The following is a 72,089-nucleotide window of genomic DNA, read 5'->3' on the forward strand; positions in this document are numbered from 1 at the left end:
AAAATAAAAAGTACTTTGCAGATTGGTTCATGAGGCCACACACCATACATTATCAAACTTGATACATCAAATTTTTCCAGGGACCCAGCCAGGATTTACACTCAATACTATGAACTTAATAGTGATGTAGAAGATATATACCTGTCTGTCGTTACCCAATTGTACTCTTGTTTCATTTCTTACCAAAACCCAGTTTCTCTTACAATTGGGCTAGCTTGGTGTTTGGCAAAATGAAGAATGCATTCCATCTAGATTACATGCAAAATCTGCCTTTTGGAATACCGCTTACCTAGGTGCTCAGCCAGCTATACATGTGATGAGGCACGTGTTCCATTGCTGAGTGGTAATTATATCATCTTTCTTGTAGCCCAGGAAATAGTACAAGTCTTCTCAAGCACCAGTGAGTCACTCTGAATATGCCTGGTGTGGTTCTAATGAAGAAAACCACCCTATTACTCACCACACACTTGAATAAACACATGGATATAAAATTGTGTTGGCGGTCAAATGGGCTAGTACAGAATGTTTACCAAAGCCAAGACATTCCAAAATAGCAATTAGTGTGGTGTCCTGATCATTCCTTGTCTTCTTTGCTATTCCATTTCTGAGCTCTCATTAATACTTATGCCACAGCAGTAGCAGAAAGAGTAGTAAACAGACTGAGTCAGAAGCCACAGAATATCCTCTCACCCCAGCATACTGGATGGAGAATTCTGGGAGCTGAAATCTATGCATCTTAAAGTTGTTGAGGTTGAGAAGTGCTGATCTAGCCTAAGACATGATTACAAGAAGTCTGAACTGGTGCTAGATTTGTCAGGCACCATAATGGGGACACTTACATTCTTGTAACAACTAGGTCTTTGGTCTGCTCACCAAAATTTAACTATTGTATTTCTCTGCTCAAAAAGGCAAGACTTTTAATAACGGTTGTTTACTAAGATAAATTAGACTTTATTAGAATATGAATATCAGTGTGGGGGATTATTACCAAGAAGCTAGAGTTAAAACTGACAAGATAATTTTCAAGTCTTTTACCTAGGGCTAACCAAGATAATTCAAAAGCTACACGTATTCACCCATAACAGGAAAGACAATAAGATAATCCATCTGGTTTATTAAAAAGATAATAATTAGTTCATCTTTTGGACAGTGTCTGCTATGTATAGAAGCCTATAAATCTTGGAGAATTTACAGAACTGCAGTTATGTTGTTCAGAAAGATGAGGCAACGTAACAGTTACGCTTCATGTTGATCTTTGCAGAGAAATGAAAAAGACAACAATGGGCTTGCTCTCTACATGAACAGCCTCAGGTTAAGATTCCACTCTGACAGCTGTTGCATTTGACTATTCCAGGTTCTGCTGAATTTATAATGTCACAGATTACTTGACATTTCTGTTTTCAATACATTTAAAGCCCTTTACATGCCCATTTCACATAACCATCTATAGACTTTTGTCTACTTTTGTCATAATGTCTTAGATTAGCTTAATCCAAAATTGATTTTAATAACAAATCATATCAATATAAAAGATTATCTCTAAGAAGAAATCCACATATTTTCTTTCCAAATATTTCAAATAAGGTGCTGAAGATACAGGCTATTTCACTTGTAAAGTGATTTTCTTTAACTTAATGACCTCCTTACAGTCCCAAAATTCTAAGCCTGCATCATCCTTGGAATTTGAGCCTTGGATGTGTTGGTTGCAAAACTTTGAAATTGTGGATCATCACATCTGGAGGATAGAGTTAGCAAGACATTTGTAGAGGAATCTTATCCATTTCTTACATATGACATAAACTCTCAAGTTATCAATGACCCTGCCAGGTTAGGGTCGTGGAATATAGCTCCCAATATAGATGTAGGACACCTTTTTGGGCCAAGAGCACATTTGAAATTTTAAGAGCATGTAATAGGTGGATTTATAAAATAGGGCTTGGGATACAATTCTAAAAAGGTGTGGTGCATAAGGACCATGAACATTTCAACTCTTTGCAATTCTTTAAAGCTACTGGATCGTTTGCTGGATCATGCAGGCAAACTCATAAAAACATGAAACTAAGAAGTAATAGATTAGTGCTCTATTTGGGTCACTGTGTACTCAGAAGCACCTTTTTGGAACTAAATCCAAAGTGCTTCAGAACCTTACAAAATAGTGGTCATGAGGACTTCCCTATTCACAGGTTGTACATATAATTGATTATCATGAGCCCTTCAAGGTAGACCAGATCAGGAAACTCCCCACAGGAAGACCAGAATCATACTTTATTAAGGCTATATTAACAGAATTTTGCCAATCTGATTTATTTATTTATTTAAGTTTTATGGTCACTCATCTCAGTCAATGACTCTGGGTGACTTACAGTTCATAAAATATATTACAACTAAAAATTAAAACAACTTTTGAAAACTATAAAAAAATAAATAAAACATAGCTAGGGTTTTAAGACCTTGTAGAAAGGCTGACAGGGTTGGGGCCATTCTGATCTCTGGAGGGAGGGTGTTCCATAGAGCAGAGGCCACTGCAGAAAAAGCTTACCTTCTGTCTCTGCCAGCCAATATTCTGATTGTGCTTCTTGTGCCCTCTCTCTTATATCTTAGTGAATCAGGGCGGGGTGGGGGCGGGGAGAATCATTCTGAATCTTAGTACAGAATCCCTGTCCAGAACTTAGGAAATGCTTCTATCCTCTAAATATATGCACCTTTCCCACAGGCAGCTGATGAGGAGGAGGTGGGTGTTATATTACCATCTCCAACCTTAACATGTCACCAGAAATGCCCAAGTAGCCTGAATTTATCAGTTCATTAATCTGCCTATTTGGGCTAGTTGTCCTATCAAGCATAAGCTTTTTCTGGAGAACGTCTATTTTAAATATTTTGTGCAGAAGCTATTGAACTCAAAGTAAGAAAATATTTTTTTCTGTATAAAATGGATATTTGGTGCTGTTATCCAGACTTATTTTCCAATCCATTACAGTCAATCTCTTTTATTAAAATTAAAATGCAATTACAGTATTGTGAAGCCAAGTTTGAAATGACCTGTGGTTTGAACCCGTGATTTGCAAATTAGGTTATCAATCATACAGACTTCCAAAGTCATTCAATGAATTACCAAAGGCAATTGCCAAGTATAGACTTGAATCTGAGACTTCAGGGCCTACTCTATTACTTTAACTACTGTATTACATTAGCTGGAACATTCACATAGTAATCAACTCATAACCCTATAGGTTGGGAAATCAGATGACTATAGGAATGAGTTGGATGTATTGCTGGAAATTAGTCAGACCTGTATGGACAAGGTGACATGGTGAATAATATAGAGACCAAGGTCTTTTAGTTCTTCCCTTTTGCCACCAATTTACAAGACTGTAGTGAGTTTCCTTCAATAGTGCTTGCCTGTTCTTGTCTTCCAATTTCTTAAACTTAAGGGTCACATCTGGAGCCCTTGCTTCACTCTGAGATCATGCTAGATCTAAAGGAATAGCAAGCTTGGCTTTCATGCAATCATGAGATGCATTTCAGGCATCTTTCTATAAAAGGAAAAATTCATGAGACCAATACTGTCATATTTTGGTTTCTGAGCTTATATTTCTCTTTAATACTTGATTTTAAGAAAATTTGGGGAATTGAATTCACACAAGTGATCCAATTCATTGCCATAGTGCTAGCTGTTCACATTTGCACAGTATGGTAATTGCACTTTGATTTCAGTTATCATATCATACAAACATGGCCTCCTAACAAAAAAAACCCGATAAGAAGGTATTCTATAGTTTAAGGGTAGAATACATCAGTTATATACGAAGGATCCCAATGTACCATAAAACGTTTGAGATTTGAACAGTCTTTATAATCATTCTGCTTATCATTATGGTTTGTCAGCCAGATATTATGATGGGATTTGGCATTTTTATCCACCTGTTGAATCCATCTCTAGGACCTGGGATAGGCAGATATTGATGTTTGATGGTTTAAAGGTATTATCACAGAATGATAGCTATTGCAAGTAAAACTGCCTTCTGAAATTGACCAAGGGTGATTTTGTCAATGCCAATGGTGTTCAAATGGCGTTCCGGTTGTTTTGGGATTGTACCCAAGGCCCTATTATTAATAGTACTATTTTTGCTTTCTTTTGCCACAGTTGTTCTATTTCTATTTGCAGGTCTCTGTATTTGCAGGTCTCTGTCATCTCCAATTCTTTCTTGCTGTCTCCAGGTACTTTCATGTCCACTATCCAGCCTTTTTTGTCTTTCTTATTGACAAAACAGGTGCCTGTCTGTCTGAATTCTAAAGTCCCAGAGCACTTCAGCTTTTTCATTTTTCAATTACTTTCTCTATTTTGTGGTCCCATCAGTTCTTTCTTGCAGACAAATGGTATTTTTTTTTACAGATCTTCCAAAGCACTGTTGTTGCTACTTTGTCATGCTGTTGTTTGTAGTCAGTCTGTGCAATCTTCTTCTAGTAGCTAAACATTATTTTTATTATTTTATTTATTCATATCCCACCTTTGTTATTTTTACAAATAATTCAAGGCAGTGAAAATATCCATCACTTTTTGCTCCTATTTTTCCCCAAACAACTCTGTGAAGTGAATTGGGCTGAGATTGGGGCTGGCGCAAAGTCACTCAGCTGCCTTTCATGGCCAAAGCAGGACTTGACCTCACAATCTCCTACTACGGTGCTTTAACCATTAGATCAAACTAACTCTAGCAACTGTACCAGAAATAATAATAGAAGAAACCAGCAGCCATGAGAATGACTTTGATGTGAAAGATACATTTCTGTTTAGCGGTTTTATGCTAAATAAACATTAAGACATAGAAATCATTTTAATGATGTTGAATCTTATAAAAAGCTAACATTATTATTAATAGCTGTCATATTAATGTTAAACAAACATTTTAATGCCTGAGATGTTGTTTAGAGGATGGTTTTGATATTTTAACACTATACAAGAGTTTATACATTTAATTTCTATTTTTTCTTATTGTTAAATAAACTGACCAAACTATTAATAAACCAAGAGCGGTAAATATGCTTTAGGCAATAAAATATGTTTGTTTTGTGGACTTCATTTACTGCCAGTAATTAAGAAAAATAACCAATGTCATGGCTCACAATCGCAATGTATAAATGTGACATTTAAAAACATTTCCTTCATACCATAAAATTAGATATCCTTATCTCCAAGAATATAATCCCACTTATTCGAATACTTTATTTACTATAGTTTTAGATTCTTCTATCCACTTCTTCAATAATTCTTTCCAACTGTGCAAAAAAGTTTATTTCTTAAAAATCTATTCCATTATTAAAACTGCCAAAATCCAGATATCAGGTGGCAGCTGTCAGCCTCCTATACCATTACAATGGTAGCAAAGAGATACACAAAGCTCTCCTTTTTACTATCTAGTGTTCATCTGGATTACTGCAAGTCAGATGTGGTAATGCTATTATTCCATAATAGAACACCTGTCTGAGTAGCCTGAGATAAAAATGCAGATTTTTTTTATGAAGCACAACAGGTTATATTTGTCAGGCCTTTGAGGTAATCCAGACAAGAAGCACCAACCACAAATACCAACGTTGTATTGTAAGGTTATAATAAAAGAATCTTGCAACTCTCCCCTGCTTTACTTTTACTCACCTGAAAACTAGGGAGTATCCCTTCTGAAATGCTTTCTCCACCCCCAGCCGTCCTTCAGACTCAGAGGTTGTTATCAGACGGCTATCTAGACTGTCGCTCTTCTTCTGTCTCTCAAGGTCATTTCCATATAACGTTAAAACATGGCAGCAACAAACTTTTAATGTTCATGAGAATTTTAGAATAATATACAAAAACAGAACATTTTCTGTTTTGATCAAAATTTAACATTTTGATCTGTAATGTAAAATAGCCTGTCATATTATTTGAATTTTTAAAAAATGTCCTACATTAGTTGATGCCAAACTAGGTCAATCTTCAGATCTCAGACTAATCTGAAAAGTGTTGTACAAATAATGCTGGATGAACCCTAGCCAGAAAATTTAAGAGACAGAGAGAGAGATGGGGGTGGGGCCTAAGTCAGGACAGGGCAGCGAGAAAGAGAAAGAAAATGGGAAGAGACAGGTAGGGGTGTTTGCAAAGGAGTGAGAAAAATCAAGATGGTGGCCATAACTGGGTTATTGAAATTTTGTATCTTTTTATGGGATTGCACATTTATGGCACAGGTAAAAAGGGAACACAACTTTGACTGCACAGATGTCACTGCTTTTCTTTTTTTTACAATTATGCAGATCCCAAAGACACAGGACAGAGAGAAGCCTTCAGCACCCATGACATACAAGAGAGATCAGATGTTCAATAGCTGACATGAGATGTTTTTGAAAATATTAGGAAATTGGGGGCCATCCTCTCATCTCATCAGCCAGCCTTCTCCTCACAATTTTTTCCTCCAAGCTTTGACTCTATTCATTAGCACTTTATTTCTCAAGTTTCCTTCAGATCTGTTATCTCCCATTCCATTTTGGAGAAGAAATCTATTCAGATCTATTATATCTCTCTCCCCATAAACCATTTTTGATACCAACTTCTATCTAGGTTTTCAACAAGGTAGAAATCTTCTGGGAGAAAGCTAAGAGACGACACCAACTTGATGGCACATAATCAATCAAGACAAGACAATCAGTCTACTACTACATTTGGAGAAGAGGGGACATATTTCTTCTTACATATTATTTACCTTGTATTTATTAGCTTCAGTCATTCAACCTCTGCCCATTCTAGCATATCAAAACATAAAACACTGGCTATTTAACTGTTAGAAGATTACTGTATTTCTGCCCTACAACATTAGCTAGCTGTAAATCATGGCAGAACCCATCTCCCTTCACTCTGGGGTTATTTCTGGTTTGGAGCCTTTTTATATGATTTCCTTTGTTTGCATTTATTTAAATTTGAAAGATGGCCTAATGGGATACAGAAAGAGTGCAGAAAAAACAGCCTAGAGAAAGTGTTTGGGACAACCATTTCCCCTGCACAGACCTGACTGGCAGCTAATGACTAGCTGGTGACAGCTGAAAGCCATTAAAGGAAATCAACTTGTCTATAACCAGGCAAAAAGTAATTCAATAATGATATCATGGAGCTGAATAGAAATTAGTAACAGGATAGCAAATATTATGCTGACATTATTTTAGATAGGCTCAAGGTTAGATGGAGAGCCCTTTTATTCATTAATAGAGAAAGATTCACAGGGAGAGAGAAACATGGAGGACCCATAACAATTTATCTGAGAGGAATGTTCTTTGATGGACAGTTTCCTTTGATATAAAAGGTGGTTTTTCTACCTTCCAAAACAAAATCTAGGAGTTTTAAGGAAATATATATTTGAATATAGTTTCAGGGAGTAAACCCATATTTGAAGAAAATTGATGAACTGCTTGGAGTTTTATTTCCAAAAGTCTTTTTATATTTAGCAACTCTGTCAGAGGGAAATACTTAATGTAAAAGATTCTTCTATCCCTGCATTTACATGACTTTAAAAATGGCATCTGTGGAATTTCTCCTTAGGCAGACATAACATGACCAATAATCTTAATTTTAAAACAAATTCATTCCTGTGAAAATGAGGGGTTTGGCCATTTGTTTGCAGTTCTTTCCTGTCAAAATGCTACAATATCAGTGAACTCTAACCTTCACCACCTGTTGTTGTAGGATTGTTAAAAGGACTTTCTCAATATTCTCTCATCCCCTAGGTCCACAGGGGTAGGCAACCTTGGCTCTTTTACGACTCATGGACTTCAACTCCCAGAATTCCTGAGCCAGCTATGCCTACCCCTGCCAATTAGTTTCATTTGAAATTTGAAGATCTGGGTGTACTAATTTTTTTTAAAAAGAAGAGCAACCAACTATGTTGATAGAGGGGGAGGGGAAACAACATTCCAATAAGAACAAAAAAAGAGAGCAAATTATAGCATAGCTTGTTAGGATAGGGTGGAAAAAAGACAATACATGGAACGGGAGTGGGAGTAAATTACTCTGGACAAAATTAAAGGAAGGGTTGGAATAGGTGAAAAGTAAATGAAAATATCAGAGCGGAAAATATAGTAAAATAACCTAAAATATAGCTACAGGATTTCTGAATTTGAGAATGGAAAAACAATATTTAAATAGAACATGCAGCAATTTTATATTTGAAAATATCATATTCAGGCCTACAGTGGGACGGATGATGATAACTGCCAGATAGTTGCTCGGTTAGTATCTTCTCACACTACTGTTTAAACCCATGTTTCTCAACCTTGACAACCTGAAAATGTAATGTCAATTCCTAGAATTCCCCAGCCAGCACACTCATAGTCATCATTAAGTTTAGCATGTGAGAGAAAAGCCAAAGGAAGAATATGCATTTATTTCACTTATATGGGTTTAGCTTTATTTCCTGTAGGGAGAATGACTTAATTTGTTGTGCAAGGATAGATTAGGATTTGAAGCAAGAGATAGCACAATCAAGTAGTAGGATCACCAGGAATGAGCAACACAAAGGATAAAAAGAAAAAAGAAACAGTATATTTAGGCTACCTAAATCAATCCTTGGCTCATATGTGATCCCATGTAAATTGTATGGCTATTTTATTCTTTCATTGATTTACAAATTGGTCTAAATTTCTGCTAAAAAAAATCCTATTGATATTTTATTTCTGTTCTGCATTAAGCAGACATCCGTATTTTTCACATAGTGTACATTTGTAGTTACTCCTATCTCTTTAACAGGAAGAGGAAATTAATACAAGAACATTTGCCAGCTTTGTTAGCATGGGTGTGGATATGTAGGAAAATAACAGTGACTCTTCTCATACCAGCCAGCCCATTTATTAGTATTTAGTGGGGGAACACCTTTTCCTGGTTGAAGGAGGAGAAACATTTAAGAAGTTAGACCAGTCATGAAATATCTTGCTCCATGAGTCTTGAATGCCTTAATTGACTTTATTTACTCGTGAAAACATTTTTATTTTGAGAAATGATCAATGTGTTAAATTAGCCTCAGTGAGAAATCTCACTAAATTATTTTATTTAGATGGGTAACTTAAAATTCATTGGGATGTGATTAGTTTACTGTATTCTTTCCCATAATCCACTTAACCTGACTGGCCATTAACCCAGTGAAATTTCCTTACCATTGGTTCTGGTAGCACATATGGCAATACTCACCATTTTTGAGAATACTCATTCGATTTCCCTGGAACTCCATGAGCTTCTTTATAGCCAGTTTGTGGGCCCAAAACTTCTTAATATAGTTAGATATTGGGAATTGTGGTTTCTTCAGAATCTCTGTGAATGTTCTTTGCAGTTGGGATTTGGTGGGATGGTTGCACACAACTGGACAGATGGTTCTGCAAATAATCTGGCCCTGTGCCATGCAGGGCTTTAGATGTGATTGTAAGCATCTTAAATTGGTCCAGAAGTGAGTGAGAATGAATGTAGCTGATGTAGTGACAACTTGCCACAGTCAATTCGCCATGGCCAACTTGCTGTAGGAAAATTCAACAATTCAATTTAATTATTTAAAATAATTAAAAAGTTATTTTAATTTTTGTTGTTCACATTTCATTTTGTCGCTCCTTTGGCATCTTTTCTTTAGTGATTCTATTCCACTATTTCTTTGATATTAGTGTAACTCTTGTTCCGCAGTGAGTTGGCCATTGGAAGCTTGTTCTACGGCGAGCTGGCCTGTGGCAATTTGATCATGGTGAATTGTCACACTACAATCAATTGTAATGATTGATCTGCCATTGCCACTGTATCCTAGACAAGCAGCAGCTTCTAAATCTCTTCAAGGGTTGCCCTCTGAAAAGCCATTGAAGTAATCCAACAAGATAGTGCTGTGACCAGAAGTTCCAGAACGGGCATAATTGACTCATTAGATAATGTGTACAAAGGCTTTGCTGGCCACACCTATCACTTGATTCTGGAGAATGAGTCATTAATCCAGAAGGACCCCCCCCCCCAATTATGTATCAACAGTATCTGAGAGACTACAATCCCATGCAAAGTCTTCTTTCCCATCCAGATCCCCACAGCCTTCAGGCAGTGACAAACCTGACTGCATGGCTTGGCAGCCTTGGGCAGAAATGTACAGCTCAATATCTTCAGCATACTGATGGTACTTAATTCTGAACTGATGAATGACCTCACCTAGTAGCTTCCTGTGGGTAGATGTTAAATAGAAGTGGGGAAAGAATTAAACCCTGAGGCATTCTATAATGAAGGAGTCTAGGGCAGGACTTCCTCACCAGTGATAGTAACCAGTCCCCAAGTAAAAAACAACACCATAACAGTGTTCAACACTCCCCTCCACCCTAGGATGACACCATAATTAATGGTGTTGAAAGCTATTTAGAAATCATGAAGGGCACACTACCCCACACACCTGTAAATGTGATCGATGCTATCTTAATAATGTAACCCAATCGATGCTATCTTAATAATGTAACCCAATAATGTAACCTAATCTGAAACCCAGCAGAAATATTTCTGGATAATCTGCTTCTTTCGGGAATTTTTGGGGCTGTAAGCCTACTATCTTCTCAACAAGCTTCTCCAAGAAGAAGAAAAATAGAGACTGGATGAAAATTGCCAAAGTTAGTTGGATCCAGTGATGATCTTTTGAGATGAGGGAACATCCTCACTTCTTTCAAATCAGAGACCTGTTCATCACTATCTGTTTTCAACCATATGTTATCTCCAAGAGACCTTGACCACTCAGGTGCAGCCTGGATCTAAGACACAAGATGAAGAACATAGAGCCCAAAGACCCTTTATCAAGACTAATAGGCTTGAATTCTTTCCAGATAATCAAACAAGATAGGATCTGCACAACAAGAATCCAATTCCATGAGGATCCAAGCAACATAAAAAAGTTCCACGGGGGTTTGCAAGGGTTTCAACAGCCTGCAGTATCTAGAGAGTGGGAAAAAAACATTCCAGAAAGAGGCAAAAGCATACAACTCTATATTACTGCCAAGAAAACTATACGGGTATCTCTATGTAGTCCCTAGCAATTGTTCGACATTCAGATGAATTTACTTTTTAAGTGTTCCTGTAACAGAGCAATTTTATCATTATGTGGAAATGGGTCAGGCTAAATTAAATTTCCCAAATGACCCTTGCTTGGCCCTCCCACAATATATTAAATCTTCCTCCCATCTAATTAAAAGTATTGTGGTAAAAGAGTCAGCATGTCAGGCAAACGCAGCCCTCACAGGAGGTCAGTCTGTGGTTGCTTTTCCACTTATATAATTTTATTTCTCTTTCTTTACTGAAACCGAGTTGAAAACTACAAGTGATTGTCACTGTCATCTTCTGTTCTAAAACCTTCTTATCACCAAAAGAAAATAGATTATATTCTGGCCAAAATTATATTCTACCTTCTGTTTTTATTCACAAGGTAACTGTAATTAGCTTATCTTGTCATTATCATGAAGTTTTGAATTTGGTTTTTATTTTACCTAAATATTTGCAAATTGAGTTAGCTTGGATTCAAGAGTATCTTTAAAATTGACAAACAATCATCATATAGTTCGAAATTACAACAGCACTGAAAAAAATGACTAATGATTGTTTTTCACAAGACCGTTGCAGCATCCCCATTTGGCTCACATTTATGATGGTTGCAGTATCCTAGGTCATGTGATCACCTTTTGCGACCTTCTGACAAGCAAAGTCAATGGGCAAGCCAGATTTACCTAACAACAGTGTTACTGACTTAACAACTGTAGTGATTCACATAACTGTGACAAGAAAGATCATAAAATGTGGCAAAAATAACAACTGTCTTGCTTAGTAATGAAAATTTTCGCCTCAGTTGTAGTCATAAGTCGAGGACTACCTGTATTTTGAAGTAATCTGAGCTGTACCTGTAGTTTATACCTGCATCGCTTAGCTCAGATTACTTCAAAATAATCCTAAAACAGGTGAGACGACCAATATTGTAAACCTATGCAAAACTCCAGGGATGAATATGCCAGATGTATTTCTTTTAAGAATACATTAGCATTGAAATGGAATTTTCCCACACTCTTTACTATGGAGTAAATCTTAGCTAACAAGCTGATGCAACTGCTATACATCTGAAAACTCTACCCTTGCTAAAAGATGACTCTGCATCTGCAAGGTCTCTCCCAAAATGAAGTCATTATGCTAATGTTTATCTTATCTTTGAATTAAAATCAATAAGCTAAGTGTATGAATGGAGTAACAAAGGAAAGGAAGTTAATAGATCAGAGAAAGATTTTTGCTAAGAAAATCACATTTCATCCTGTTTATGTATTGATTCCTTGCTTAGCTAGCTTTTTTAAATTTCTATTTTTTTTAATGTTTTAATTGTTTTATATTGCCGGCTTATGATGGTGTAAACTGCCTATAGCTGCTCATCTGTGAAATGGAGATCATATAAATTTAATAAATAAAATAATACAGAATATGAAGGTGTGTATATATTTTCATATCTATGTATATTTATATAGGGTTATAAATGGTACCTAAGAACAAGAAAATAATTAGGCAGTTAGTAAAAAACGGTAATTGGGGCTTTTTGCCCCCAAAGAGCAACATTTTAAAAAATGTGTAAGCTATTATGATATTCAATCATCATATGGGAGATGCTGGTTAACATTTCAAGAAATGTTCTGAGGCAAATTTCCCATAAAATTTCCAAAAATATATGAACAGCATCTGAAACCTTTAGAGAGTTAAAGCCAGACTTGATGTCTTAAGAAAATAATACAAAACTCTTAAAAATGTGATCACTATTATGAAGCAGGCCAGAAATGAGAACACTGACATGTCTCCAAACCAAAACAACTAATGACAAGGAAAACGTCTGAAATTATCATAGATTTTAAAGTTTTCTACATAATGCTTATTCGCAAATATCAAACATTGAATAAAAATAGCACTAACAGTGGATAGAAAGTATCATTATTTTAATTAGCTGGAAATCCTGAAGTGTGTGTGTGTGTGTGTGTGTGTGTGTGTTTATCCCAAATTTAGGATCTTCCATTGCAGTTAGCCTTTGACAGCACATGTCGCCCTTTCACCTTATTCTGTGTTGAAAGGTTGTTGGTTACTCTTTAATATGAGTAGGGTTAAGAGAACTAGTGTTAACAAATACGATGATTATTATAAAATTTGTAATTTAAAACCCTGTTAAATTTTAATTAACAAAATAATTTGTTGGGTATTAAAATGATTTCTTAAAATAATTTATTAAACAAACCACAACTGGCTGGGTTCAGGCAGCACTCTACATCAAAAACCTTTTGGCTTTAACAAACTGTACCACACCAGGATGTGCAGTAGAAAGGCAGACTTGGAACACAAGTCTACTTTCTTTAAAAGAGCTTTTGGCAGTTTGAGATTGTTCATCAGTTGTTGGTGTTTCCAACTGTAATGTTTTTGTGCCAGATCCATTGGATTCGGCTGTTGTTATTTTTTCTGTGTTCCTGTTTATAAGACAATTGTGTTTTTAACTTGTACTTGGAATTATTTGTCTTTAGGAAAGGGCAGCCTAATTAATGTCATAGGCTGCTTCCAATCCTGTCTAAACAAATGTGTCATTCCCCTTCTTGAAATGTAGCAATAGATAAAATATTCTAAGTGAATATAAACAAATGCAATGGCAAATTCAGACTTGTCAATTTTTAAATATTCATAAGGCAACCTAACTAGTTTCCCCTCAAACTAGAAGGGAAAATACCTCAATAATTTGCTTAAAAAGGAATATGGCATCTAGAATATTATTTGCACCCTAAGCTTAAGCAACCTTTAAATTTTCTTTCAACTTTCAGTTATGGATAGTTACTTTTATATCCTGCCTGAGGCTCTCCCTGCTGTAGTTTGTAGGAAGCAGGAAAATAGCCAAGATGGCTATTTCTTAGGTTCAGAAGAAAAGCATTGACACCCTTCTCTAGGACATCTCTTATCTAGTTTCACAATAGCTTAAATGCTGAATGTAAATTGGTCAATTTGTCACTTAGTTGTATTTATAATTTCAAGGTATTTTATGATTAATCTTTCCACCGTGGTTCTCAACTGGAATACCAATCAAAATGCTAAGCAAAATCACAGTAGAAGAATGGAAACATATAGCACAAATCCCATAAATGGGAACTTTATTAAACTAGCAAGATAAACTCAGAAATGTATAAATGGTCCATTAAATACATCCAGTTCATTTTTACATATACTTTTATATAGAAATTTACTTACAGTTTCCAAACATGTAACATTTAAATTATTTTGTCTTTTCAAGATCACTACCATCAAAAGGTAATAAAAATCCACCACCTGCTTTTGCAGATGAGTATAAAATGATGTAGATAGAGCCAAAGGGGTAGATTACTGCATTTTACCTATGGAGGAAGGAGAACTCAAGAACCTGCTAAAACCAAAAGCAATTATACCATTCCAAGAGCATTTACCATAAGGAAGCTTGGCCAGCCATTCTACTGAAGTGGTGGCTCAACTGTACACTTGATGGCATTTTGGCAAACAAGCTGGAGAGAAAAAAATAATTCAGTCACAGAAAAACACAATATCATGAGCTGAAACTGTAAAATTATTCAGTTCATTCGTTCAATGTCTGTTGTCAGTCTGGGCAAATTCCACAGGACCTGATGTACATATAGAAGAAAGAGTGGGAATGTTGAAAACAGGGCTTGATAACTAACATTATTTACCCCAATATTAATATTTGTTATTATTTGCTTTTTAACAATATTTCATCAATGAATAAAATGGCAGCTGTTTAAATCAGGGGTCTTCAAACTTGGCCCTTTTATGACTTCTGGACTTCAACTCCCAGAATTCCTCAGCCAGCATGCCTGGCTGAGGAATTCTGGGAGTTGAAGTCCACAAGTCATAAAAGGGCCAAGTTTGAAGACCCCTGGTTTAAATGAAGAGGCTGAATAGCCACTTTCCCTATAAAACTCACTGCCCAATATTTATTTGGAAAGGGACCAAGGAGAATGCAAAATATACATTAACAGGTTTTTCCTCATTCTCTGTATCTTAGCCTGACCTGATATCTCATGCAGCGAACTATTTCTCTAACACTAACATACTAACACACACACATACACACACGCCTATAAGTGAAGTTTAAAAAGGAGTGTTAAAACCCACACTTGAGGCAAAAGAGCCTTTTGCCATACTTGAAGAAAATTTGCACATTTCAAGCCTACTTGTTTTTTTTTAAAAGAAAGTGGTATCAGGAAAACTGAAGGCTTTTCCTAACTGGAGCAGCAATTCAAGTAAGTGGCATAATTAAAAATCAATGGAAACCAGAATTGATAAGAAAAGTGCTCTGCAAAAGGTTACCATCCCTTGCAGATTTCAAGCTGCAGCATTTGTGATAGGTATCACAAACATGGCACTTATGTATACCTAAAGCTGGCAAGTTTGCACATGACTGAGACAAGCCAAATCAACCATAAACATTTTTTTTCTAACTACAGTACTACTTGTGGTTTCTGAGAGCCATGGCTTCCAGCTAACCCAACTAATTCCAACACCAATCATTCCTTTTAGAATTCTACAGTATTTCTACATGCAATGCAGCTCAGTTACACTCACGGAGAATAAAAATTCTGCCCAGCAGACGTTTCCCTCCTTCTAAAAGACACACATATAACTGAAGACATGCTGTATATTCTTTAGATGAGGTTACGGTCACACCCCTTCCAAAGCCAGCAGTGTTCCATTTTTATAATTTAGTAGGCCAGAAATTCCATGTGTCCAATTGCCAGCAATGGACTCTGCAACAGACACAGTTATTCTTGAACCCAAGTGTTTAAAATGATCTATGTCTATTGTTCATGCTTTTTGCAAAAAAAAAAAAAAAAAGTTCAGGACTGCATTCTCAGAAAAGCAGTGACAATACAACAACTGGCCATAATTCCTAATTCTGAATTCCTTTCCTTTCATTGCATAAAAGCATTTGTTAACACAATCTTCCCCAACTTTGCAATATTTTTTTACATGTAATTAACTTTAGTTCATCTCATCTCAAGCCAGCTAACTTGGAGATGAGGTCTTGTCTGGCAGAACACTAAGTTGAGGAAATCGGTTTTAGCATGCAAAATTCCTGAAGAGGTACTATCTCCCCAAGACAAGGGATCTTAGTTACAGCTATTCCATCACAGTAGTTTTGAAATACATTCAATTCAGGCATCCCTCAGATTTGCATAAGGTACCTTAAGTTTCTATTGAATAACAAAATACAGCATTACTGTTTAGAATCTTTCATAACAATAATAGTCAGCACTGAGAAACCTGGTTTTCACATTCTATATTGCCAAATGATACAAATGCATTTATGTTTTAGAAGTGATTCAATAGTTTCCCAATTGTACTTTGACTCCCATCTTTGCATTTAAGGGATCCTGATTTTTCCGTTATTATTTGCTCCCTCGGCACAGACTCTGCTTTAACACTTAGAAGCTCACTGTTGTCAGTGTTTCTTTTGATAATCTTAGCACTGTTGGCTCTTTTCAGTGTGCCTCCGCCATTTTCCTTTGGATTAGAATCATCAGATGCTGCTGCTACTTTCATTCGAGGTAGTCTTTGAGACAAAGACCTTGTGAGAGGTGGAGCTCTAGAAGGGGAGGGCAAATCCACCTTTGCACATTTTGAAGAAGAGGCCACTGTATTTCTTGCAAAACTCGGAACAGGAGCGGGTGCCTTGGGAGCTATGACAGATGTGCTTTTGTTAGCATCTACAGGGCCCTGAGATTTGGTCAAGGAGCGGCACATTTTTGTTTCATCATTTTTTGACTTGGGAACATATCTGACTGGTTTGCAGCTTGGCTTTTTGAAAGAGCCTTTAGGCTGAAGCGGCTCCTTCTCAAAATGGCCACTGCTTGAATTTGAAGTTCCATGCTGAAATTTTGGCTCTTCTACCGATATACTCTGCCGATATTGAGGTTTTGGCGCTGCGTCTACAATACCCCGGACGGAGTTACGACGTGACAGACGTGTTTCAACTACAGCCGTGTCTCGAGATGCAGGCTTAGCCTCTGGTTTTTTGGGGCAACTAGGAGATGCTGGTTTAGTGGACCTAGAAATGGGTACAACTTTTCTCATGCTTGCATTCTCTGATGAATTCAGAGTTCTCACGGGTCTGGGATGATTTGGAGAGGCAGTGCTGGATTTTGTATTACCTGAAGTTTTTTCTTTCAAAGAATTTCTCTTTGGTCCCAATGCATCTTTGCTCCTTACCGATTTTTCCTTTGGAAAACTAGGCTTATTGCTACAGTCAGATTTATCATTAGAAAAGATGGCATTGTCACCAGTCTGCAGATCATTCATATAAGAGGAGTTAGCACCATTTTTGTTATCTATTTTATTGCCACCTGGCTTTGGACTGCTTTCTTCTGAGAGATCAAGTGTCAATGAACATTCAAAATCTGATTCAAAGAAAACTGGTCCTTGAGTTTTAGTTCCTGAAATACTACCATCTGAAGATATGGGGCTATCATTATCAGGTTCCAGAGCTTCATTAACATAACTCATCATTTTGGCAGAATGCTCAGTTTTATAATTAGTCTTTTCTCTATTGGATGGATTTCCTGTTATGCCAGGAGAGTGTAAGGCTGGATCATCCTGAGCATCTAAGCCTTGCATTCCAGCCACAAAATGAATTGGAGATGAATCCTCTATATAATTTGTTTCGTGAGAGTCAAACTTACACAGTCCAGGAATGTGTTCATGTTCTTCCATAGATGGGTCCCAAGAAACTGCATCACTGGATTCCATACAAGGCACATTGAACCTATACTTCTCATCATTTGACCTCTCTTGATTGCTATAGAGGTTATCATGGGAAGTATCTTCTACATGTTGAACCTGAGATGTGAAAAACTGGTAACTGTACTCCTTGTGTTTGGAACCTTGGTCTAAATGCAAATGAGTGAAGCGGACATCCACAGGCTCCTTACTTTCTGACCATGCTACATTTGGTCTTGTTGGACAAGGATGTTCACGAGGGAGACTGTTAAACTTGTTCGGATCTTCTCCTTTTGAGGTACCCAGGAAAGTAAAGAGTTCTCTTTCTGCAGTCACGCCCAAGGAATGACGAGAACGTCTTGTGCTGGTATTTCTGTATGAAGGACTTTGGGGTCTTTGTTGCAAAAAGGGTAAGAATTCTTCAAGTCCTCGCTTTGTTAGTGTACCAACATCATTTTCACTACTGCTCCTGCCAAAAGCACTGATATCCCCAACAACCCACGACCGGCGTTTGTCCTCCAGCTCTTTAAGTCGCTGTAGTTGCTGAAGTTGTTGAGCCTCTCTTTCTTTGTTTTCCTGTTCAGAAAATACATATTTATAATCATGGAATTAAATACTTATTTACATTAAATTTGCCTTTATATTAATCCTCCTTATCTGTCCCCCATCTATATTTTTAAACAAAGTAGTACTGTAATAATTTCCTATCAGAATATAAAATGGAGTAATAAATATTTTGTTGATGTTTCATTGCAAATACTTAGGCCTAACTGCAAGTGGGTTATTATATGCTCCTCAAATTTTATTCCATTACGCTCAAACATTCTTTAAATAATCAACTCAGTCATAATATTGTCCAAAATTCTAAAGTTGTAATTCAATATATTAGGAAAACATAAGCAAACCATTCAAAGGAAACAGTAAAATTCATGTCCAGATTTGAATAAGATTTCTATGAATGTGAACGCATTTTAAGTACAAGATATATTTACTGAGGTAAATATACCTCAGTATATTTAGCATTATCCCCATATTGTTTTCTTTTATAAATCTTCTTGCCTTTTTAAAAAAATTGAGTTTTCTGTAATGAAAACCATCATTGCAATCATTTACATTTCACACAAACCAGATTGGAAAGAATTGGTAATTTTCATGTATGTGCAGGTTTAGTAGCGGTCATCTGGGCATCCACACATGTGATTACATATTTGCACATTTAAAATCTTCTAGAGTTTATAAAAACATCTGAGTATATCTGTAGCATCAGGTACAGAAAAGGGGCATATTTTGTGCTATCTTGATTGTTTTTGTACTGGACTGCTACAGAGCTGTCTGATATAACCTACACCAGGGGTAGTCAACCTTGGGTCTTTTATGACTCGTGGACTTCAACTCCCAGAATTCCTGAGCCAGCTAGGAGTTGAAGTCCATGAGTCATAAAAGACCCAAGGTTGACTACCCCTGACCTACACAGTGTGGCTGTAGAGGACAAAAGGTCCTTGAAGGACAGGAAGAAGGCCTAATCAATGAAAAGCTGAGATAAATAGGGTATAAGCCTCCTTCTCCAAGACACCTTGAGGAAATATTTCAGACAAGCCCTTTACATGAAGGAAAACTAAGGTAGCAGGGTCCTCAGTGCAGTCAGTTAGAAGAGGAACATTTAATTGTAAGCTGCTCAAAGTCATTAGGACTTGGGCAGCCCAAAAATATATTTATATTATTCCTGCAGTGCTGACAGGACCCTAAGGCCAAAGGCTGAATAGCCACAACCAATCTTCCTGCATACCATGAAAGTTCATGAGTAACAATGAAACAAAGTAAATAAAATAAAATTATAATTTAAACAAACTTGATGGAACAAGGAGCTCAAAGGTGAATGTGTTACTGCTCTGGAGGTCAAGAATAAACAAATGGGGTTCAGCAGGAAATATGCCCAGCCACCTTTTGCAGGACTACCACCAAACAAATTTCTATAAACTCTAGAACAGTGTTTCTCAACCTTGACAATTTTAAGGCATGTGGACTTCAACTCCCAGAATTCCACAGCCAGCAATGCTGGCTGTGGAATTCTGGGAGTTGAAGTCCACATGCCTTAAAATTGTCAAGGTTGAGAAACACTGCTCTAGAATGTTCCAACACCTGCCCAGGTATTGGTAAGTGATTGTGTATTATCAGCAATACATATAAATTCCCAGTAATACATTTAAATGCTTGGCCATTCAAGCAATGCCTCTAAACTTACATCTCAGTGACTTGAGATCATGGGAATCTAGATAGGGGAAAGCAGTCTCAAGTTCAACCCCAGCAAAACTGAGTGAATTATGATTTTAGGACCACCTGGATGTAAAGAATTTCTAATTTTGATTCTGGATGGGGTTATACTGCCCTAGACAGATCTAAAGTGCAATCTGGGGTTCTCCTTAAAATATGTCTATGGAGATTCTCAGTCATCCAGGTATGGTTGTCCCAAAGATGCTTTTTTTTTCAGAAGGCAACTGGACTTTCTTGTGCTTCTTTTGAAGACGTTTCGCTTCTCATCCAAGAAGCTTCTTCAGTTCTGACTAGATGCTGGGGAGTGGAAGGATTTATACTGCTTGCAGACAGATGATCATTTGCATTCCTTTAGAGACACAGGGTAGAAAACATCCTGCAGCCAGAAGGCTCCACACATATTTGCACTTCTCAGGTGACCCTCAGGACACAGGTAAACCTCCAAAATGGTTTCAATGACTCTCTAAAGAAATGCAAATGATCATCTGTCTGCAAGCAATATAAATCCTTCCACTCCCCACCATCTAGTCAGAGCTGAAGAAGCTTCTTAGATGAGAAGTGAGACGTCTTCAAAAGAAACACAAGAAAGTCCAGTTGCCTCCTGAAAAAAAAGCACCTTTGGGTCCTTAAAATATGGCTCCTGCTTGAAGAACAGGCAATAGCATAGTTTTGAAAACCTTTGCACAAATTTATCTTGTATGCCAGTTATGTCCATTCCTGGACCACAAGGTCTTACTCAAGTCATGTCCATATAATATTCCATGAACTTCTGGTTATCGTATACTTCCAGCATGTGTTTTAAGGTGCTGATTGTGACCTACAAAGCCTTTTTCCAATTACTTCTGCCTGATGGATAAGATTTGATAAGGCTGGTATGCTCTAGATCCCATCGCATAAGAGTCCCATCTTGCCAGAAGACATGCCTTGTTTACTGCTACACCTACTGCAAGGCACAGCTTCAACCAAGACAGCCAGATGGCCACAATCCTACTTGCCTTTCGGAAAGCCATGAATCCCTGGCTTTTCTTCCAGGAACTAGGTAGGGAGTTTTGTGATTGAATAACAGAATAACAGAGTTGGAAGGGACTTTGGAGGAAACCCTATACCATTTCAGGCAAAGATTGTCTGGGCTTTTTTCACTGCTTTGGATGGATGAACTTGTCTCATGTGCAATATGTTTTATTTTTTTTTAAAAAAAGATGTTTTTATCTGAGTTATGATCTTCATGATTGGGTGGCACTATAAAGTAATAAATGAATAAAGGGTAACAAAGATTTATAAAATACACATTATTCCAGTGCATCTGAGGAGCTTTGTCAAGAACCATAATCACAGCCGCACATATTTATATGGACATATATGTAATTGTGTACTCCAAGAACTTTATGATCTTGAGTTTTGCAGAAATAGCTCTTTCAGGAATTTGGCAAGGGTAAGAAGTACAACTCTGGAAAATCAGCAGAGGGCAGGCAAACAGGGATGAGAGAACAGAGAACATGGCTCCCTGGTAGCCCCAAAGGGTGTCATGCATTATTTGACTCAATGGATCAAATCACAATATTAATAGTAATAAAGCAACTTTATCGCTTAAGGCCAATAGATATTTCTGAGTTTTGGAGTTGTTGTTACCTTAACAGCTTTGTTGAATCTTAAACAAAAATCTCGAAAGATCTGAAAGCATTCCTCCAGTTTCATAGTTTCTTTGTCTTCACACAAAAAGTCTATAAGGGCGTGTGCTTCTTTCATCAGATCTCGTTTCCAATGGTCGAGTTCTTTTAATTCTTTAACAGCAAACTTTAAATGAAAGTAAAATACATAGAGATTGATGAATGATTATTTCTTACATGCTATGCATGCAGTTGCTAATTTCAGAAATCCAAAGTGTCATCTGTAGCAAGAGACTGTAGACTATAGCACTGGCACAACAGTTGCTGTGCTCACCTTGGTCTATATACAACTTTTTATCCTTCCAGTCAAACAGGTATTGCAGGGTTTTTTTTAAAGTATGGCACAAACCTTACAATACAAGTTTATACAAAACAGTAGTAGAACGAGTGGGCACTTCATGGGCAATAATTATGCCAACAGCATTCATCATTCAGAAATAAATCAAATACATTATACCTCTCTTCACAAAATGTAGATCCCCAAAGAGCTGCTTTCATTCAGTGAAATGATGAGAAAGGGCAAAAACCCTAAGCACTTGTGAAATAAGCAATAAATATCTCTTGCCATATAAAGAATGTTGATTATTGATCGAAAGCATTAGTATTCCATTACAGAATATATATCTATGAAAGGAGAGGAATACAGTACATGCTCATTATTTTCTGCCACATATTTCATTTTATCTACAATGATGCAGAAGACTCAACTATGAAATCTCATCTGAAATTATAAACAGATAAAATCCACTTATGTGTATCAAGAGCCTCAGCATATGTTCTTGTAATTAATATAGCCCTTTGGACCACTGAGTTTCAAACTCAAATCCAGTTTAACAAATAACCAGTAACAAATATTTGATCAAGGTAAGAGGCTGCAATCATGCATTTCAAGAAAATTAAACTGAAATTTTTCCAATTCCTTTTATTTTTTTTCTGTTTAAAAAACATGCAACAGAAACAAAGGAGATGCCTTCAGAACTTCCATTCATTCCCTAAAAAAGCATTCTTTAAAAAAAAGGGATGTCAGTGCCAGACACGTATTAAGCTTTATTTTCCTGATGAGTTCGCTTACAAAATGAAAGAGAAAGCCTGAAGGTTAAAAGGCATGGAGATAGTAAATGCTATTCTAAGTAAGGTAGATTATCTTAAATTCATCTGTTATACAAAAAGGAAAAAAAGCTATTTCAATCAGCAAAGAGTTATGAAGATAACCTAAAGAAGGAGTATGAAAATTGGTTCTACCTTTCTTATTAGACAAGTTGTTTATGAGTAATAATGAGATTTTTAAATCAGATTCATTCAGCATTTTTTAGAAAAGATTATATTAGATGCATTTTTAAAATAAAGGGAGGCTGAAACCTGGAATTAGTCTAATTAAAATTAATATGGCAATTATATGTGTGTTGTTTTAAATATTTGCTTTAGTATTAGCATTTTAAAAGATGATATTAGCACCTTTAACATGGCAGTCAAGGCCTCTTTTTAACTTCAGGAAAACATGTATTTTTCCTCTAGGTCAAGGCTATTTTTGTATGCGAAAACTTGTCTTTTCAATACTAAACAATAAATAGTGTATTCTGAAAGTCCTTGAATACACTTGCAAATTTTAAGAAAGATATAAAGTCGGCTAGGAAAGAATAATGTAACGCATAAATTTGCTGTGGAATGTTATCTAGAATCAACATTTTCTATTGTTCAAGTCTCACGTGTAATCAATCTCCTTTACTGTTTGATCGCTTGCTTTCTGACATATTACATATACTGAATATAAAGCATGCCTCGTTTCTTTCTGTGCCTTATAAAGAGACTAGATTCCCCTTGCTTTGCCTGAATTAGTGATTCACACTTTTGCGTGGACAAAGAAGGGGCTTTGCAAAGACAGTTTAGGGATCAAGTTCTTAATCAGCTACACTTCAAACTCAGGATGCCAGCAAAAGATTAACAAGGACATTAGGAAAACTTAAATATTTCTCAATACTGAATAGGTGATACAAAATCATTTGTAGTATTAACTGTTACCAATGAAGTACAGGAGTGTACCAATGAAGTACAATTGGCAGCTGTCATTAATGTAAACTATGATAGCTAATATTCAAAGGCTAAACAATAAAGTGTTGGTTTGGACACTTATGTATCTTTTCTGTCCTTCATATAATTGCATTTGTTGCTTACAATGTTCAGATATAGATAATAATACCTACTTAAAGCTTTTGTCTTAATTAAGATCTCATGTATCTAGTGAAATTATAGTTTAGGGACCCAATTTTATGACCATTTTTACTGCAGTGGTTAAATGAATCCAGCTTTCCCAATTGACTGTTTCTTGGCAAAGGGAAGCAGGGAAGGTTGCAAACCATTAATCTGATAAAATCAAACTTCACTCTAAATAACTTCCCATTTATCTACTCTATACTAATAAGTATTGTCAAACTTTTAAAATTTTACTTTCTCCTATTATTTAGAAATAGAATACTTTCAGAATCTTTACTTAATGTGTATATTTATTTAATGTGTTATGTATAACTAACATAATGTAAACACCACCCAAGACATGTGAATATAGGCCTCTTAATGGACCTGCCCAAACAGAATGTCTAAGTATGGGTGTTTCAATTAACTACAGGTGGTCTTTGACTTACAACCATTCATTAATGATCATTCAAATAATGACAGCCTCAGAAAAAGTTAGATATGACCTGTTCTCAAAGTTACGACTGTTGCATAACCTCCTGTCATGGTTCCGACAGACAGAGACAAATAAAGCAGAACTCAGAGGCTTGCAAATTCCTCAAAGAACATGTTTATTAATTACAAAATATCGGCACGGTCAAGAATGAAATCAAGTCTGGATACACAAGTAACAATTTTCCAATACAAAGTTAAATGTCCCACCCACAAAAGCTATGCAAGCAACTATGTTCCCCAATATGATTATTTGGTGGGCTTTTTATGCTACACCCAGTCCCTAGTCTCGGGAACAGCCGATCTCTTTCGTTCCCATGGGACAAAAGATTATTTTGAAGGACAGAAAAGACACACAAGAGTCAAACCTATCCAATACAAAAGCTAATCAGTTTTAGCAGATATTACCCATAAATCAGAAAAACAAAGTATTCATAAAAATAAGTTGTAGACTAAAATCAGTTCTTCATTCTCCTAGAAGTAAATTCATTCTTTATCTTAGAAAGCCTCATTCTATAAGACTAATCTGAGAAGTATGACATCAATTGTAAAAATATTTGAGTTTATAAAATCCAGTTGGATATCAGACTGATCAGAGTATACTAATGAATATTAAAAAATGCAACATCTTACCTGAGACACATTAGGGTAGCATTATTCTAATTACTAATTTACAAAACTAATAAGACACTAATTCCTGTTATTCAACTATTCTATCCTTTCTATAGAAATAATGAATAAAATACTTAACAGACTTTTAAAAACCAGGATTGTCTATAATGGAAGAATTTTTAACAAATAAAATCTGAGATTGTAGGAAAGAATGCTTTGATCACCAGCATAAGAGCAAACGGATAGGTTCAATTGCCTTAAGCATTATACTACTTGGCTTTCATCAAATTGAAACAGTGGTGCAATTAAATGTTTGTACTGAATTTCAGACTATATCACCTCAAAGCTACTGAAAAATGCACAAACATAAGCTTCCATACTGAAGTGGTAATATTTGTTAAGAAAAGAAACCTTTTTAAAGCGTTATTTTTTCCGCAAGCAGAGGAAAGTGGGTGGGCAGGAAATACCATTGATCAACCAGTTAGCACTGCTTAAATAATAGGCACTTGACAAAACCATTTCACACACCATACTCTTTTCAGGACAACAAATTATGTTGCTTTGACTATGAAAAGCAACCCCTTAAAATACCTACATAATTTTAGCAAGAGTACCACTGAAAAGGGTTTCTAAGAGAAACAAGGGGTTTATTATCTAGTAAGCACACTAACTGAATTTAAATTATGCAGCTCAATATATAAATGTATAATAAACAGACATATCAAGAATCTGTGACAAACCTGAAGGAATCCTTCCATCTGCCGAAAGAGTTCTGTGTCCCGGCGAATACTATCCTTTAGAGATTTTGTCTTTGATGACAGGGAATGAAGTTCAGTTTCAATACTTTCTACGGATATCCTGCAGAGAAACAGCAATCTCAATCTACCTTGAAAAAGAGCATTTCCCCATTGAAATGTGGACAACTTAAAACATGGTATTTGCTAATGGGACATATTAGTGAACAGAGTCTAAGCAAATCATCAGCCAACATTGTTGAACCATGACGTTCACAACAGAAGTCAAAGTATTTGCATTAATGCAATATGAGTGTTACAATTCTGGTTCTTAAGTGGAAGGATACAATGGTGGCAAGATGTTAAATAATATGATTGCAACATTAAACGTAACTTTAATCAATGCAGTCAATTGATTAATATGTATAACCCAATAAAATTTAGTAAGTTAATTGCCATGAAAAGCCCCTTTAAATATTCCTGAATTCAACTTCTAAACAGGAAAGCTGCATTCATCATTTTTTTTGCTATGAAAATGAAAACAGTCTATAGTAAATATTTCCTTAAATCTCAGTTTTCATGCCCAAACTCTGCATACCAATTTATGTTCTCTGTGAAGAGAATAACCCGATGTTTACAGTTTTCTTATTTACCTTGCTGCCTCATGAACATGGTGCAATTTTTCTGAAAAGGTTAGAAGAACCTTATCTTTCTTTTGGGCTTCCTGAAACAAACAAAAATCCCAGTAACATTTAATTCAATAGCAATCAATGTGTATTTTTCCCCAGAGCAATTAAGAGGTTTCTGCTTTAAACCTATGGACCATGTTTTTCAAAAACTCATTTAAGAAAACTGGTATGTTTCTATCTTAATTGTGGACATTTTTAGAATGACTGAGTAACAGTCTACCACTGAATACAATCAAATTGCAGTAGGAAAGGCCATTAGATAAAGGCAACATACCAGTGCCTTTTCTGAAAACTAATACAGATAGTCCTTGACTTATGATCACAATTAAGCCCAAAATTACTGTTGATAAGACAGTCGTTAAGTGAATTTTGCCCCATTTTAAGACCTTTCTTTCAACAGTTATTAAGTGAATCACTGCAGTTGTTAAGTTAGTAATACGGTTGTTAAAGTGAACCTGGCTTCCCCATTGACTTTGCTCATCAGAAGGTCTCAAAAGGTGATCACATGACCCTGGGACACTGCAATCATTATAAATATGACTCAGTTGCCAAGCATCTGAATTTTGATCACGTGACTATGAGGATGCTGCAATGGTTGTAAGTATGAAAAATGTCGTAAGTCGCTTTTTTCAGTGCCATTGTAACTTCAAACGGTCACTAAATGAACTGCTGTAAATTGAGGACTATCTGTACAACATTTCCTGCTTAATCTCTTTTTTGCCCTCTCTCTGGACACTTCAAATTAGCTGTTAAACCAGCGTGCAGGGAAATATTAACAAAATCACCAAAACAAATGCTAAATTTTAGATTCTCAGGAACATTGCAAATTAAGCAAGGGTTAGGAAAAACAATTTGCTCCTCAATTTTGCAGCCCTTATCTGTCCCATAATATCCCATCCATTACCTATTCCTTCTGCTTAGATGTCTATAGACTGTTATCTCAGAAATGGCAATTTACATACCAAAGCAACAAAATGAAGCAGATTCATCCCAGGCTTGTTTGCTTTTGTATCTGCCAACTTGAGTAATGAGGATAGCTTGAAGCCAACTGCATTGCCAGCACAGCCTCCCTATGCAGAAGAGTGAAGGGGGAGGCAGAAGAGATATGGGAGGTCAATCCACAAGGCTTGACATTCTTTGCCCTACTCGCCATCTGCAAAGAGGCTAATCCACTTACTGCATTCATAATATTCCCAGCCTGAAGGACCAAGTGCAATATGGCATGCAGCTCTTCACAGCACATCAGCTCTGGAAAAAAGACACAAGAAATATTATCCAATGGGCATTTGTTTAGGAGGCAAAAAAAATATATTTCAATATTTTGCACATTCAATTTATCTTATTTTTCTTAGAGGAAGCTAGGCTAAAAGTAAAAGTTTAACGCTAATTTAGGGAGAGGATATAAATCTAATTATTGGCAAAAATAAATGTAATAAAGAAGTAAGCACATTTTAGCTGAAGCTAAGGAAAACCTTATCAGCTGCCTTGGTCCATCTTTTGCTAATAGGTTTTCTTTTTTTCTGAACTCTGAGACTGTACTCTATAAAATGGACCTACGCACAGCGGACAAGCAAAGCAAAACTTTTAGGCTCCATCTTTTTTGCTACAACTTATGCCATTTAATAGGGTCTTCTAATTATGAGAATTTGGGGGTGGATGGGGGGGCTTGGAACATTCTTTGGAAAGGAAACAGGGAACTCAACTTCATTTTGATATTTTATTTGAATCTGTCTGAATTTGTGCAAATGCTCCTTTTATGTAGATGTGTGAAAACAACACCTAGAAGATTAATTTATTTCCCTAGATTAAACATTTATTTCCCTAAAACAATGTTCATCAGTCTGGCCTACAATGAATTCCACGTAGGAAGGGATATGCAGAAGGAAAAATATATTTATGACACACCATAGTCCTTTTAGTTCAAGAGGGCTAAAGCTAGTGAGAAAGGTCTGCTCTGAATGAAATTACATATTATGCAGCTGGAAGACCAATATATTGGAAATTGCCAGAGGCTGATTAAGTAGAGTAACCTTAGGAACCCCTATGCATTTAGATGTTTCTGGATGGCTAATGGACAGACAGCATCATTCCTTAGGCCAATAAATGTCTAAATAGCATAATAGATTTAAGGCAGAGTAAGTATTTTACCAATCAACAGCTGAGATAAGAGAAATGCAACATGATTAGATATTAAGAATCAATGGGTGGTTTCATATATTTTTCTAATTCATACTGTGATTTATGTAGCACAAGATTTTGCAATCATGGTGATTTGCAAACTATAGTTTAGCTGTTTGGGAATCCAGCTTCTTTTAAGTTATTTACTATCAGCACTAGGAGGCCATATCATAAAGTTATTCAATAAACCATGACTAAATGTACTGTAGCTAAGTATTAGTCTAAAATCAATGACTACCTATCTGCACAATGTAATGATTTTCATTCAATAAATTAAGCACCATTACTCAGTCATAATAGCATTGTAACAATGAATAATGTATAAAGGAAAAATGAATGTGGATCTGTGCTGTTCCCAAGATTTAATAAAGCTAAAAAAAGTCACTGTTATGCTGTGGAAAAAGACTGAAAATTATATGATGTTAAGAAAAGCAAAATCAGAATACAAATACAGGAAAATAGAAAAAAAGAAAAAATGGAAAATGATTCTACCAAATTCAGAATACATCAAAATTGTTATACACCAACATTCACACTTGATTGATAACATATGTACATGGCAACACACACCCTTATGGAATGTGTCAGAGCTAGCTTCCTTCTTTAAATAGCTAATAGGTACCTGAAATTCCAGATCTCATCTCTCTAGTTAGTTGATTAACCTGCTAAGAAAAACAAGATCCTAATGCATGCTGCAGCATGTTTAATTACCCTTTGTAGCCATTTTTATAATTGTCATGTTTTTCTGCAGTGAAGTACATGATGGAGAAAATTCTTTTTTTAACACCATTGCTTCAATGCGCAGGGAATAGCTGAAAATAAACAAAATAAGCTTTAAAATTGTGATGCAAGAAATATTGAATTTAGTGTGAATAACAAAAACCCAACATTTCCTTACTTTGGCACCTGGATTAGCATATACATAAATGAATCTGCTTGACAAAGTTTTGATAGATCGCCACTGAAATCCTTTAACTTCTTTACCTGGAAGGGGGGGAATAAAGAAGATAAATCAATCAAAAGCAAGATGTTAAAGAGTACATTTAAGAGTTCACCACAGTAAAAAATATTTCAAGGTTAATATGAAAATACTATATATTCCATATCCACACTATATAATAATGTTCAGATTAGAAAAGATGTTATGAGATACTATTATCTAAAGTCCTCTAAATTTCTCATCTATTATTAAAGAGAAAATAAATTATACCATGACTACATTTTTTGTCAATAAGTTTCCAAGACAGAAAAAAGAGGTGATGTATCCAATTATTGCTTTCTACCCTTTGCTGTAACATCTAATTGTTTAATATTTTTGCAAATCATGATAGCATTCCCCAATATTATCTATGACAATTAAACTAACTTCCCCAGTCTTATGTCTCCAAATAATGAAAATATTGTGTGAAAGTTCAAAACATGTCAATAAGCAAATATCCTTCTAAGAAAAAACACAGCCTGATTTTTCACAGTAAATAAGTTAATTTGGCTTTTTATAATCACTGAAAAATTCGGCCTAGTAAGATCAGATATAGAGAAGTCTTCAAATTCTTCACCCAAATACAGAATAATGTACATACACCTGGAGGTTAGCAGCATTCAATGCTATGAAATAGCATGACAGCTTGCCAACTCATTAGCACATAAATAATTAAAAAACAAGTTGTGTCTCATTTCTTTCTCTATGTTTCTCCTTTAGGAGGGCAATTCTTGGCCTCTATTCAAATGAGATGTTTCTTTCATTGAAGACTTCTTTCCCTTGACATAGTTTAGAGTCTAAGGGTGGGTTTAACATGAAGAGAAAACTATTTTTAAACCAAATAAAATTCCACAATTTGCAGGTGGCTTTGCTCAATATTGCTAGCCATTTAAGGGAAGATCTGTCGTACACCACAGTATTTGCCTGAAATGTATTACAAATAATGGGATTTGTAATTCAAACATTTAAACAGCATCAGATTGAAGAGGACTATGTGGCTTAAAAGATATTTCTAAATTTAAGCACATTAAAAAAATGCTGCAGCAATTAACAATTACTATGCCACAGAGACAATAACAAAATCACTCCCACATATTATGTAAATGAATGAAAACATATTATGTGTAAGTATTTATGGGACTCATCTGGGTATACAGATTCTCTACATACATGGCACTGTAAAAAACAATGTGCTTGCTAAAAACAAAATTATCATTTTTGTGAAATAAAATCACAATTGTAATGACAACAGTGTTGAGAGAAAGTTTGCAATCCTTTCTATCATCCCTGTCACTGGTTAGCAATTAGAGGTATTTTGATCCATTCTTCTTCACAGAATTGCTTTAACTCATTTTAATATGGCTTTTGGGTTATGCCACAATATTTATATTTCATTTGGGTTAAGATCAGACATTTGATTCAGCCATTTCAAAAGGAGAAATGTATTCTGTTTCATCCACTGTGTAACATATTTACTTGGGTGTTCAGGACTGCTGTCATATTACATGACTTACATTCATTTAAGCTTCAGCTTACTAATCTAGATGCTCCCTTGTAGAATTTGCTGTTACCTCAAAGATTGTGAGCCATTTAAGTTCCAAACAACCCAATGCTTCATAGCTGAGGTGAGTTCTTTAGTTGGAAGCCAATGTTTAATTTCTTCCAAATATAATATTTGTCATTAGTGCCAAAACATTTCACTTTCAACTCATCTGGCACAGAGTGTTGTTCCAAAGGCCTGTTGGTCTCTGGCAAATTTAAAATGTGTAACAACATGTTTATAGACAATAGTGGTACCTGTCATGCTCACCACTCCAGAGTTTTCCTTGTGGCCATTAATATCATATAATATACAAGTATCCTACACAGCCTAAAACCCTAGGATTATTTAGAGCAGACATGTCAAACACAAGGCCCGGGGCCGGATTCGGCCCACAAAGTGGTTTCATGTGGCCCGCGAAGCCATTCTGGAAACAGTGAGGGGACGGCCCCCGCTGCTTGGCCCTGGCCCAGGCCAGCCGGGAGCCAATGTACAATTTTGTGGTGGGCATCTATGCTGAAACGTATTCAGTCTTAGTTCCACAAGGGCATCTGGAAACAGCGAGAAACCAGCCCCTGCAGTGTCAGCCCCGCCCCCTGGGTGCATGCTGAGGAGGTGTCACCCTTTGTGAGGAATGAAGAAATGCACCATCACTTGGAAATGGCCAGCAAATGGTCCTCACTTACTTCACATATCCGGCTTGATGGGCTCTGGGGGAGGGGTTTTGGCAGGCAGCGGGGCGCTCTCCTCACAGTGAGGCTCCTCCAGTGGACCATGCCTTGGCACTTGCCCTGGTCCCACCCCCTTCTCCCAGAGACCTTCAGATCTGTCCCACTCCTGCCCAGGCCCCCACAGGCACCCTTTACACGAATGATGTAGAGCTGGCCCCGCCCATCCAGTAGGCCATACCCACTCCATCCACACCCACCCAGTAGGCCGCACCCACCCTGGCCACACCCACCTGCCCCCCGAGGGCAACCGCAATGGTGATGCGGCCCTCAATGAAATTGAGTTTGACACCCCTGATTTAGAGTATTGAACGTGGGGTGATTTTGCTGGATGACCATTTGGGGAAGGTGTTCTATTCTGTCCATCTATGTACTATTTTCCTGAGAATGGATTGACAGAGGCCTTGGATTAATCTATCACACTTGATTGATATCTCATTGATTAGAACAGTTGACTCAACTTACTGCCCTAAGAGAGCTGATTATCCTAGGCCAGTGATCTGCAACCTTGACAACTTTAAAACTTGTGGACTTCAGCTCCCAGAATTCCTCAGCTAGCTGAGGAATTCTGGGAGCTGAAGTCCACAAGTCTTAAAGTTGTCAAGGTTGCAGACCCCTGACCTAGGCCTTCATATACTTTTTTCAACAAAGATTGTGAATCTATCAGTGAAAACATGACACACTACAATGTTTGAGTATTATTTGTTTAACCTTCTCTTTAACTGTTAATTGGGCTTAGATAAAGCTCTAATCAAATTGCAGGTCACAGTCCTGATAGATTATGGATAGTTCCAAAAGGTTTACAAACTGTTTTCACCATAGCATGTGCCTTCATAACAAGGATATTTCAAAAGGTGTAAGGTGCAGGCATGAAACAAAATATTATCAATTTTCATTAATCTCCAGCTCCTTGCACACAAACCAGTCTCATTATATACACTTTGTGCATCTAATGAGGATTTCTAAAGCTGTGACAATTTGGTGTGTTACAAGAAAAAAGAGAGAACTACTTCAAGATGACCATGCCGCAGTCAAGCAAAAGCTTCCAGGGCATTAGTTACCTTTTGTTATTTGTTTAATTGCCTGTGTTTTGTTTCATGGATTTTGTTACTTACAGCATGGTAGCCAGGGCTGTCTCTTTAATATTTTTAGCAGTTGTTACACTTTAGTTTTGTGCGCAGCTCAGAGTCCACTAAAAATGAGTGGTCAATGAATTTAAATAATTAAATACTGTATTGAGCCTATACTTCATTGCCAATACTAAAAAATCTTTATTCAAAAAAGTATGTATCTAATACTTTTAAATATTATTTTTAAAATATTTTCAAAGCTGCAGCAACCTTACAGCAATACTTCCTTTCCTGTTTATGTTTTGATTTTGAAGTCACATCCATATTTGCTTTATAAAACTACAGCAAAACACTGAAGTTTTTCAAATATGTTGCTTAGATCACAAAACAACTTTGCACTTCATTTTTAGCTACTGATATTGATGTAGCATCTACCGTCATATAAATATCCATATTTTATTGAAATAGCATTGAAACCATCCACAGTTGTAATCATATTACACATATAATATGTAAGTTAAGTCTTTGGAATATAACATATTCATCATTAAAGATATAAAAATACATTCAAGGCAGAATTTAATGATTTTCAAACAGAAATTTTTCTGTGTACTTTCTGAATTCAGAAAAGTGTAATCCTACTCTTTTCTAGTTTTTACTTTGTATGTTGTTCAACATAGAAAGTATGACTGAAACATTAAATTGATCAGCCAGGAAGGTAGATAGTAGCCTAAAGGGAGGGGTGAATCAGCCCATAGGACCTTACTTAAATAATATAAAATTATGTCACTTTCAGAGAATTTCTATGTTATGTTATTCAGTACAATACAATCTAACTTTTTGTTTCACTAATACCCTGTATTACAGGACTAATATTCTTTACTATTGACTGAAGAATAACTGTGGGAGTTCAGCATGTTCAACTGATATGGTTGAATTCACATATTGGGCAAAACAAGGTTTGTTTTCACTATGATTTGCTGAGTAAATCCAATGACAGATTCAAACATCATAATAACCATAAGTAAGAGGTATATTTATTGCAAATGTGATTTAGTGTAATGTTTGAAATGAGAAAGATGACTTGTTTGAGATTTTCTAGCTCAGTCTAGTTTGATTTTGCATCCAAACAAACTTCTAATCATCTAATAATGCAAGACAGCTATAAAAAAGAGTGGGAAGAAATCAGGAATAGGTCAGACAAGCCAGAACAATGTTCCTCATCTGCAAACCCGATTCTAGCTTATTTAGCAACCTTTGTTGAAATAGTGCACGTCACTTAGCATCGTAGCAAATACAAGCCATTGTATTTGACTTCTAAACATTCCCAGGTTTCTTGTATGCTAATTTCAGTACTTCTTAAAACCACTGGGAGATGAAGAGCCATTGAGTGCCCAATTCTCAACTTCACAGATCACTAATGAAAGAGACTTTGTTACTTGAGCAGATGCTGTACAGAAGAGCTACTTGAAACAAGAGAATCAAACTTTCTACTTAAACATAGGAAATATTTCAAGGATTTAAGCTGTAAACCAGGAAATACACTGACTTATTCTAAATGAGAAAAATCTATATCAATGTAAACTAAATATTGTGCATAAACAGGAGTTCATAAATGTAATCACCATGGAAACTGCTTGGCCACTTTTTAGTAACCCTTCCTATCCTAACTCTTCGTTTCTGTGCTTTAAAGGGCAGTCAAGACCTTGCCACCACCCTGAGCCTAAAATGGGAAGAGGGAAAATATTTTAATATCTGACTTTATGCTATATTTTAAAAGACATTCCTGTTTCCTGTAGAATACTAGATCAAAACTTGTCTTTTAAGAAGAAGCATTTATTGTATCTTATGAGTAAATTCTGGCAAAATCTGAAACTGTTAGTTAGATTTATGGCAAGGAGCGAGGTGCTATAAACAAAACTTGCTTTCTTCCAAAGTGTGAAGAAACTGTACAGTTAAATGTTAACATAAGATTTTCCCCCTCCTTTAGATTTAAAAATTGCCTTATGCTATATGGAGTCTCAATAGCAGCCTTAGATTGATTATTAACATGCCAGTTTTTACTTTGCTCAATTTTTAACTAAAAAAAATATGTTTGTATCAAAGCAAAGTGTTGTTGAAGGGAAATTTTTATGTGAATACTTTCATATTTCTAATGTGTCTGCAATGATGTGTTCAAGTTCAAGCATGTTAATTTTTAAGTTAAAAGAAAAACATTCATGACACCATACATATTTACTTGCAGACTTGCTAAATTGAAGTTTTCTCTCATCCTTGTTCTTTGCACATTGGCTTTCTCCTTCCCATATTAGTCTCATTTGATGGTAAAAGAATTTTTTTCTGTTTCTATTATATCTCAAATTAAATATGGACGTTTCAACTTTTCTTTATTAAAAAGTAAGGAGAGAGAGTCCTAATGAAATTACCATTGGGAAACTGAGAATCTTCATTGCCATGATACCATGGGGAAACGTATATCTCTTCATTCCTCAAAGCAAGCTTTCTTAGCAATATTTCCAGTTCTAGCCCTTCCTCCTCACCTCATTTACAAGAAAGGCTACTATACTGCTTTTTCATTTTTCTAAATCTCAAAGATTCCATTCATTTCTGTTTTGTAACTACTGTTCATGGCCTTGAAGATTGCTGGTTGTCCCTTACTATGGTTTATACAGAATTTATAACCCTGCTACATTTTTTTTTTAAAAAAAGGTCATTTCTTGACAAGTCTATGAAACTTTTTAAACTTTTTTTCTTCTGCTCAGAACAGTCTTCCCATTCTGTATCTGAAACTCCTATACCTTAAGTCAGGCATGTCAAACTCGCGATGTCACATGATGTCGCGCAACGTATCGGGCCGGTTTTGCCATTGCCAGCAATGGGGTGGGCGCGGCTTCCACATGACGTGTCTGGCCCACGGGCTGGCAGTTTGACATCCCTGCCTTAACTAGACTTTCTTGGCCTAAAATGGTCCTGACGGTATCTTGTTCTTCTCAGATGGAGTCTTTTGCTTGCATTTTATTTTATCACTCACATAGCCAGTCTTCTAAGTAGGATTACTTAATGTGTACTTCAACACATAATGTCTTTTCAAAACTAAATGTGAAACTAGCTAGACAAGACAAATATATCATGGCTAGAATATTTTCTTTTTAGTACTATACTATAATTTTAAGAGTTTAAGTTTTTCTTCTTTTTCCAGAAAAAGAACTGTGGGTTTATTTTGCTATTTATTTCATGCTATTTAGGTGCTACCTAATTCCAAACCAACTGTAGGCAACTCACAGTATAATAAACAATAAAAACAAAAACACATTCAGTAAAGATGTTTGGAGAACAACTGGGTCTTTCTAACGGTATATGAACTGGGTGGAAGCCACATAGATCGCAGGGAGATGTTTTGTGGATCCTGACTCTTTAATTAGAGTCTGGAGCACATCAACTCTGCCAGCATGTACCCCGAGATGGGTGGGACCAAAAATAACCTAACCAAATGCCATGTAGAGCTTTATAGCAAATTGCACCGGCAATCAGTGCAACTTATGAAACAGAGATATCACAGGGGCATACTGAGACATGCCTATCCCTGCCTATGCTGCTGCCTTTTGATCCAATTGAAGTTTCCAAGTAGTTTTCAAAAGCAAGCAATCCTATTCTTACCTCCTCAGTTTCTGGCAATAATTTAAAAAGCTCACGTAGGGTCTCAGAGCTATAGAGGTCTCTTCCAGTGTGAAGATCTTCAATTATAGAGTCAAGCGATCTTAATGAGACAATAGAATGAAAATACATTTTAGTTTAGGAACATATGATTTCTTCATTTTCTTTATCAACCTCAACATAGGGCTTCAATTTTTTCAGTTTTTAGAATTCCCAGCCAGTACATCTAATGCTGGTTAGGAACTTTGGGAAGAAACCCAGCACATCTGGATGCATGGTTGAGAAAGGAAGAATCTTTTTTTAAAATATCATTTGCTGTTCCAAAGCAATTTTCAGTAGCAAAACGTAGTTAAATGTACAGCTGCCTATGAGCAAGTTCATCTGAAATAAACAAAACTGTTCTTAAAAAAGAAATTAATATCAAGACATTGTCCTTACTTTCATGACACTTTCATATTGTCAAAAACGCAATCTTTAAGAAAAATAAGATATAATTTAAAAAGCAGTTTATTTCAACTAAAATTACCTCTAATATTATAATATTACATATGGCCTAAAATTTCAAAACTATTGCTTAAAAGTAAAATGTAAGGCTAGCCCAAGTATAAGGTAAGGTTGTTAATAGTTTGAACATATTTTCAAATTAAGTTTGTAATTATGCTATTTGTAGCTGAATATATCTCTTTTCTTGATGTTATATTATCATCAATCTAATAATTACAATAGCAGGAGAATAACTTACTTTTTAAATTGTTTGAGAAAAATCCCAATATTCATACTTCTTTTGGCATCCAAAATATTAATCTACAAAAAGCAACAAAAGATATCATTCCAGACAGAGCAAAATAATCACAATGGTTATTTGAAGTCATTATTTCTGGTAGAATAAAATTATTCTGCATAGCAAAAACAAGGCTAATTCTAAACATCACAAGAAAAGATAAACATACTTCCAAATAATAACACAGTTCTGCTGAGAAAGAAATATGGACAAAATTGTTCCTGTCAAGTCTCAGATCACTATAATGAAAACAATTCTGAAACTTCAGTTGGTGAAAATAGGCTGCTATCTGGTGCAAGGATATACAATAATATTGTGCCAATATATCGTTATTCGCCCTGGCTGTATAATGAGGAAAATAGGTGGATACTAGGAGTCATTTTAGTTGTTGTCTCATTATGACACCCCACCCCCACCCCACGAGGCTCACCTACTTCCTACATTATGTTATTTTTAATTAGAAGTCCTTCTCCTGTCTAGAACTGCAATCCCTCCAGAGAAATATATTGTAGGCTATATAGCAAGTGTGGCTGAAGAAAGGATTGGCTAGAGTAAATGTCACATGTAACTGGGAGAGCTACCATTCTTTGATACATCTTTCACCTTTTATTTTCGACCTGTTCTCCCCCCTCCCCTCAGTCTTTTTTTGGGAAAGGCTTTAATGTTGGGAAAGGTGAAGAAAACAAGAGCATGATGGGTACACTGTTAGAAGATCTAAAAGACCAGGTTAGGGACAGATCATAGTATCAGCAATAGCACTTAGACTTATATACCGCTTCATAGTGCTTTACAACATCTTTAAGTGATTAACAGAGTCAGCATATTGCCCCCAACCATCTGGGTCCTCATTTTACTGACCTTGGAAGGATGGAAGCTTGAGTCAACCTTGAGCCAGTCAGGGTCGAACTCCTGGCCATGGGCAGAGTCAGCCTGCAATACTGCATTTTAACCACTGAACCACCATGGTTCATGGAGAAAAACTATCCTTGTGGTTCCTAAGAATCAATTACAACTTGATGGTACATAATCAATCAACCAATCAATCTTCTGTTCTGCTTCCAACCCATTACTTTCCTCTAGATAGCAAGATGAAGAGACAACAGAGATACTGAATTTCGACCCAGAGATATGAATAATTATTACTGAAAGCTAGCTGTTATTATTATGAAAGCTACAGGCAGTCCAAGGGCCACAAACTACAAAAGCTGCCTAGCAGGCTTAACTTAATATAAAACATTCTGCAAGGTAATTGTGTGCTCTGTAACTTTTGTGAATAAAATAGAATAGTACTTTTAACCAAGAAAATGCCAAATTCATTTCTCCTTTTTTTTATTCCTCTTCCTCTACCCAATTGACAAGATGAAAACAATAAGGCATGTAGCTGTTGATTTATTCTCCAATAAATAAGACACCAATAAACTTTAAGCAGAGCTGTCTTGAAATACTATAATACACATAATAAAAGCTCTCTTTAAACCCCATTATATCTCCATAATGGTGATTAACATCAATCTATCAAGAATAAACAAAGGCATAAATGGATGGAATAATAATTCTTCAATAGTTTTATGTGGCCAAAGAAGACCTTCCTAAGGAAAGATCACCAGGCACTTAGAAAAAAGATTTTCAGCATCGGGAAAGTCTTATTTGTTTTTCCATTGATTTTTTACAGTTATACTAATAAACAGTTCATTTTACTTAATACATATAATAGCAATAGCACTTAGACTTATATACCACTTCACAGTATTTTACAGCACTCTCTAAGCAGCTTACAGAGTCAGAATATTGCCCCCAACACACTGGGTTGTCATTTTATTGACCTCGGAAGGATGGAAGGCTGAGTCAACCTTGAGCCGATGAGAATCAAACTGCCAAACTGCTGGCGGCCGGCAGAAGTAGCCTGCAGAACGGCCCTCTAACCACTGCGCCACCACAGCTCATAATCTCACATTATATGTTATGAAAGATAGAAATTGCTGAAATGAAAGTAGCTGTACTGAAGGTAGTTCTAGGACAGAGGTCCCCAACACCCACGTCACAGCCCACAATCAGGCTGTGGCCTGTACGAAACAGGGCCACAGGAGGAATGGGCAAGCGCACGTGTGAAGCTCCACTCGTGCAAGTGGCGGGCAAGTGTGCGCACATGCGAACCTCCACTTACACAAGTGGCAGGAGCTTGCACTCACTTAAAGCTTCATTCGAGTGAATGGAACTTCGGACGTGAGTGCCCTCCGCTCGCATGAGTAGAGCTTCACGCATAAGCACCCTCCACTTGTGAGAATAAAGCTCCGTGAGAGCGGAGCTTTGTATGCGAGTGCAGGTACCCTCTGCTCACGTGCAAAACTCCATTTGCGTGAGTAGCGGGTGCCCATGCCCGCACAAATGGAGCTGTCACGCATGTGTGAGCCTGCCACTCACATGCCTCCCTCCTCCCCACGCCAGGCCACCAAGCTGGAAAGGTTGGGGACCGCTGTTCTAGAACATATTCCCTAAGACTTTACACAAGCAATCAGATGGATATGCTGGTTCTCTGTGCCATATTAACTATGCCTTGTATTTTTCACAAGCATGATTTGAAAACATTGAGTCAAGAGCCGATTTAATTCTATAAAGTGCAATTAAATCTTATAATGTTTTGCAGTAGTTAAATAAACGAGACTTAAGCTTCTCCCACAGATTATTTAAATTCTGTTTTTCCCAGAGAATTATCAAGTCACAACCCAGCCAACTAAGTCATAAGAGTACTTATACGTTGGCCAACCTAATGTTTTGGCAAAAATATAGCTGAATCCTGATGCTGATTTGTACTTCAGCAGAGCATTATTCATGGTGTCTATTGTTCTCATGTTTGCTTAATTCTTTAACATCTCAGCAATTGACAGAACAAGCCTGACCTGTGCTTAGAGTGAAACAGAGCTGGACCTTATTAACACTTGATGAGACCTTCGGAGAACTCCAAAGCAATAATTAGAAATTAAAAAACATTCCAGGAATGGCAGTGCCAACCTCTTCTATACCATTACTTAAAGCACACTGATTGAGCAAGCACAGCTAAATCCATCCAGTCACCAGGAATTGAATCTATCCTAACAGCATCTTTAGTTTTACAGTCCACTAAGATGGCAGCATGTAGCTATCCCTGACTGGTCTCAAAAAACTAAACTCCGGTTAATACTTGAATGGGAGATTACCAGGAAATAGCAAGATAATAGTCTGGAAGCCAAACCACATCCCAAAAGACAAACCACTTTTGCATTGTTGCCAAAACAAACAAACAAAAAAAACACCAGAACTCCACTACCTGGACATAACCATGAAGTTACCAGAAAGTAAGCCATGTTTGCAAACTTTAACATGGCTTTTAGTACTGATACATTCAAATGCAATAAAGTAGCCAAAAACCTCCAGAGTTTTCTAATATTTCTTAAGATTAATACATTGAGTCCTCTGTCTGCTGCTCCATTCTGAGCAAAATCTCAAAAGCAACAAATCTTTGGGAGTTTGGTTTGATTTTGAAATAAAAGTAGGAGCTACCCTGAAGACTAAGTGTAAGTTGCCTTCTTTGTCCTTTCATGTCCCCCCCTCCCCCCAGCAGCCTTTAAATCTCAGTAGTGACCCAAGATTTGATTGGCCTTAGATGATGCCTGTGATCCTTGTCGAACACTAACTCTGCTATGTGCCTAGCCTGCTCTTCTGTGTAATAATAAGCAAATGAGACAAAGAACCTTCATTTATAGCACCGTAGCTTTATCTGCCAGAATTTTTGGCAACCTTTTTTTCTTTCTTCAGGACTCCCTCCCTCCCCTTCCTCTGCTCCCTTTACCCAGGCCCTGACCCTTTGCTTCCTGATGAAAAGTTCACCCAAAGATGAAAGTAAGCCTTATCTACATTCAAAAGGCTGAATAGACAGAAGAACTCTTCAAGGTTTTAATATATAGTTTCCCTAAAATGCCTCAGCCAGAATGTATATGAGGACCCTTTTTTTGGACAGCTGCTACTAGGGAATTAGGAAGCTAACTCTCTCACCAGCAATTTGAATAATCCATTGTTGAAAAACCTCCCTTGCACTGCAATGAAAACCTAGTTGCAATATTTGAGAGTTTGTGAGAATGTGATGTATAAATACAAGTAGTCCTCCACATATAAGCACAATTAGGACCAGAATTTTGGTCACTAAGTGATGCAATCATTAAGTGACTCATCATATTACCGGTATCAATTTTACAACCATTTTTACTGAAGTCATTAAAGCAAATCACATGGTCATGAAATGAATCTGGCTTCCCCAATTGGCTTTTCTTTTCAGAAGCTGGCTGGGAAGGTTGCAAATCATGAGTATATGACTACAAGATGCTGCAACCGTTATAAGTGCAACTTGATTGGCAAGCGCTCAAATTGTGATCACATGACCAAGGAGGTGGTGCAATGGTCATACCTTCAAGGACCGGTCTTAGATTATTTTTGCCTAAGGCCATCTTTGAACCATCATTAAATGAACAGTTGTAAGTTGAAGTCTACCTGTATTTGCTAAAACCTGCATATTCATAGGGGAATCTCCCTGCCTACTCTGAGATGTCTCTATCCCCATCATAGGGATGGATGTATCCTCAAGACAAGTTTATCCCCTCAGTTCATTCCTCAACTCTTGCCTAGCAATAGCTATGAAAATATTTCATTAAAATACCAGAGCCCAATATTTTAAAAAATAGCAACAATCAGTACTCAGTGCCAATTTTAAAATTAGCAGAATGTTTATGCATGCAATGAAACCACCACACAATCTCTCTCCTTTTTCATTCTCCCTCTCACATACACTTAGCATGCACATCTTCTCTTTAGCAAACATATATCTATAATCTGATCATGGAAAAGTGGCAACAGGCTTATGTGAGAAGGAGAAAAGGAACTATTATATTTACCATACTTGCACTAATGGGGACTTGTAATTATTTTGCTTATCCACAAAATGTCTATCATCAAATATTCTGTCTGCAATTCTACAGTATTAAATAGCAAAGCTGAGAACCACTAACCACCCAACTTAAAGGTGCACAGAAAAGAATGAGACAAGACATACATTAAAATCTGTAAATTATATAGCAATTATAATCCGTCCTTTTACTCAGATGCCAGAATTTATCACTTTGAAATTCTGTTTAGCATCCTTGACAACTGATTTTAAGTGCAGAAACAGTTTCTACAGCATCTCTTATCTTCTAAATAAACCACACATAATGAACCAGGATAAAATTATAATAGAAAATAGTCATTTCTATTAAAACAAAGCAAAATTTAATTAAAAAGTTGGACTCCTCTCTTTTGATTCACCAAACATTTTTGATTTACCAAAGACCATATTTCATGTGCTTCTTACTGTCACCTTACATTCTGATAACTATCTAAAATCAGTTTTCTGGGAAGAGTTTGAGCCAGTTGATCTTAAGGAAATGGACCAGGTCCTTCTGGCTGTATTCTGCTCCCCTGCTCCCCAATTGCACAAGGCCTCCTGGGAGTTATTATGTGTTTGGTCTAAGCAGCAGTTAATGCTTCTCTGTGGGAGGATGCACTACTGCTTGCCTTGAACAGACAGTACTGTGCCCCCTTTTTAAGAATCCTTGAACACAACAGTGTTGGATTACTTTCATCCAGTCTCAAGGAAATGTTGAGAGGGTGGTTGCTCTTCTGCAGAGAGCTTTGAATGAAGATATTATTTTAATTCTTTTTAGGCTGGGTTCAGGCTGGGTAGAAGTATGGAGACAGCAGTATAATATAGAGCAGCGGTTCTCAACCTATGGGTCGCGACCCCATTTGGGGTCGATCGACCATTTCACGGGGGTCGCCAAGCAAGGCTGTCCGCCATTTTTTTTCCCCTTTTCCGGCGGGTGCCTTACCTCCCTTGGGCTGGGCCAGCTGGTGGTCGGCCTGCTCCGTCTCTGCCGCTTGCCAGCTACGCCTCGGCCGGCGCAGGGGGAGGAACCACGCATGCACGGTGCTCCCGGGCAGGGAAAGTCCTCGACTTATGACCGGTTGGATAGTCCTCAACTTACGACCGGTTTAGTCCTCGACTTACGACCGGTTGGGGGTCGCGGCATTAAAAAGGTTGAGAACCACTGATATAGAGACTTCATTGGTCACACTTGCAGATGACTCTGGAGGGCTCAAAACAGAAGTGGTGCAACCAGTCTGGCCTTTCTGGTCTGTTGGCAGCTTTTGATACCATTGACCATAATAGCATCATCCTAGACTAGTTTCCGTGACTGGAAGGCACTGTTTTGCAGTGGTTGTCCTCCTTCGTCTGTAGCTGATTGCAGGTGTTGGAAAGTAGGAGAGAGATCTAGTCCTAGGCCCCTGCAATGTGGAGTGCCTTGGGGCTCAGGTATTTCACCACTCCTCTTTAACATGTACATGAAACCGCTGAGTGAGATCATTCAATGGCAAGGAGTGCAGTATCATCACTATGCTGATGATACCCAGTTATGTTACTCCACCCGTGGCTGAGCAGGCGATGCTATTTCAGTACTGACCCAGTGCCTGGAGGCTGCAAAGGTCTGGATGTGGAGAAACCAGCTCTAACTCAACCCAAGCAAGACAGAGTGGCTTTGGGTTTTGGCTCTCCCGGGAATGGTGATGTGTTTTCTCCGAGTATCAATAGGAGAGCACTATCCAGACAGATCAGGCACACAATATGGTGATCCTTCCACAATTGTGGATCCTGGAGGATCAGGTGGCAGACATGGCTAAGGGCTTGTTCAAATACATCTTATGGACTTCCTGTTGGACTAGTGCAACGTGCTCTACATGGGGCTATCCCTGAAAACCAGCTGAAGTTATAACTGGTCCTGAATGTGGTGGCATACAGAGTTTTGGGTTCCTGTCAGTTTGCCCATATCATACCACTGTTGTATGAACTGCACTGACTTTCTGGTTTTGTCACCAGGTAATTAAAGGTGCTAATTATCTTCAAGACTTTACTTCTAGGACCATCTCTTCCACTCCATACTAGGTCAGGTAGGGTTCCTTCCCTTAAATATTGTCATCTAGTGAGACCTACAAAGTGCACCTTTCTGTAGGAGCTCTGGCCATGTGGAATACTCTTCCCCCTGGAATCTGACAAGCCCCCATCCCTTCAACTTTCTTGAAACCCATAAAGAGCTGGTTTTCACCTCATGTATTTTCACCTTATAGGTTGCAGCTGGAGTCTGGGAATTGCATCGCTTGATGGATTAGAGATCATATTTTTTATGTTAGTGTTTCTGTTTTTTATCATTGTTGTGAGCCACCTAGAATTCTGTTTCATAAAATTGTAAGTCAGATCTTTAGTTCCAGAATATAAACATGTATTTCTCCAAGTAGTAAAATCTGAGAGTATCCTTCTTCCATTAAAAAAAGTGCCTATCAAGCAGTCTTTCTCATCTGTAGTACACACTTGTTAACAGAATACACTATACACTATATATAATACTATATACACTGACTATATCTTCATTAGGGTAAGTTTTCTTCTTCTGCACAAATATAACTTATATTGTAATCAATTCATTAAACTTTTGGAACCTTAATTTAGACCATACCTTCACTAATCACTGAACATAGTTCAATGCATAAACATTGGATAAGGGCAATATTTTAAAAACTTTACTTAGAATAGCTTATATAAATCACATAAAGATTTTTATTTATTTCTTCCTATTGGGGGGTTGGTTCATCCTTTATAATGTTCTAGCTTTTCCTATGTGCATACTCTCAGCTAGGAAATCAAAGTATCACTAGAACTTGTAATTTGTTCTCTTATAGAAACATTTTCTAGGGAACAGGAAGAAGGAAGGAGGATTGTGACTGACCAAGCCCACCAGCATTATGTGGCAGCCACTTTTCTCAGAGTGCTAAGGGTCATTATGAATACTTTCTAGAAAGACCTATTGAAATACACATCTAGCTTCTCTTTTAGCCTCAACAAGATTAGATATTTCAGAAACAGGCTGAAATACTAGCTATAGTAAAGTCTTAGTAAGTTAGAGTTTAGCTATATTTTTTAATAAATAACCATTGGCTGAGTTAGTACAACACATTAAGCATAAAGCATGGCTTACAAACTACAATAATTCCATCCAGAGAAATGCTAAGTCAGTAAAGTATTATTAGGACATTTCTCTAGATGGAATTATTGTGAACCATGTTTTATGCCTAATATGTTGTACTAAGTCAGCCAGTTATGGAACAACTTTTATAGCTTAGTTCTTACATTACCATTGAAATATCAATACAATGAATCAGTCCATATTTTTTGAATACAACTTTCCTATCTGATGGTTTCCAGAGACATTGAATGTCAATGCCTATAATTCCTAGTCAACACAGAACTGAAATAATATGATGTAACATTTATAGACCTAATCCATAATAAAGTGCTTTGATGGTATTTGCTAAACTCAATTAAAAGTTCTTAGATATCTGCCTCTTAATAAATAGTGGTTGAAAGTTTGAACACATGTTAATGTCAGTATATTTATGCATTAATTCTTTGATTTCTCTTTCAGTCTTAACCAAAGTATGAGTTTAAACCATATCAATTCCTTTGCCATTTAATAATTAATTCCTACATAATAGCAAAAATCACTACTTCCCAGTAATTTTTAAAAATTTACTTCTAGCTCTTTTTTCATTTATTCTTATATGCTTAAACATGCCTTTTCTAAGAACACACATCATTTTTTTAATTATGCTTCCACATAATCTTGGATGCTTTTCCCAAACCACATGATAACAGTTTCCTGAAGATGCAAATCCTAAGAAAACATTAGCAATGTCAGAGGGTAAATGTAAGCATTACTATTGTGTTGAAATAAAAAGAAGTGAAAGCTTTGAAAGGTAGAGCGTAAACATATTAGCTTTTTAAAACCTTTTATAGCTCCCATGAATATTTATGGTGAAAATCTTTGATAACATATTTGATAAATATAATACAATAGGATTCCCTTCTCCCCTCTTTCGAAACTAGATTGTTTAGTGGTGTTTGTCTTTTAAATGTATACATTATCTCAAGTTGCTTTAGATCTATTTGGTGAAAGTGATTAAATGGATTTTAATGTTTTAGATATATCCACTTTCCTCCATATTATTAGAACCTCATTGTGCTTAGTCGGAAAGCAAATTTACTGAACTCAAAGGAATCCAATCAGTTGGGACTGCAATTTTAATATAAAAAAGCAAGAGCACCGTCTGGTTTATGAGGAGAGAAAAATTAAAATATTTAAAAATAAACAGAAATCCATATTAAAGCAATATCTCTATAAAAAGAGAAGCTGGGTCTAACACATAGTGCATAAGTCCTATACTGCATTTAAAAAAGCCAAGTTTCACTAAGATGGGGCAAGATATAAAGGACAGAAAGGAGAATATAGGCAGGAGAATTCTCTAGGTATGGCTACCAACAAGACTGAGGTTTCATATTCTTATTCTCTTTTTACTTGGCAAAAGGGAAGGGCAGTTCCTAGTGAGCAAGACAAGGCCGGTCTTTTTCTTAATTATAATTAAAATGACAAGAAAGAATGAAAACCCAGCAAGGTTTCTATTTTAAAATTATACTTGACTTGCACATCCTAGTATCTTGGCTTAACTTTGGTTCTATGCTTGCTGGACAAAGCAACAACAAAACAATATATACTATTTCCAAGACAGAGCTAAAAAGGAGAGATGGAATTGTGTTGTTAACTTGTATTTGGGCCAGGCTACAGAATTCAGGCTACAGAAAGCTTTGATCGACAGCCTCCTAATAAAGGAAGCTAGAAAACAGAAACAATGCAGAAGCAGCTCAGATCCTGTCCCTGACATCCTAACTTGGAAATATTGTTGAAGAGTTTGTTTTCTGGCATCTCAGTCCAACCTGTATAGACAGACAAGTCCACATTGACAACATCACTCTGCGTTTCTGAGATGTAGCAACAGGAAGTTCAAGGCCAAAACTCTTTTGTTTCCTTGCAAGGTCTACTGCAATTTGGGCAATCCCAATCTGCAGCCCAAAATCAGTCTTTCTGCACTCATGTGGACTAGAACCTTGTCCAGAAAGATACCTTCAAGTTTGTAAATACTTTGTTCAGCAGAAAACTTTAAATATAGTCCTAAAAAAATTATAGGGAGCATAATTCTAGTAAATGAAAGGCATGCTTTTTTCCCAAATGCCCAGTTATAGTATGGGTGTGCAAATTGATTACCACTCTAAAATTTGTGATGACAATGCATTTTGTATTAATTATATATTAATACAATAATGTCTGATAACTTGAAAAAAAGGTGACATTCTCTTACATAGAGAAAATTCACCTCAGTTTAAAGATTTTGGAGACAAATTTGGCTACCTATATCTTTTACAAAATCTTCATTTTATATGTTTTCAAGAGGTCACTGAAGACCATAGTAAGTTACACAAATCATATAACTTTACTTCACTGCCATAAACGTGTGATTATTGCTATCATTTGGCATACATTACATTTAGGTAAAGTCCAATTTTGTTCTCCAGCAGAATGAGCTAATATTACAAGAGAGGGAGTAAGGTAAAATGAGCACAAGTAATTATACCAGGCATGCACAAATGTGTGTCCTCCAGCTTTGTTATATAACAACCGCAATCATTGCTGATGAGCAAAAATCATGGCTAGTTGAAGGATGATGAGAATGGCAGCCAGCACTTCTAGAAGGCATGACAGGCAAGTATTACGCACTCATATCTTAGCAAATAGACTGTCTTTAATAAAAATTCAAAAAATTGCTTCTTTCCATGTTCATGCTTACCTCTTGTTTGGAATCTTTAAATGACCTTCTTAAAGATCTGCTTCTAGATGCTAATGGTGCAGGTTCTTCTTGCTGGCCAAAGAATTCCTCAATTGTCTTTGTGTCAATTTGGTAGTCCTGCTTAGCACCAATAGTCCAGATATTGTTTTTACCACGGACTTGTTCTTCCGGGATTGTTTTCCAAAAGAAACTACGTATTCGTTTCTTCTTGCTCAGATGTCCATGTCCATTTAACAGTTGTGATACTGAAGATCTGCTTAGATTGGGGGGAGGAGGGGGTGGTGGCGGCGGCACTCCTGCTGAGGAAAGCAACCCAGCTTCTATGGAAAAGCATGGTGGAGGAAGAGGTGGGGGTGGGGGTGGTCGCTCTTCTGGTTCACTGGTATCGCCAATCATTAATCCAGCTTCAGCTGAAATTGCTCCATTTTCTTTATCATTGACCAAGGAGACACAATTCATAACATGCATTTTACAATCTCTCCCCTTGGAGAGACGGATTTAGTTCTGTGGATGTGCATATAATGTTTAGCAGCTGAACAATAGTGTACGACTTGTTCATCCAAGTTTTGGTTTAACATCAGTCAATGACATTCAGGAAGCCCGTGTTCGCCCCTGAAATCTGTAATGACATATAACAGAAAAACAAGAAGACTAGATCAATTTTTTTGCAAATGTGGGAAAGAGTATGGCTGAAGCACCAATTTGTAGACTACGTTCAAATTATTCCACCAATTCAGACATACCAATTACTAACTCCATTTTATAACTCTTGTAATGCAACCTGAGTAAGCTTTGCAAACAACACACTCAGAAGTCATTGTTTATAGTCATGCCCAAAGTATTTAAAACTACCTACCTACCTGTAAATCTAATTTAATGGGAACCTAAGAATAACTTTAAGGGCTGATCCACACCTCCAGTGTGAGGACAGGATACTTGCCATTTTGCTAAGGCAGGAATGGATGGTGTCATCCTTAGCCCACCCCAAATCATCTCAGAAAGTGCTCCCCAACTGAGGATTCTTATTTTGCATCAAAAATAGTGGTTTCTTTTCTTCTGATAATGAAACAGGCCAGTCTCTTGCTGCACCTCATTTCATCTTACACAACTCCACTCCAGGTGGCTGGTGTGTGTTCTGGCAGGCAATTCCAATAGTCCCCACTCTATGACTTCAATGACCTTTTGTCTTGGGCTGCTTGGCTGCCTGCCATGAAGGAGTGGGTCTTTATTTTGTTTTTATATTTTGTTCCATATTCAATAGTGGAGCAGTGAAATGCTGGCTATTTTTGCTTGTTTTTAACAGAAAAAGGATGAAAAACTGAAATCAGCAAGAATTTTGTTGTTTCTCCTTGAAGACCAAGGGGACAGAGAGAACAGTAAAATTGTTAATGCTTTTTTCCCCTAACAGGTCTCCAAATACGTGCCTGCAGAAGAGAGAGAAATTGGCACATATTTTGCCAGTATGGGAAGGAAAGAAAGAAGCAGGGTTAACTATGATCCAGACAGAACATCAGGCCAACACTGTGAGCAAAGTTAAGGAAGTGAGTTGAAATCCAGAAAAGGATTTCTTAAGTCAGCATTATTTATGCATGGGAGGTAAGTGAAGGCTGCAGTGTGGGAAGGAATTAAATGGAACCAACATAAAACATTTGTGGTGCCACAGGCTTCTGCCCAAATCAATCACACCAATATTTAAAATCTTATTTAAGCTGCATCACAAGGTTTGGTATCATGATCTGACCACTTTAGATTAAACTGTTATTATCATTAATTCAGTAAGCATTAGACTACATAGCAATGCATGCTTTACTTACTATCTTGTGCTATTTTTAATTTCTACCCTTCAATTCAATTTTATGCAATGTGTGCACCAGGAGTCAAAAAGTATTTAATAACACATTCAATTTATTTATTGAATTTATTGCAATCTGACTTGCATGTGACTCTGAGTAGCATACACAATTAAAATTCACTCAACCGCTTCTCAAAAGTTTGCTATAGGAACTTAGTGACAAAAGAAAACAATAGCTACCTTGGTACATCTTGTTAAACTATATTATAAATAATTTTCACTTATTGTGAATCTATATTCTTTCACTTGAATGGCTGAACAATCCTTCATAGTTCCAATCATTGTTTATTCAGTGTTATATGTGAAACAGGAACTCTGCTTATTTCTCTCTTAACAAGATTGAGACATAAGCATTTTTTAAAAGTAGCTGTTTGAAGAGATACAACACATACCGGTACTTCTGTTTGCTTTGTACCAAACAACTCATACAATCAAACTATTTTTTTTAAATCATTTTGGCTTACTTTGACTTTTGTGGCAAGCTTTTTTGAACTATGTTTATTGGGAGACAATTCTGCATGTACACCACCAATGTATACCACCAATATATTCTCTACACTTAATAAATTAATCCACTATCTGTTCTTTGATATGAATCTTTTATATCTTGTATCAGAATAGAAAAATTAAACATGAGCAATCTAGATTAAAATCAGTTTACTATATTGGGATGACCCAATATGTTTATTATTAATAGGCAGGCTATGTAAACCCAATATATTGATTTTAATCACAACCATTTAATTATTTTATTTGTTAATTTTTTATGCTAACCATCTCCCCCATAAGATGACTCTGGATGACTTAATTAACCAACCATGATTAATATAATGCCTTTATTAATATAAACTACAACCAATTTGATTCATATATCACTTTAAATCAAAACCAAATGAGCTACATCATGGTTTATTGTGTTGTGTACATTCAGTCATTGTATACTTTTTCAGACTGATAGTTAATTGGGTGGAATACAAAAATTATCTTTAAGCATTTCTTCTGTGCGGATGTGCAGTACCAAAAATTGTAGTCACTAAAATTAATATACACTTTTATGTTAATATTTGAAAACACCTTGAACTTTTATTTTGTAGTATCAACTTCGGTAAAAATCTAATGACTATTTATGGAGTTTTAGTTAAATCAAAATGTAGTTTTCAGAGTCTCGTAAACTAATTAGATGAGTAGATATAGTGTGTTAAACTTTTATATTTAATTTAAACAAGTGGTTTATACAATCTTGTAGTAAAAAAAAATGGTTGCAGTACAGATGGATACTTTAAGTTAGACTCCTTGGGTAATAATAATAATAATAATAATAATAATAATAATAATAATAATAAAGTTGGAAGGGACCTTGGAGGTCATCGAGTCCAACCCCCTGCCCAGGCAGGAACCCTACACCATTTCAGACAAACGGCTGTCCAGTCTCTTCTTAAAAACTTCCAGTGTTGGAGCATTCACTACTTCTGGAGGCAGGTTGTTCCATTGGTTAATTGTTCTAACTGTCAGGAAGTTTCTCCTTAGTTCTAAGTTGCTTCTCTCCTTGATCAGTTTCCACCCGTTGCTTCTCGTCCTGCCTTCAGGCGCCTTGGAGAATAGCTTGACTCCCTCTTCTTTGTGGCAGCCCCTGAGACATTGGAACACTGCTATCATATCCCCCCTCGTCCTTCTCTTCGTTAAACTAGACATACCCAATTCCAGCAACCGTTCCTTATATGCTTTAGCCTCCAGTCCCCTAATCTTCTTTGTTGCTCTTCTCTGTACTCTTTCTAGAATCTCAACATCTTTTTTACATCGTGGTGACCAAAACTGGATGCAGTATTCCAAGTGTGGCCTTACCAAGGCATTGTAAAATGGTATTAATACTTCACGTGATCTTGATTCTATCCCTCTGTTAATGCAGCCTAGCACTGTGTTGGCCTTTTTGGCAGCTGCATAAACAATTAAATGGAAAGAAGAAGATGCATAACTATGCAAATATGCTAAGCTAAGTATTTACATAGGCAAACCAGTATGTCCAGATTATCTCATACTGGAATGATGGGTACTTTAAAAGCTAGAAGAGCCACTGTATAATTGCATTTTTATTATCCAGTAAATAAATACAACATAGACAGCAACTATTTTAGATATCACTTTTTGAAATACAGTTTCCAAATCTAAGTTAAAAAGCACAAACTCATTCTAAGTCAGTGTTTCTCAACCTTGACAATTTTAAGGCATGTGGACTTCAACTCCCAGAATTCCACAGCCAGCTTTGCTGGCGGAGGAATTCTGGGAGTTGAAGTCCACGTGCCTTAAAATTGTCAAGGTTGAGAAACACTGTTCTAAGTGAACAGATGTTCTTTTAAAATTGCTTACAGCAAAACCTAGTTGGATTCAAATGATTAATTTAAAAAAGTCTTATAACTGGCAGATCTAAATTACAGGGTTGTTTTTAAACAATATAACAAAGCATAAAAATCACAAAATTTTAAAATAGTACACAGAAAAGTATTTAGAAAAAAATATGTAAGCTGTCAGCATGTTTGAAATATATTGACCAGTCATATTTAAAAAACAAGAGACCATTTCTGCTCTCAGTATATGACAAAAAGAAAAGATTAAGAAAGTGAGAGTGTAGGATTGAAGCCTAATGGTAAAATATCAAATTATATTTTGGGGGACATAACTAATTTAGGAACAAGGCATCTAGGAACTTCAATCAGTTTCAGTATTTCATAAAAGTCTAATAAATTTTAAAATTGCTCTGAGAGTTTAGCAAAGTAAAGATTTATACATATTGGATACAGCTGAGCTTTTTCTTGCTATAATATGTTGTGACACATATAGAATTATGGATACTACATAATTTACAAGCACACCATAAAGTAGTCAAGGCTTCAAGATACACTTCTATTAAAGATTAAGAGAAACATGTAAAAATTTAAGCATTAAGCTAAAAGATACACCTTTTGACTTAATTGAAAGAAAGCCATAAGGTTCTCTCTTGCTAACTCTTCTATTCAATCATTTGTTCTTTATTGGACTCTGACTTTATTATTGGCAGATACTGAGATAGGGACAATGACCAATCAAATTAACTACTCATTCAAACTACGTCTACCATAAGAATAATTTTATTACATGATCCTGCAATGCTGCCTTATAGATCTTTAATACATCTTCCTTTTTCTATCAATATTAAAAATTATCACTATTCATTTTGTTTTACTGAAGGAAAATTTCATGTAAAAGTAAACATCTGGGAGCTTTCTCCAAATTGATGTTGCCTGAAGGATTATGGAGCTTGAAATCAACATTCATTCATTCGTTCATTCATTCATTTAAAGGATTTGTATTGCCACCTATCTTAAAACACAACCTCTGGCTGGTTCACAATATAGGGTGAAACATTTTTTTAAAAAGTAATTTGTTTGGAGTTTGGTGGAATATGATATGGAAGTAATAAAATAAAGCTAGAGTCATCCTATGGTATTAAAGCCAACATTCAAGTCCAAGATATAATGAAATATGGAATATATTATAATATATATAATATATTATAGCTAAGGAAGAGGTGTAAAGCTTACAATTAAATTCATATTGTGCTGAACAAAAAACTGCAGACTTGCAACATAGAAAGGGAGATAAAGTCAGTGACAGTATCTGACAGAGAAAATGATGCTACTAAATTGCATTGTAAGAATAATATAGCCCTTTATTAAAGAAATACAAAAGACTAGTAAGGTTTCAAATATGATTCTTAAAAATGGAAATGTTTAAAGTTAAATACCTTCATTACAAGGAAAGGTACTATCCAAAGTGTGACAGATTGACATTTGTTAAGGATTGCTGATGATTAAACAATTCAAAAAACAGTATTTTCTCTTTTAATAAACACATTGGTTTTCAGCATTATAAAAAATTAAAGAACTTTAGTTGCAGAGAACTACTAAGAACTATTAAGAACTACTTTCTATTGCAAAGAAACATGTAGGTAAACTTTCAGATTTGTATCAATTGATCAAATAACTTGGCAATTAACAGCAAGAAAAATGCCAATTCCAGAATATAATTTACAATATAATATTTACATAATTTAATTGTGTTTATAATCCAGCTGGCTACTGAATTCAATTACAAACCTTTTTTAAAAACAAATATGTTTGATACTTATTCAGGAAACAATAAACTTGTGCTCAGAATAATACATCTAATTTGAAATATATTTTCTTACAAAAGGAAAAATATCTGAAGTTCTTGTGCACTGGACCAACCAGTTTTAAAACACTTCTTGGGAAGTGACAATTCTAAATGCATCATGTACATGCATAACATTCACAAAAGCTCAGTAATCCCAAATTGACACTTATATCCAAGGTAAACATGAATGCTACAAGCTGGCCTCTCTTCTAGCCATCAGTTAAGAAAGCAGGTAATGAGTGGCCCAAAAGGAAGTGATTAATACATTCTTGCATTATCCTGATGGGGACAGTGAGTAGACGTACAAGGAAAACAAGAGATATGGAACAGTTGTTTTAGCAGAATCGCTTCAAGAAGGGGTAAGCAACATAAGTGAACATTACTAACTTAATTTTATACATGCAAGTTGGTCTGATTTAAGTGAAATGAGAAGCAATTAACATAACTGCGAATAGATTCTGCTTAAGTCAGTATCACTTTGTGCTTACAGCAACCTTGTCTCAAGTTGATGCTCTCAGGGTGGACAGGTGTATCTATCTCATAATAATTGAATAAGAAGCACCCATGTTGTTTGAGGCAATAGGAGCCAAAGACCAACCAAGTGCAAGGTGCCAAGTTTGGGAAAGCTGTGTATAGAAATTAGAGAACTTAGGAAAAAGAAAGAAAAGAAAGTAGACAGAGCCAAAGGTATCACCTAAAATAACACACTTCCCCATCTCAGGTGCAGATGTACAGATCCAGTTTTTACCTTCTGTCCCAAGAAACTTGTTCCAAATTATAGAGGTTTCGTGACTTACACAGATTCAGCAGTGTGCCACATCACCATTTATGCTCACTAAGAACCAAAGTGCATCATACCCAAAGTCCATGTAAGCCAGCATTCTGTTAACCAGACACCTGCTCAAATAAATGGTGATTTTCCAGAAATGGTTTTATCTCTTTTTTCCCCAAAGCCTTTGAACTATGGTGCTGGAGGTGACTATTATGCATCCCATGGACTGCAAAAATAACAAAGAAGTCCTAGACCGAACCTCACCAAAAATATCAGTTGAAGACAAGATCACTCATTCGAAAAGTTAATAATGTTGGGAGTGATCAGCTGGCTGTACACTATAAAGCAGGGGTAGTCAACCTTGGCTCTTTTATGACTCGTGGACTTCAATTCCCAGAATTCCTGAGCCAGCTTAGTTGGCTCAGGAATTCTGGGAGTTGAAGTCCACGAGTCATAAAAGAGCCAAGGTTAACTACTCCTGCTATAAAGGATGACACAGGGATGATCATGGCAGATCTGAATGAGGAAGTGTGAGACAGAGGGACATAGAGAGTGCTGATCCATAGAGTGGCCAAGGGTTGGACATGATTGAATGGCTGATGATGACACATGGCCATCAAAAGAAGAGTGAATTAGAATATATAACTTAATCTTACATGGACTATCAAAATTACTACTGATAATTAGTCAGAATTAAACAGATTATTTGTGTGCCACTTACAGAATTCTAAGCAATAACACTGTAATATCCAAACACTGGGATTAAATATAAATATTACTAAACTTTGTTTAATGTTTCCAGTTTTAGATTCCTAAATCACATCAGCTTCATATTTTGCATGTTTCAAATTTTAAGCAAAATTACTTTTTTTAATCTAGATTAAAAAAAAATCGATAAAAATTTGGGTGACGAGTATCGTTGCTCTCACATAAAATGTGAAGCTTTAGTTATCCATTTGAAAGACTTAGATACCCATTTAGAGGAAATGGAAGATTCGAAGAGGTTTAATACCATCAGATCAGCAGGATTTCAGAATTTTATTTGGAATATAGTTCAATTCAGGTCAAAGACAGGTTTCTTTGTCTGGGGAAAAATTTCTGTTGTTTGTTGTAGCTTCCTCCTCATGTATCTACTCCTTTCTTATCGCCTCTGCAAGTTCGCCCCCACATGTGAAGTGGAACCGTTACCTACCTTTGGGTTGTTAACCCCTTCTTTACTTTACCCGAATGAACCTCGAGTGGAACTCCGTATAAGTGTGTGTCAGGGATGAATAATTTTGTTCTGTATAGTGTGCTCACAGACTTTTCGATAACGAGTTAAAAGAAGTCGTCTACAGAGGTAGAATATTGGATGTCCTAGCACAAGAATAAAACTGGAGGCTATTACCACACATTTTGCTGGATGTGGGATTACATCCTGAACAACTAGTCTGAAGGAAACTAGAGTTTTAATCTGAAGAGGTCTTCGGGCTGATTCCCACACAATCCTGGTGTTCAAGTTACACAGGGGATGGGGTGTGGCACTGAGCTGCCGATAGACCCTGATTCACAAGAAAGGGTGTGAATGAATAAATGTATATGCCTAAGGCATACTCTCACAACCCCATTGTATTAATAAGCTGTGCACCTGTGTTGTGCACAAACTCTGAGAACTACTTTACATAGAAAAGTAGATGTATCAGTATAAAGTCCTAGAGAAGAATTGAGAGGTACAGATTTCTTTATGTGTGTACCAGACGTATAAACAGAGTAAGCCATTTCTACATCCTGATGCTTTCTCTGAGAAAATGTGAATCCAACAGAAAGGTGAAGAAAGGATATCAGAAGCATCTAAAGAAATACCATTGCAAGAATAGTTGCTGAACTGTAAATTCACCTAGGGTCTCCAACAATAAGCCCACCAGGGAACCATAGGCAAACAGAGATATTTCTAAATATAAAATTGAAATTTGCAGAAATTAAAATAACTTACAATTAACACTATAAAACTCCAGTTATATCTAAAAACAGTAAGTTTCTAAAAAATCCACATTCACATCCATGATAATAAAAAAACAGAGATATCATCACAATGGATAAGAAATATGATTGACTGGAATTCACATTCTAAGACAAATTTCTATATCAGAATAATGACGCTGCTAGTTTTCACATGCTACAAGCTTACAACACAATGCTCAGATGTCACTATGTCAATGTTTTAATAGCCACATAATTTCTCTACAAAAAGGGGAGATTGAGCAACTACCCACAAATACTACAGCAGCAAATTCTGGAGTGCGGATGGCATTTGAAAGGCTGTTTTGTTTTCCTTAAAAAGCAAACATGAGTGTTTATTGTATTTGGAACACAAAAACACAGTTCTTTTATATGTTTAGGAAACCTAAATTATTTCTAAGAATTAGCTTCCCCTTTAATGTAGAACATGCAATATGGCAGTTTACTGCTTCTCTTTTGCAATCACAATATTCATCCCTGGTATCCAATCCATTGCTGAGACTTTCAATTTCTTCAGGCCTTAGATCAAAACATTGGGTTCTCTGCCAAATAGTATTTTTTTTTATGTCAGCTAACATAACTGAAAATAATCAGGGATATACTTTATTCCAGAAACTGGAATAAGCACACTGTTGTTTTTTGAGTTACAACTTGATAGCCATAATGACACATATCTTACAACTGTAAACTTTGGGCTCACTCTCTCCTATGTCCCAACTAGTGAATAGTCAATATTGGACAGAAGCCAAACCATTTCTCTTCCTTTATGGCTGAATTTAAATTATGTACCATTAGTGCCTGACAGGGACAGCAGTGTTAAATCATTGAAGCAGAAGAAATTTCAGAATCTAGAACAAGCTTGATACATTTCATGAGAACATGAAAAAGTTGCTCCTGAACATTTTTTATAAATCAATCCAAACATGCACAATACATCTTAATAATTGAACTTAATGCCTTACTAACAGCCAAAATGCAATTTTAAAGTATCCTTAAAGCCTTAAACTCTTTATAGATTAGGAAAAAACACTGGGGTTTTTTTTTCAGACCTCATTTTCCAATCTTAAGAGGTTTGTGGTCTAAGTTTTTAAAAGTGTGGGAGTAGGCACATGCAAATTAGGAATAAAACTGCCTTACGCTTAGGAGACCACCCAGGTGAGGATTGTCCTCTATGCTACAGCAAGTTGATCATTTAAAAAAGAAGTTAATCTAAGTTCGTCCCAGTTTCCATGTGATTAACAATAATAATAACTGAGATTAGAAATTTAAGAGAATAGCAGGTACCTTATATTTAAGGTCTGTTTGATTAACCCCCCCCCCAAAAAAAAAAACTATAAGGAGAATCCTGCAGTAACAAATTCCCTGTAGGTTGCCTACATCTCAGATCAGTGGTGATAATGCGAAATGCCCTTGCCTCTATTTCTCTCCTAGGCACTAGCTGATGCTGTTGTTATTATTATGCTATTAAGCTGCTTGCTTCGTTTCTGGACAAATCCTAAAAAACGTGGGGAGGAGACCAATTAAAAACAACAAGCTCACCAACAGCCAGAGTCGAAGTGAGATCAGAGACCATCTAGATACAGTAAAGGCGAGGCGCTGTGGGCTGCAGCGAAGATCGTCCTCACCGCCCCCCCCGCCCCCCCCAGGAGAGACAGATGCTGACACCAAAGCCACCCGCCTGTCGATTGCAATGGCAGAAACAGCGACAGAGATGGTGGATGTGGCGATAAGGGGGTCTCTTTCCCCCCATAGGAGACGGTACCCCCAGCAAGAGACATTTTCTAATCGCTCCTGTTCCCACCAAACGCAGCCCCCCCCCCTTTCCTGTCNTTCAAGCGGGGGTGTACACTTCACCTTGGCAATGGATGGAAACCCAACAATTGGGGAAGAAATGAAATGGGCTTACTTGGAGCTCACCTTGAGGCATATTCACACACAGTCCCTACTTATTAAAACAAGACATATCACACGAGTGTCTGAAAAGCTATTGCTCAATTTTCTTCAGCAGATGTCTCCATCTTATAACCTACTCCTAGCACAAGAATAAAACTGGAGGCTATTACCACACATTTTGCTGGATGTGGGATTACATCCTGAACAACTAGTCTGAAGGAAACTAGAGTTTTAATCTGAAGAGGTCTTCGGGCTGATTCCCACACAATCCTGGTGTTCAAGTTACACAGGGGATGGGGTGTGGCACTGAGCTGCCGATAGACCCTGATTCACAAGAAAGGGTGTGACTGAATAAATGTATATGCCTAAGGCATACTCTCACAACCCCATTGTATTAATAAGCTGTGCACCTGTGTTGTGCACAAACTCTGAGAACTACTTTACATAGAAAAGTAGATGTATCAGTATAAAGTCCTAGAGAAGAATTGAGAGGTACAGATTTCTTTATGTGTGTACCAGACGTATAAACAGAGTAAGCCATTTCTACATCCTGATGCTTTCTCTGAGAAAATGTGAATCCAACAGAAAGGTGAAGAAAGAATATCAGAAGCATCTAAAGAAATACCATTGCAAGAATAGTTGCTGAACTGTAAATTCACCTAGGGTCTCCAACAATAAGTCCACCAGGAAACCACAGGCAAACAGAGATATTTCTAAATATAAAATTGAAATTTGCAGAAATTAAAATAACTTACAATTAACACTATAAAACTCCAGTTATATCTAAAAACAGTAAGTTTCTAAGAAATCCACACTCACATCCATGATAATAAAAAAAATAGAGATATCATCACAATGGATAAGAAATATAATTGACTGGAATTCACATTCTAAGACAAATTTCTATATCAGAATAATGACGCTGCTAGTTTTCACATGCTACAAGCTTACAACACAATGCTCAGATGTCACTATGTCAATGTTTTAATAGCCACATAATTTCTCTACAAAAAGGGGAGATTGAGCAACTACCCACAAATACTACAGCAGCAAATTCTGGAGTGCGGACGGCATTTGAAAGGCTGTTTTGTTTTCCTTAAAAAGCAAACATGAGTGTTTATTGTATTTGGAACACAAAAACACAGTCCTTTTATATGTTTAGGAAACCTAAATTATTTCTAAGAATTAGCTTCCCCTTTAATGTAGAACATGCAATATGGCAGTTTACTGCTTCTCTTTTGCAATCACAATATTCATCCCTGGTATCCAATCCATTGCTGAGACTTTCAATTTCTTCAGGCCTTAGATCAAAACATTGGGTTCTCTGCCAAATAGTATTTTTTTTTTATGTCAGCTAACATAACTGAAAATAATAAGGGATATACTTTATTCCAGAAACTGGAATAAGCACACTGTTGTTTTTTGAGTTACAACTTGATAGCCATAATGACACATATCTTACAACTGTAAACTTTGGGCTCACTCTCTCCTATGTCCCAACTAGTGAATAGTCAATATTGGATAGAAGCCAAACCATTTCTCTTCCTTTATGGCTGAATTTAAATTATGTACCATTAGTGCCTGACAGGGACAGCAGTGCTAAATCATTGAAGCAGAAGAAATTTCAGAATCTAGAACAAGCTTGATACATTTCATGAGAACATGAAAAAGTTGCTCCTGAACATTTTTTATAAATCAATCCAAACATGCACAATACATCTTAATAATTGAACTTAATGCCTTACTAACAGCCAAAATGCAATTTTAAAGTATCCTTAAAGCCTTAAACTCTTTATAGATTAGGAAAAAACACTGGGTTTTTTTTTCAGACCTCATTTTCCAATCTTAAGAGGTTTGTGGTCTAGGTTTTTAAAAGTGTGGGAGTAGGCACATGCAAATTAGGAATAAAACTGCCTTATGCTTAGGAGACCACCCAGGTGAGGGTTGTCCTCTATGCTACAGCAAGTTGATCATTTAAAAAAGAAGTTAATCTAAGTTCGTCCCAGTTTCCATGTGATTGACAATAATAATAACTGAGATTAGAAATTTAAGAGAATAGCAGGTACCTTATATTTAAGGTCTGTTTGATTAACCCCCCCCCCCCCAAAAAAAAAACACTATAAGGAGAATCCTGCAGTAACAAATTCCCTGTAGGTTGCATACATCTCAGATCAGTGGTGATAATGTGAAATGCCCTTGCCTCTATTTCTCTCCTAGGCACTAGCTGATGCTGTTATTATTATGCTATTAAGCTGCTTGCTTCGTTTCTGGACAAATCCTAAAAAACGTGGGGAGGAGACCAATTAAAAATAACAAGCTCACCAACAGCCAGAGTCGAAGTGAGATCAGAGACCATCTAGAATAGATACAGTAAAGGCGAGGCGCTGTGGGCTGCAGCGAAGATCGTCCTCACCGCCCCCCCGCCCCCCCCAGGAGAGACAGATGCTGACACCAAAGCTACCCGCCTGTCGATTGCAATGGCAGAAACAGCGGCAGAGATGGTGGATGTGGCGATAAGGGGGTCTCTTTCCCCCCATAGGAGACGGTACCCCCAGCAAGAGACATTTTCTAATCGCTCCTGTTCCAACCAAACGCAGCCCCCCCCTTTCCTGTCTCCCACCTGCCCGGCCTGCTTCTTCCTGCGGGGCGCGAGGTTCCTGGTCCCCCCCCCCGCCCGGGCAACGCTTCCCTCTCACGGGCCGACTCCGGAGCGGCTTCTGCATCAAGAAAGCCCATTGTTTCCATGGCTGCGCCTCGCTCGCTGCGGCTGCCGCCACAAGAGACTCGGCCTTCCTCTCTCCGTCTCCGCCGAAAGTGCTCGGGGCTCCCGCGGGCACCTTGCGACACCTCCCGGGGGGGGGGTTGCTGTGGCGGCGGGAAGGTTATCGCTCCTTCGACTCCAAGGGGGCCTCCAGTCTTTTGTAATCAGAAGCGGCGCTCCGCGTTTCCACCCGCAGTCCGAGGGAAACGCTGGCGGGGCGGCGAGGGCGAACTACCCGGGGATACCCAACGACTCTCACCTCAAGCTTTTTCGCCCTCCCCCCCCCCCTTCCTTCCTTAGCTCCCCGCGTTTAGTTCCCTTCAGCCTAGGAGCCAGAGCCCCGCGTTTCCCTCCCGTTTCTCCCAGAATCTGTGAAGAGAAAAGGAGAGGCTGAAGGGCATTTTGTCTTCCCTCCTCTTCTTTTGGCCCCTCTCTACTCCCGGAGGGGGAGGGAGACGAAGCCGTAGCCTTGCCCAACGCATCCCCGGACTGCACCTTCTTCCCTCACGCCCAGGCAGCCCAGTCCAAGCCATGAAGTGCCGCTTGTGCAAAGCTCGAGGTCTACAACTTCTGTAAGGAATTCAAGTCTTTCTGAAACCGACGCACCGAAGAAGAAAACGAACAGAGAGAAATGGACCGGCGTCCGCTTGTGCCTCGACGCCGGCTTCTGTCGTGAATGTTTGGCTGAAAATTCTCTCTCTCTCTTACACACACACACACACACACACACACACACACACACACACACACACACAGAGAGAGAGAGAGAGAGAGAGAGAGAGAGAGAGAGAGAGAGATTTGTAGGAGAGGTGGAGGAAAAGGCGAGTTTCAGAGAATAACTCCCCGTTCAATACCATTACAAAGGCAAAGGAGTTAAAAGATGCCGGACTGGCGAGAATCTGTCTTAATTTGATCGGGGGGGGGAAAAAAAAATCTAACCGAAGCCAACGATCCCCTTTTCATTCGAAGCAAACACACAACCGCCTTCTTCCTCCCAAAATCCACTTCCATTTCTCCCCCCCCCCCGCGTAATGGTTCACCTTTCCCCGAGACTGGGCTCTCCCGATACCATGGGGCATCATTTCAAATGCCCAATTAGCACACCTGCTGACTCGGATGATGGGAACTGTAGTCCAACGCGTAGATCGAGCGCCGAGCTGCAGGGCGATGCCTCGAATCCTGGAAGGGGCGCCAGGCAAAGCGAGAGGAGAAAGAGGGAAATCGGATGCCGAGAAAGCCGGCCGGCGGGTCCCTCTGAGCGGCCTCCTTTCCCTCCAAGCAAACGGAAAGGAGCCGCGGCCCGAGGATCCCAGTGCGGGGCGCGAGTCAGAAAAAGGACGTCTAAAGTCTTCGCTGACCGCCACATATCAGCCCATGGGACCCGGACCTCCGACCTGTTGGAGGAGGACGACGACGGCGACTCCCTGCCGGCAGCCACTCCAGCTGCGCCTGGTGGGAACTGTAGTCTAGAGACATCGGCAGTTGCCCTTCCAATACACCGAGCCGAGAAACGCTAAGTCCGAGTATAGGAAACCAAGAGCAAACCTGGACCGACCTACCTGCCTGCCTGCCGCCCGGGGCTCCGCGACCGAACCCGCAGCGTCCGGACGCCGAGCGGGCGGACTCCTCAAGCCTCCGGACGCCACCGCTGCCCTCGCCGCCACCTCTTTGCCTGCCAGGATTAAGCCGGACGAGGCGGAGACGCTGCGCAAGCGCAACGTTAGGCGGGGCTGTTTCAGGTAGCAGCACCAGCCTGCTCGCCAAGTAGCAATTAAGGCGGAAAGGCGAAGCGCTCGCCGCGGTCGCTCGCGCTTTGGGGTTGTTTTTAGAGGTCCCTCCCGGCCTCGACCTTCGTCCCCGCTCTTGTGGCCACGAATCGCGAAACTCGGAGCGACAGAACCAGCCAGCGCCTTTTCCCAGCAGCTGCAGCAACAACTGACGCTTGGAGAGTAATCCCATTAAACCCCAAAGAGCTTACCGTCGAGTGGAGGTGCAGAGAATTGTACTGCACCTGCCCTCCCGCCGGCACTCCCTTGGGAAACTGTAGTACAGGTAGTCCTCGACTTACAACCCGTTCGTTGAGTGACCGTTCAAAGCTGCAACAGCCACTGGTCAAAGTTGCAGTGGCACTGAAAAAAGTGACTTGTGACCATTTTTCATACTAATGACTGTTGCAGCTTCTCCACGGTCATGTGGTGATTTACATTCGGCTGCTTGACAACTGACTCACATTTTTGACCGATGCGGTGTCCAGGAGTCATGTGATTTCCCTTTGGTGACCTTCTGACAAGCAAAGTCAATGGGGAAAACCAGATTCACTTAACAACCGTGTTACTAATATAAGAACAACGGTGATTCACTTAAGAAATGTGGTGAGAAAAATCGTAAAGTGGGGCAGAACTCACTTAAGAAATTTCTCACTTAGCAACGTAAAGTTTGAGGTCAATGGTAGTCGTAAGTTGAGGACTTCCTGTGTGTAGTCCCAGAGCCGTGTGAGAAAGGTTTATTCTTTTGCGTTATGCACTCCCTGCCTTTACCTGCTGGTTCTGTGATGTGCAAAAAAAAAAAGGAGCAAAGTGGATCCTGGCAGATACGGAGGAGTCCCCGTTTTAATTCTTTTTCGATATTTTAATGAATTGATCTTTTTTATTCAAGGCAGTAGGACTAGGACTAGGTTCCTAGGAGTTTCTTAAGTATCTAAGATTTTTCTCCCCCTCCCACAGACTCTTGGGCCCCTGGGCCTCTGACTTCTGTAAAGAAAAAAAAAATCAGAAGAATAGGGTGCAAATGCTGTTGGGTAAGGTGAGACCAAGGGAGGGATTCCTTGAACAACTTGTCAGGAAGCCTTTAAAGTCCTAAAAGGGCCTGGGGCAAAGAGCAGGCTTGGAACCTCAAAGATGGTAAGACCATCTGATGCCCTCAAATCCCTCTTGTGGACATCCATCTAAACCAGGGGTAGTCAACCTTGGCTCTTTTATGACTCGTGGACTTCAATTCCCAGAATTCCTGAGCCAGCTTAGCTGGCTCAGGAATTCTGGGAGTTGAAGTCCACGAGTCATAAAAGAGCCAAGGTTGACTACCCCTGATCTAAACCTTTTTATAAGAGGTGGAGGTGGGGATACAAAATCTAGCACACAAAGATCAAGTCTCTGTGGGAAAGCAAGTCTCCCGTGACCCCCCTTAGTTAATATTAAAAGATTCTGGATTTGCACAAAATGCTAAATTGAAACACAGCTGTCTGGTTAGTGGGTCACTGTTTAAGGCAAACGTAATGTGTCATGGACAATAGGCAGGATTCTCATGTTATGCCAAGGTGTAGTGAAGTTTGTTTTTGCCACAGGCTTTAGCCTAATATTAACCCTAAATGGTTTGATTCAGTTACCTGCGGAACCAGCTTAATTCCACAAGCTATTAAGGGCTAACATTTTGTGAAAATACTGCTTCAATGTGATAAGTAAATCCAGTTACTGGTCCATTAAAATAATGGTTTGTTCAACAATTCATAATGGATAGAATTACATATTACACTAAGCCAAATCTAAATGTATTACATTATGGCTTAGTGCAATATAATGCAACATAGGAACCACTCTAAAAGAACAGATCAAACTCACTATCCACATGAAACTTTGTTGGGGAGTCATTTGAATTGAATCAACACTCGATCTAAGAAATACTCTATCTCACCTAGCCTAATATTCTGTGGTTGTATCCATAATGCTAATGTAAGGAAGTATGGTTACCATGCCACATTGGCTATGATTATCCAACCCAAGCAAACAGGAACTATATCACACAGGGAACAGCAAAGCTTACCTGGTAATACTGGATTAAAGTTTCTGATGTTGAGGGCCTAGATATAATAAACCATTTTGCACCTAGTTGGACTCAATTTGGGCTTGAATGAAAGAAATCTTCCATCCGCGTTACATATTTGTAAGGTCAGAATCCATTCTGCTTGTTTGGGCATCACAGAGGTGAAGCTATTACTGCTGCTGAATTTTCTTTAATGGGTACTTCGAAAAGATAATTCTTCAAAGCAGGACAAGAAATACTTTTATCAGGAAAAAGATAGGGGTTTTTTTTTCTAGCCTCCAGGAGGATTGGCTTTCAACTTCCCAAATGCCCTAACACGTTGTGGCATTGAGTTGTCCAGCATTTAAGAATGACTAGGGAAAATTTGCAATTACCCCACAAGAAGAAAGCAAAAGAGGCAAAAAAAATCAAAAGTAAGGATTTGAATGTGAAGGAGAAAAATGCTTAATTTCCCAAAAGTAAACAAATACAATAGGTTAAAAATTGCCTAATGTGAAGATTAATTGTGACTTTTGATACCTACTAAGGCAGTTGAGCAACAATTTAAATTCTAATTAAGATACATTCTTGACATTCCACACTTTTTACTCAATCATCCTTATACATCCATAAAATAAATGCCTTTGGAATACACAGGGATGAAGGGATCGTTAGACAAACTTGAGCCAGAGGCCAACCCCTTAGAGAGGAAGACTTTTCTATTACAATTGGTCTATGAGTGTATATAGAAGACTCATCTGAAGCAGACTATTGTACAAGTTCTGTTCCTGGCTGGTGTTTTCTTCCTGCCGTTTTCAGCCACTGTTTTCACTAAGTATTTGTGCTTCATTGCGTCTTGAACTTCTTTCTTTTTCTTTTTCTCCTTTCATTGTCTTCAGGTGAGATTTGGTCTTGCTTAATAACTGCTTTGAAAGAGAATTTTGGGAAAGAGATTTTGAAAGCATGTAGTGCGTGGAATCCAGGAGCATCATTATTCTGATGTGCAAACTTATAAATATTACTCTTATTAACAGTAAAACATTCTGTTTTCCTTCAGATGGAAATCACTATCAAATGGGGCTATTTGTGTGCTTGATAAATACCCATATCAACCCTTATAAATCTTTACTGCCCATGGAGAACTAAGGCAATGGGAATGGCGGTCTGGTTAGGAAAATACTTTGGAGGAAGGTTTAGTACAGTGGTTCTCAACCTTTTTAATGCCGCGACCCCCAACCGGTCGTAAGTCGAGGACTAAACCGGTCGTAAGTCGAGGACTAAACCGGTCGTAAGTCGAGGACTTTCCCTGCCTGGGAGCGCCGTGCATGCGTGGTTCTGCCCCCTGCGCCGGCCGAGGCGTAGCTGGCAAGCAGCAGAGACGGCGCAGGCCAACCACCAGCTGGCCCAGCCCAAGGGAGGTAAGGCACCCGCCGGAAAAGGGGGAAAAAAATGGCGGACAGCCTTGCTTGGCGACCCCCATGAAATGGTTGATCGACCCCAAATGGGGTCGCGACCCATAGGTTGAGAACCGCTGGTTTAGTACTATTAAGACAATAGCTACCGTTAAGTTATAAAGTGTTTTTGTTTTATGTATTACTAGCTGTACCTGGCCACGCGTTGCTGTGGCTCAGTCTGGTTAAATGGAAAAGAAAGAAAAGAGAAAGCGCACGTTTGTAATATGTTGAATTTCACAATGCTTGTGGGTATGCTTTTACATCCAACAGAGGGCGCTGTTTTCAAAGAAAGCATGTTTTTACCTGTCACAGGTGTGACATCTATATAATATCGGTATATAAAAACATGCGCGTATTCGAATGCAGCATTGTGTCAAAATTTCAAAGCAATCGGTGAAGAACTTTCGGTGATTTAAGATTTTGAACAAACGAACATTTACATTTTTATTTATATAGATGTAAAACCCAACTATTTCGAGTTTGTGTAGCAAGCCAGCCAACTGTGATTTATTAAGTAGCCTATGACTGAATATAACATTTGAATACAACCAAAAGGGATTTTATTTTGAATAATTTTAATCTCACATCTGCCATTTTTGAATAATCTTGAAATAGTGACTTTTCAGAATCCAGGGCTGCTCAATACAACTAGCTGTCTATTGCCAACCTTCCCAAAGAAGATCCCCTGGCAGACTTGTTTGGATTACAACTCCAAGCAGCCTCATCCCTGCTCAGTATTTCAATTAAAAGGATGCACACAACCCATGACATAATGCAAACATGTACACCATGTATTACTATACCCAGGTTGTTTAAAATAATAAAATATATTTAAAAATAGTACCTTGATTAAGTAAACCGATTTTCTTGATTTGTACAACATGCTAGCTTAAACTAGAAATACAGTTTCTAGAAAGCAACTAATGGTACATTTTTATTTATTGGGTTATTGTGAATCACCCTAGAATCTTTAAGTGCAATACATATTCTAAATAAAATACAAATATAAAATCTTGACATCTGCTAGTGAGCTAACTCTGCCAAGAAACAGAAAACTATCAAATTTTTGTCTTCTCCAACAACGTTTCTTAGAAAGTTGAAGAAAGAACAAGGAATTCTATTTTCTTGACATCATGATATCAAGGGGATAAAAGTTTTTGGCAAGCTTTATTCCCTAAGACCTTAGTTGGACAGCCTTTGCCCTTTAAGCTTTGAGAATACCACAAGGATCCTCAGGCAACGTATTTGGGACACTGATCTTCATATTCTAAGTCTAGTTCCCAGCCTCCCAGCCTGTGGGGCCCTTAAAAAGGACATTTGCCAGCGTCCTACTTCTCCTCTATCACAGTCCTGCATTGTTGCTGGAACTGCATTTTGGTCAGATGGGATAAATCTAAAAAGAATATATAAACAAAGCTCTATGAAATAATGAAAAGGGAAAAAAGGAATATGCAATAAGCAGCAAATAACCAAAGAATGCAAGTAAGGTTCCAGAAAAAGTAGAACTTGTGTCAGAAAGACTAAAACTTGGAATGAGCTGAGTCTTGTGAGAAATTCAGAAAACTATGAAAACTTTGTATAACATTCAGGGAAAGGGAGGACTGTACACATCAGTTCAAAACCAAACGTAGTGAGAAGGTAGAAGTGTGTAGCTGCTGTTTTTGTGTCTTTCCTCATTGTTATTCATTAGGAAGAAAAGAAAACTATAACTTAGGAAAGAAAAGAAGAGGGTGAGAAATAACTTGACTAATTTAAGCAAATTCAAGTCTCCAGAGCCACACATTATATATTACAATAACAAAGTGCTAGTAAATCACTCTTTGTAGGACTGGCAATGTTCCAGAAGAATAAAGAAGACCAAATATCTCAATTTTCAAAAATTGAAGGAGGACCACCCAGGAAACAACAGAACTATCGGCTGAGCAAAGTTATTGAAAAGATTGTTAAGATTATTAAACAACATGCTGGTGTTTGATATGCATGCTACAATTAACAGAACTCACAAGAGGTTTCTTGCAAATAAATCAAACTAATTAATCTATATTCTTTGATGAAATTACTAATCTAGTAAATCAGGGAATGCTGTAGACATAATATATATGGCCATACTAAAGCCTAAAATAAAACCTCTTAGAATATTTTTCTTAATAAAGTGATAAAAATTTCGTCTACATGACACTGTTAGATGAGCTCTCAATTCATTGAGTGAATGAACCCAAGCAGTGCATTTAATGTTCATTTCAGATTGGTCTTCAGAGAGGTTTTATAGCACATAAAAGGAGGCTTATACCAATATAAGCAGATATAAGCTTATATTAGTATAAGCCTCCTTTTAAGTGCATACAATTACACTCTTAAGAAAAGGGGATGGAGCTTCAGTCATGTGGTTGCACCTGCCATCCTGATGCTAGCGTGTGCTTGTGCAATCAGGCCACATTCACCTGCAATGATGCCCATGCACGTGCACAAATGAGCCGCTGGTGCCAATGCACCTGCGCATACGGGCTGCTAGCAGCCACGTGATGCTGGTGGCAATGACAGCGCCCCGTGCATGTGCAAATTGGGTCAATAGCACCTGCGCAGTGGTGCTACCATGAGTGGGGGGGCCTTGCCAGCTATTCCCATGGTCCGGTGGCCAACAGGCAACTAAGTACAGTATGGAGACATTCTGTTCAATTTTCAAGTTAACAGTGAATCTTAAAGATCAAAAGCACTTGAGAAACCCGTCCTCCATTAATCTATCCAGTTCAACTCTGTTTGTTACTGTGCTGATTCACTTCCTATTTTTCCTTTAATTTATAATTTTACCTGTAGTTAAGTACTACTTCACATATATTGTTTCGTGGCTCAAAAGAATTTATGGGCATAAATATTATGGTACAGGCTTGTGTTTTGTTTTGCAATATTCCTTATTTTTAATCAAAAAAAATCTTTGTAAAAAGTCAAGTGGGCATGAAGCTCCAAAGGAGGCAGTCTGAGTTCACCCCAAAGTTACCAGACACTCAGTTGTTTATCCTGGGTTCAAGGTTTTGATATTACAGTGAATTCCACTGAGACTAATTAAAATAACAATTATATTTGTTTTGCTGATAAAAGGCAGGCAAAATTATTGCTGTAAAACAGTCTCCAAACAGGACAATGATGGCTGCAGGCAAGCCATGTGGGATTGCAGAAGCCAGAAAATGTGAGATGTCACTGGGATTCTATTTTAGTCATAATGAGGCAATACATTTTTACTATTTCAGATGTATGGAGGATGAAATAATTTGTCCAGTGACTTTTTATAATTCTTTATAAAGAAAATTATTACTGTTACACGAATCACTACTATGTGATAAATCCTAAAATTAAATAAATCTCACTGTATTTCAGATAGGTGTTGAAATACCAAATACTGTATTCAGAGAAACATGAAACAGATATAATTTTAAAAAATCTTAATTTAAGTAATTAAGAAATGAGTTTCTCTTTAATACTGCAAATCTATTATCAGAAGCATATAAAAGTATTTACTATCAATATAAATATTCATATTGTTGTAGGTTTAATTCAGTAAAACAAACCAAGACAGAAATCCATGGTAACCTTTTAACGTTTATTGCTTGGCGGTTTTAATGTCATGGTTCCGACAGACAGAAACGAATAAAGCAGAACTCTGAGGCTTGCAAATTCCTCAAAAAACATGTTTATTAGTTACAAAGTATCGGCATGTCAAAAGTGAAACCAAGTCTGGAGACACACATAACAATTCACCAATACAAAATTTAAAAATCCCTTCCCTAAAACTATGCAAGCAACTATGTTCCCCAATACATCTTCTTGGCGGGTTTTTTACACAAATCCCAGCCTGCAGTCTCGAGAGCATCCGATGACCTTGGTTCCCATGAGACAAAAGATTATTTAGACTAGCGAAGAATCTGGGCAACCCCCCTCCTTCCATTCTATGTGGCAACCGAAAATGAGTAGGAAAAATGGCTGTAGCCATGCTCATTTGTAGTTGACAGTCTTCCCCTCTTAGAAAGAAAGTGTCTCCTGTAGGGAAAAAAAAGTAGGTTAAGTATTCCTTCAAGGCTTGTGAGGGTATTTGTCGTAAAGCTTTTTTTTTATTAATCTATCCGCTTTCACATTTGTACGTTTCACCCATGTAGCTTCTGAAAGGGGGTAGCCTTTCCACTGGATGAGGTACTATAACTTTTCCTTGTACAACCTAGAATCAAGAATTCGTTTTATTTCATAATGCGTCTCCTCCTCTACCACTACTTGACCCAGCAGCTCCTTTGGGACAGGTCTTAAAGAGGACTCTGACACAGGTTTTAATAGATTGCAATGAAACACAGGGTGAACTTTTCCCAACAATCGTGGAAGTTTCAATTCCACTGTGACAGGGTTTATGATCTTTGTGATGGGAAAAGGACTGAGGAATTTTGGACCCAATTTTCTACTGGGTAACTTTAACCTTAAATATTTCATTGAAAGATAAATTAATTGTCCAACATAAAAAGGTTTCTGAGGGGAGCATCATTTATCTGCTTGCTCCTTGTAAACCTTGGTGGCCTTGGTCAATGACTTTTTCAAGTTCACCCAAACCCCCTGGAAGGATGTCACCCACTGGTCCAAAGTCTGGGAAGTAGGAGGCTCCTGTGGGAACTCAGGCATGGGCACAAAATCTCGGCCTGTTACTATTTGAAAGGGGTGAGACCAGTGCTACTGTGCACAGTATTGTTGTAGGCTACCTCTGCGAAAGGCAGATCAGCCCAATTAGTCTGCTGGTAATTTACATAACATCTGAGGTACTGTTCCACCATTGCATTAGCTTTCTTAGCAGCTCTATTAGTATTCAGATGAAAAGCTGACGAAAGCCCCTGGGAGGACCCAATCAGTTTAACGAACTCCCTCCAGAATTTAGCAGTAAACTGGACCCCTCTGTCAGAAATAATCTGCTTTGGGGCACCATGGAGTTGGTATATGTGTTTCAAAAACAGTTTGGTTAGCTTCTGGGCAGAAGGAAGTCCTGAGCAAGAGATGAAATATGCCTGTTTGGAAAATAGATCAATCAAGTCCATATTACAGTGTTTCCCTTGCTCTCAGGTAATTCCACTATAAAATCCATTGCTATCTTCTCCCAAGGCTGAGAGGGCTTGGCAACTTGTTGCAATAATCCTGGGGGTTTTCCAGGATGCCTCTTCATGGCAGCACAGGTGGCACAACCCTTAACATAACCCTCAAT

The 72,089-nt window shown here is 37.6% G+C and overlaps 1 protein-coding gene across 1 annotated transcript; it reads right to left on the reverse strand.

Moving 5' to 3' along the window:
* Positions 1-16,066: 16,066 nt before the first annotated feature.
* On the reverse strand, positions 16,067-48,617 carry FHDC1 (FH2 domain containing 1). Its single transcript, XM_015825661.1, has 11 exons — positions 48,150-48,617; positions 37,317-37,378; positions 36,578-36,677; positions 29,502-29,587; positions 29,315-29,415; positions 27,603-27,673; positions 27,388-27,495; positions 26,390-26,460; positions 25,743-25,860; positions 21,671-21,835; positions 16,067-18,346 (listed from the first exon to the last, which is right to left on the reverse strand). The coding sequence occupies exons 1-11, from the start codon at positions 48,615-48,617 to the stop codon at positions 16,367-16,369; spliced, it is 3,330 nt and encodes a 1,109-aa protein (XP_015681147.1). The 3' UTR covers positions 16,067-16,366.
* Between the last annotated feature and the right edge of the window lie 23,472 nt (positions 48,618-72,089).

This window comes from Protobothrops mucrosquamatus, unplaced genomic scaffold (assembly GCF_001527695.2).
Source record: "Protobothrops mucrosquamatus isolate PMUCROS unplaced genomic scaffold, P.Mucros_1.0 scaffold_201, whole genome shotgun sequence".
In the NCBI taxonomy this organism is placed as follows: Eukaryota; Metazoa; Chordata; class Lepidosauria; order Squamata; family Viperidae; genus Protobothrops; species Protobothrops mucrosquamatus.

What these genes read in the sequence shown, in the direction of transcription:
- FHDC1 (XM_015825661.1), bottom strand. Translation starts at nt 48,617, where the DNA reads ATGCATGTTATGAATTGTGTCTCCTTGGTCAATGATAAAGAAAATGGA. An exon ending in TATTGCCAGAAACTGAGGAG is followed by an intron (nt 29,588 to 36,577) that starts GTAAGAATAGGA and finishes CCCCCCTTCCAG; the next exon opens with GTAAAGAAGTTAAAGGATTT. An exon ending in CTGGGAATATTATGAATGCA is followed by an intron (nt 27,496 to 27,602) that starts GTAAGTGGATTA and finishes TCTTCTGCATAG; the next exon opens with GGAGGCTGTGCTGGCAATGC.